Consider the following 72,089-nt stretch of genomic DNA (forward strand, 5'->3'; position numbering starts at 1 on the left):
ATAAAATAGAATGTTTTTATTGTCATAAAAATGGTCACATAATGAGACAGTGTAAGGAAAGAGTCAAACAGACTTTTAAACAAAAGAAAAAAAAGCAGCGAGATCTACAATGTAGAAGAGCCTGAAGCAACAGATCCAGATATTTATTTGTTGTATAACTTGAAGGTTGGAAGAACAGAACCAATCTATGTAACAGTGAAAGCGAATGGTAGACCTGTTTGAATGGAAGTGTACACAGAAGCTTCCACTACAGTAATTGGGCAACATACCTTCAAATATCTGAGTAATGGTGAACATCAATTAAACTTAGAAGCAACAACTGCCCAATTAAAAACATACGCGGGTGAAGCCATCCAAGTCAAAGGCAAAAGTGGAGTAACTGTTCATTATGGGAGCCAATCAGTAAACCTGCCAGTTTTGGTATTGCGAGGCAGAGGGCCAAACTTCCTAGGGTGAAACTGGCTAAGGGAAATCAACCTTGCTTCCAAAAGGAAGCAGGAAGTGTTTCTACATTGGAAAAGGAGTGCGTAAAGACTCAACAACCTGAAGAACAGCAGAAGGAACTAGAAGAGACCATGCTTAAGGACAGAGTTCGAGATGAGTTGAGCAACCTCCGAAAGGAAAAAGAAAACCTGCTGAAAGACCTCACGCAATACAAGATTCCCTCAGGTCAAAGTTTGTACCTCTGGGAAGAGAAACAGAAAGAATTCAGCACCTCTCTGACAAAACTGAAGGATGAGTTGGCAGAGAAGACACAACAATGCTTAATTTTCCAGGCAGCAGCAAACAAATACCAAAAAGAGATGGAAGAATCAGTTACATGAAGCCAAAGAGACTTTGGAGGCAAAGGTCACAGAATTTTCCAAGAAGCAGACAGATGATGAAATTCTGGGAGACCCAACCACTGAGTTCACTCGAGTCGAACTTGCATCTGAGATTAGTCTGGCCAATGTTGAAACTGAAAAGAAGGCTGAGATTAAAGTCAGCGCTAGAAAGAAGAAGGCACGTAGAAGGAAGACACAGAAACACAAATAAGACTTTAATCCTGGCAGCATACGAGTATACTTTTGTATATAGGCCTGGTAGTCAAATTGCAAAAGCTGATGCACTTAGTCGATTGCCTTTACAAGGTAAGGATGAGGAACTCCCAGTTCCAAAGGAACTTGTTTTATTGCTAAATTTCTTAAATTCCTCACTGGTATGTGCTCGACAGATCAGAGGCTACTCAAGTAGGGTCCCAGTCCTATCACAAGTACAAGAACAAGTGCTTCATGGTTGGTCACAAGAGCCTGTATCTGATGAAATGAAACGTACTTTAACAGAAGACATGGAATAACCAACCAGGATGGCTGGTGACCAACCATGAAGTGCATGTTCTTGTACTTCTGATAGGACTGGGACCCTATTTGTCTAGCCTCTGAGCTGTCAAGCACATACCAGCGAGGAATCTAAGAAATTTAGCAATAAAACAAGTTCCTGTGGAACTGGGAGTTCCTCATCCTTTTCTTGTAAAGGCAAACGACTAAGTGCATCGGCGTTTGCAACTTGACTACCCGGCCTATGTATGAAAGTATACTCGTATGCATCCAGGGTGGCATCTTATTGTGGGGAGTACGAGTGATAGTACCTCCAAAAGGAAGAGAGCCATTGCTAATTGAACTATACAGCTCACATCCAGGTATATCAAGATTGAAGACCATAGCTTGCAGCTACCTACGGCGGCCTGGGATAGATGGTGAAATAGAGAGTTTGTTGAAGAATTGTGTACAATATCAGCAACTGCAAAAGTTACCTTCAAAAGCTCCATTATACCCTTGGGAGTGGCCAGGAAGACCAGGGGCAGGATCTTACGTCCCGAGGAAGGCGCCTGCCCGAACCTATCGGGTATAAAATGGCGCGTGATGGCATTGGGCGAGCGTCCTGACGTCATTGTGCACTTGTGCAATATTTTGGTTGGCGGGCACGCACCCGCCAACAAGAAAGAGGCCTATTAAGGCCATTAATGCATTAATTAAAAGCTATTTTTCGCTGCCAGTCCAACCTTACAGTTGGCAGGTGGGCAAATCGGCCAGGCAGCCTTTGGATTTTTTAGGAAGCTTCCCATGGGCGGATGAGGCTTCTACAATTAAATAAGAAATAAATATAAAGTTTTGGGCAGAATTTTTATTTTTTTTGTTATTGTGAGTGAGCCCTATGTCGGGACACATTTTTCAGATTTTAAAAATCTTCCATTTTGATTTTTAAATTGTTCAACTTCCTGAGGCAGCTCCCTGCCTTCAGAGAGCTTTCACTGCACGCTCCCCCGCGCGTGCGCAGGCTTTTGCACTCGGACTCCTCCCACCCTCACCCTGGCAGCGCTGAGTTTCTCAGTGCGCCTTTTATGCTGGCTGGCCGTTAATTGGACAGCCAGCATGAAATCGCGGTGTGGGGCCTATCATGGGCGGCGGACTGTTTCCCGGTCGCTCCCAGGCCCGCCCGCCCACTGCACCCACCGATCCCACCTGATAACCGGAAAATCCTGCCCCACGGGTGCAGTTACACATTGACTATGTGGGACCTTTCATGGGAACATTGTTTCTGCTCATTGTTGATCCCCATTCAAAATGGATGGACATGTATGAGGTGAAATCACCAACGCCTTCTGCTACAATTGAGAAGTTATGTTAAAGTTTTGCCAGAAGTAGTCATTCCTGATAACAGTACGGCATTTACAAGTGCTGAGTTTCAGCAGGTTATCAGCTCAACGGTATCACTCATGTAAAAACTTCACCGTACCACCCATTCTTAAATGGACTGGCCAAAAGGGGGGTTCAAACATTCAAGGCTGGCATGAAGAAATTAATTGGAGATTGCTGAACAACCAAGCTTTCTTTTTCATTACAGGACTACCTTTCACACAACAACAGGTGTCACACCTGTGGAATTATTGATGAAACACCATCTCAGGATGAGATTGAGCTTAATAATGCTGAATTTAGGGGGGAACGTGAAAAGGAGTCAGAGAAGCCAGAAAACTAGACATGACTGGCATAGCCATGAAAGGAAATTTACTGTGGGCGAGACGGTATACGTGAAGAACTTTGAAGAAGGACCAAAGCGGTTACCGGGTGAAATAAGCACAGTGACTGGACCTCTATCTTACTACATGGAGGCGGAAGGCCAAGTCATACGAAGGCATGTGGATCATCTAAGGAAGAGAGAAATTATGCACCAAGAAATGATCCCACTAGTGTTCACGACCACGTCAACATTTCCTGTTGAGAGAACTCAACCCAGGACAGACATCTCTCTTTTGTACCTTCAAGCATGGAGGATACAGGTCTGCAGGAGCTCACCAAAGCACCTGATATTCAGGCAACTCCGGACAAGGAGGTTCTTGAGAAGGTATTTGAAGTCGTAGAGCTGAGACGCTCTACACGCATAAGGAAAGCCCAAAAAGACTGAATTTGTAAATTACTTATCAGTGTAAATATTGAAAAAACTGTAATTGTAAATATAAAAGGTATTTCTTAGTAAGTGGGAGGGATGTGGGTATCTGATGTGTAATATACCTTTAAGAAGAATGTTATTAAGGAAGATTACATGATCTTAATATCCAATAGCAGAGTAGCAGGGGCTACCTCTGTAGTTTGTAGCCTGTAGTCAGTCGTTACTAGTTGGGAGTAGTGTAGAGATAGAGTTTGAAGTGTAAGCACATGTTTAACTGCTGCTGAGTACACAGAGTTTCAACCTATGAAGTGTCTGCTACTCAACTCTATCATTAGTACCAAATCGGCCACCCCTTACAACAAGCGTGCGAACAGGATCCAACAAACTGGCGTCTAGGATCCAACACAAATATAACCCCACTAGTTAAGAAGAAAGAAGAGGGAGAATGGAGAGCTACAAACCTATTAGGTTTGACATCAGTAGCAAAGAAAATGTTAGAATCTATGGCTGGAATTTTCCGTTCACGTTGGCGGCGGGTTTGTTTGGCAGCAGGAACAGACAATATGGCGGGAAGGCCAATAATCGGTTTCACATCGTCGTCAAACATGTTTGCAGGTGAAACATCGGGTGGAATTACCCGTGCCAGCTGGCGTTGGGCATGCTCGGTGGCATGAACAGACAACGTGGCGAGAAGGCCAAAAATCGGTTTCACGACATCGTGAAACCAGTTTGTGATCGTCCGCTCAGCCCGTCGATGGCGGGTTGCATTTCCCACCATTGGATGTTGTGAACCTCATAGTAATACATCTACATCCCCCCTCCCACTCCCCTCCGCTGGATTGTCCTCCCACGTTGGTGTGGTTGCACACCAATGCAGAACTTGCCTTGACAAGTGTGACGTGCAGAAGTCGGCACTTATCGTCAGGTCTTTGTTCACATCGCGGACATCCAAGGAGCAGAAGATGCAACAGGATTCTAGAGGAATGCCCATGGCATGCTGGGTGGATTCTGATGGGCATAGCTCTGCTGTGAAGCAGCTTATGGAAGTTGGAAAGTCACCGTTGAGGGTCTACTTACAACGGATGGTCATCGAGGGAATGGAGAGGAAGGTCCAGCTGTGTTTGGGAGAGGAAGATGTACAGGGGCGATGGGAGAGGAAGGTCTAGGATCAACTGGGAGAGGAAGAGGTGCCAGGATGGAGTGAGGTTGGGAGGGGGGGGAATGAAGGTGTCAGGATGGGGTGAAGTTGGGAGGATGGGAATGAAGGTATTGGGGCTAAGGCTGGGAGGGGGGAGGTAGTATGGGTGAGAAGGATTTCAGAGAGGGGAAATGAGTGTGGAGAGGGGAGGGTTCCGAGGGAAGTAAGGAGTGTGGAGAGGGAAGGGTGTCCATGAGGAGGGAGGAGTGTGGAGAGGGGAGGGAGTAAGGCTGGAGGAAGAAGTAATGGTGTCTGAAGGAGTCAGGAAGAGGGAAAGATTAAGCTGGGGTGGAGTCTGTGGGGTGGAGGACCAAGGTGAGGGAGGGAGTGTGGCTGGAGTGGTGGGGGGAGAAGGGGTTCCACGTGGGGAGGGGGTCCGGAGGGGGGGAAGGAGTCTGGAGGGGGGAAGTGATCCTGAGGGGGGTGATATCCAGGTGAACGTGCAAGGGAGGGCTCTGATGAGCCCTGACTGTCTCCTGGGGAGTGAACTGAGGGTGGGTGTGGTATGAGGGAATAATGAGAATGACCGAGGGCAGAGTGAGGCATTAGGATAGGAGGGTGAGGGTTCAACGGTAGTGGTAGAAGGGAGGATGAAAGTGGTTGGTGGAGACTCGGAGGCAGACACGGACCCTGGGGGTGGGAAGGAGGAGGTTGGGGAGGTGGGTGTCAATGAGGGTGAGATTTTCAGGAAGGAAGGGAACGTACACGTTCACCAGGACACCCCCAAAGGAAAATGGTTGTGGCTGGTAGGTCACAGAGGGGAGGTGGAAGGTGATGCCGAGGGGTTCAACTGTAATGGGGAAAGGAAATGGGTGACTGGGGGAGGGTAAAAACCAGGGGAGCTGATTATAAAGCGAATCCAGACCATGCTGTCCAAATTGAAAGAGAAACGACAGTCATGGTGGGCAAGATCAGGTGCTGCATGGGAGTGTGTTCAGTGGGTGTGCGGAGAATCAGGTCAGCTCAGATGGACAACTGAAAGTGAACCCCAGCAGGCAGCATTCAAAATGCTCAGGACATTGATATGATTGTGACACGTGAAGGCGTGCATGGGTGAGTGCGTGCACGAGGCTCCGAAAGGCCCTGCCACACATACACATTTCCCTCCAGCATAACTCATTGACCAGTTGCTCCCTCTGCACTGACAGAAGACGATGCTGAGAGGCTCACAGGCAAAGGAGACTCGGAGAGAGAGGACAGAATTTGATATTCCTGAGTGGATGATCCAGGGGTGTCCAGCTGCTGATCCTCCTCCCTTCTGGTGCCCGGGGGGCCTGGCCTGACTCTTTGAGGGGAAGGAGCACCTGGAGGATGTCGCGGTGCCCCGTTTCCTTTTCATGTTGCCACTGCAGGAACTCAGCCATGGCTCCCATGATGGAGTGCAGGTCTGCGCACATCTCTTCCTTCTGCTGGAACAGGGTCTCCATGGCATCAGCCATCCTCCCCATGGAGACCACCATACATGCACATGTGGGCACCACTTCATTAGAGAGCAGGTGGGTGCAAGCCCCTCTGTTGAGGGCTTCCAACCGCTCCGCGTGATGTTCCAATGCCTTCTGCTGACTTGCAAGAGTGAGTTGGAAGGCCAAAACCAGAGGCTCATCATCTGACATGGGCCTCACAGGTGCCTGATCCCCAGCTGTCCTCTGAGTGCCAGGAAGCTCGGATGAACCTGCCTCCTGCTGCTGCGGACATGTGCCCATGCAGTGATCACCAGACTGTGAACCCGAGCCTCCCCTAGATCTAGATCCCACCGAGGTATGTGCCTCTGCGGTGGTGCAGGGTGTGGGTAAGTGTTGTGACGGGTCTTCCAGGCTGCTTATTTCCAGCTCGTCAATGGAGAAGATGTCCTATGGGCTGGAGATGAGGACATTGATGGAGCTGAGGGACTGGCTGGCTGAGGGTGTTGGCCGCTTGGCAAAGCTCCCTGCAAACCAAAGTAGCAATAAGTACGACATAGCAGCAGAGTCAAAAGCAGGAGATAGAGCACTCACATTTGCGTTGAGAGAGGGATGATGTGGTGGAGGATCCTCATGAGGGTATTCACCGCTGACCCCATTGTCACCACAGGCACATTCCACATCCTCACCAGTCAGTGCAATGGCAAAGTGTTTGAGGGGCCTAATGTGGGCCACTCCATCCCCTGTCTGGGACCTCTCCCTGCTGTTGTGAGCCAGCTTCTCCTGCCTGAAAACAGATGGAGAGAGTCTGAGCAGGACACAGGGCACTGCGTGGAATGTTTGTGTGATGAGCGGAGCCATGGCCAGGATGAGGATGCGAGCTCAAGAGGATATGAGCCTGATGGAGATATGAGGTGTGGATGAGAGGTAATGGCGTTGTCCCTTGAGGTGTGAGACCCCTGTGTATGTGTGATGGGTTTGTGAGTGTGTGAGCTGAGAGTGACGAGAAGAGTGAGTTACCCTGGCTGAACGGTTGAGATCGTTCATCCTGTAGCAGTACTGGCTATCCTCTTATGCAGGGCATTGGCGCTGACCAACCCTGTCACTGCCTGCCATGCTGAACTGGTGATGTAACTGCCCATTCTGCGCCCAGAGCGGGGTCAGAGGACATCGCGGTGATCCTCCATGGCATTCAAAAGGCACTCAAAGGATGTGACACTGAAGTCTTTTTCCCTTTCTGGACCATCCTGTCTTCCGTGTGGCAGTCCTGGACTGGAAGTACTGAGAGGTGTGTACGTGGCTGCACTTTAAATGCACGCCCGGCATGATGAAGTGGCGTGATGACATGGTGGGTGAATGAGAGCCCATCCATCATGGAAACACTGTGTTTCCCGGGGATGCATAAATAATGCGGCGGGTTTAGGACAATATGGCATGAAAAGCCACCATTGCGGCTGATGGGTAAAACGTTGTCTTACTCACCTACCTGCCACTGCACTTAGTGCAAATCTGGGACAATTCCACCCATCATTTTTCATGTCCCCTACCATGCTTAGTGCAATTCTGAGATGATTCCGCCCTATTATTAGGGATGTGATAACTGGATATTTAGAAAAGAGTGGTAAAATTGGGCAGAGTCAACATGGATTTATGAAAGGGAAGTCATGTTTGAGAAACTTGTTGGAGTTTTTTGATGATGCTACTTGTAGCATAGATAAAGGAGAACCAGTGGATGTGGTGTATTTGGGTTTTCAGAAGGCTTTTGATAAGGTCTCACACAGGAGGTTAGTAAATAAAATTAAGTATGTGGGATTGAGGGAAATATACTAGTATGGATTAAGAATTGGTTATCAGACAGAAAGTGGAGAGTAGGAATCGTTCTCAGGATGGCAGCCTGTGACTAGTTGGGTACTGCAAGAATCAGTGCTAGGTCCACAGCTGTTCACAATTTGTATAAACAATTTGGATGTGGAGACCAATTGTAATATTTCCAAATTTGCTGTTGGCACCAAACTGGGTAGGAATGTCAGTTGTGACGAGGATGCAAGAAGGCTTCAGGAGGATTTGGACAGTCTAAGTCTATGGGCTAGAACATGGCAAATGAAGTATAACGTGAATAAGTGTGAAGTTATTCACTTTGGTAGGAAAAACAGAAAGGCAGGGTATTTTTTTGAATGGTGAGAGATTGGGAAGTGTTGAGGTCCAAAAGGACCTGGATGTCCTTGTTCATGAGTCACTAAAAGCTAACATGCAGGTGCAGCAAGAAATTAGGAAGGTAAATGGTTTGTTGGCCTTCATCACGAGGGGATTTGAGGACAGCAGTAAGGATGTCGTACTGCAGTTGTATAGAGCCTTGGTGAGACCACACCTGGAGTATTGTGTACAGTTTTGGTCTCCTTATCTAAGGAAGGATATACTTGCCATAGGAGTGCAATGGAAGCTCACCAGATTAATCCCTGGGATGACGGGATTGTATTATGGAGATTCAGGAGACTGGGTCTGTATTCCCTAGAATTTCGAAGAATAAGGGGTGACCTCATTGAAGCTTAAAATGTTCTTATAGGGCACGACAGGATGGGTGTAGATAGGATGTTTCCCCTGACTGGTGAGTCTAAAACTACGGGACGTATTCTGAGGATAAGGGGTAGGCCATTTAAGACTGAGATGAGGGGGAAATTCTTCACTCAGCTGCCAGTGCTGACAGCTCACCACCACCTCCTCAAAGGAGACTAGGGATGGCAAATAAATGCTGGTATTAACAAAGCCAACTGGATATTGTACACTGGGAGATTTCATCTCATGACTCTCACCTCCGATTACCTACATTAGCTCCTGTCCCTGATGTCAGTTCAGTTCACTAAATAATACAGTTCAGAATTTCTTACCAATCTTAGAAGGCCCTTACCTTGTCAGTTGTCACCACTATTTAATCACTTTCCTAGGACAGGAAAGAAGTGATTCAAATGGATTCATATTAAACACTTAAAACATTTATGAATCAAAAGTCAGTCAGTTAGAAGAAACAAAGTAGACAGGGACATTAACCATCTGGTGTTGATGGATCTATTTGACAGCTAGGGTTAAGGCTTATTTCCAATCTATCAAAATTACCAAACGAATCAGCAAATAAGATGCCCAGCTCTCCATCCGGTCTCACTATCAGAAATACTGAGCAGGGTGATTACTGAATCAGTGTCCAAATTAAGCTACGCTGTGCTCGATCCCCAAGCCATCAGTCACTAATACCTGGGAAAGGATACTGAGAAGGTCTCACAGAAAATACAACAGTGGCATCAAAATTACAGTGAACACATGCTGTAACTAAACAGTTATCCTCCAGGGTGCTGATTCTGATAGGTAATAGTCTGTTGAGTTTCTGTCTTTTCAAACGTGTTGTTAAGTCATCTGTTTATGTTGAGACCACCATAAATTAGTAACCATTCTCAGGTTTGATATAGGGTCCATTCAACAGAGAAACTACCTCATTGCTTTTATTCTTGATATGAAGTGGAATATTAGTCCTTAACCCATTTTCTACCGTCACCTACATCTGGCTAATGAGTAGAAAGTGGAAGTCGCTGGCTTCAGCCATGCGTTTAGTGTCAGTGAGGTAATTCAAATCTGACACAAAAGGTGGCTACAACTAATCCATTTATTGTGTGACAACAAGACTTAACACTAGTTTGGAGTGCTTGAGCAACTGCTCTGTTTTTCCTTTGAGCAGTGGGAGGTCAGCTCCTAGATCTGCAACCAGGACCTCTACAAGAATTCCAGAGTTTAAATACACTGGGGTGAATTTTAACCTCCAAGGATGGGTCATTTGGGACTCTGTGCCTTGTTAAAATAACTAAATTTGTGACAGAACCCATGTCATCCAGCATCACTGAGGACTTCAAGAATGATGGTATGTGGAAGGGTAAATTGACCATTACATTGACCAGCATTGTTTAAGTATTGCGATGATTAGAGTGCTTTTCTCATGAAAATAATGCCACAATGCATTCAGAACTGCAGGAAAATGCCCTCAGAAATTCCCCTGTGAAGTTTGGGACTCTGGTTTAAAATAGTCAGACACATTTACCTTTGAAAATAATTGCTGTGATGTAAAAAATTAAAAGAAAATCTAACCACCTGCTCTGCTCCATTGGTTGACCGGCAATTTGCTTTGAATCTTAAATGATTCTTAAAGTGGTATCACTTAATATAAAATTTTCTATAGAATGAGCTCAAAATTGAGGGGTGATGTTGAGAAGGCAGGGCCTTCATGAACAACCTCAGCCAGTACAGGAATTGAACCCGTATTGTTAGTGTCACTAACCAGCCATACAGCTGAGTTACCCAACCTTGCTAGAATGTGTGTTTAAGCTTACATATGAAGCATGATTATTTGGGAAGGATACCTGTGGACATTTGGAACCCTACCTCAAAAAGTAACAATGGGTGCAATTTTCCGAGGCCGGAAAATGTGGTGAGCCAATGACTTCAGCAGAACCGCAAAATCCCACCAGTTGGAGGGGCAGGAAAATTCTGGCCAATGCCTTCAGAGAAATTCATGTTCAAAGATTTAAATTCAGATTTCCAGCTTCCGCAGTACTTTGCTTTTATTCAAAAAATTAAGTTCTGCTAAAAAAAAGGGCAATCTTTTCTAATAAATGGTCTCGTCAAAGCGCATTGAGCAAAAATACTTCCCAGGCAGCATCAATACAGGTGGAATTGGAATAAGGCTTCCCATTGAGAATAAGTCCCGATGAAAAAAATAGGTTTTTGCAAAATTTTGGAGTCATTCTTGGAAATATGTTCAGAGAAAAAAGCAAACTAAATTTTTTTTTGAAAAAAATCTGAAAGCAGTATCACTTAATAAAAAATTTTCTACAGAATGAACTCAAAAAATTGAGGCCTAAATGTTAACAGGAATCCACTTAGCATGCGCATAAATACAAGATTATACTTTGTTTTTCTAACCGGTAGCTTGTAAGCACCAGGTGCACAATTCAGTTTTTCAACTGTTCAAACTCTATATAAAACAGCTCCGATAAGCAGAAACTCTCATTCCTGCTGTCACGTTTTCTTTTTCTCAAATGAACCTGCCCTGTTGGCAAAGCTGCACATTACTTAACAGGATAGAAAATGCTTCCAGATAAACTTACAGTTATCTCCTCGGCAAAATGCCGTGCATTCAGCCACAGTGTAAAAGTTGTTTTGATTACCCCCACAACCACCATATATGAAATGGTCACACTTCTTAGTGATGTGTTGTAATAAAATTGAGTGAATTTGGCCTTACAAGGTCCTTTGATCGGTACCAGTTTCCAGACTCCCTGTCAATCTAGAAAAATACAAATTGCTGCTTCTAACTTCTGTAAAATTGCACAATAATAAACACATATCATGGTGTCTAGAAACATAAAACAATGTGAATCCAAACATTGCTGACTGGAAAATGTACCTCCAGAATGTATAATTCAGACAGGTGGTTGCTCACCTTTGTCAGTGGAACATAAGTGTGTTATTACTGCCTTAGTACTGGGAGCTGGGAAGCAGAAAATCAGCCCAGTTCCCACTTCTGGTCATGACCAGTGACTGCAGATAGACAATGCACATGGACTTTCAATCAAGAGCAGATTGAATTTGTTGTGATGCTGCTCTCCCCTATGGTTAAATAATCTTTCAACACTCAGTGTCTCAGTGCCCATCTCACTGCTGAGGGTGGACTGCAAAATTCTGTCCAAGTTTGGTGCCAATTGGATCAAATCCGCTCTGGAGTTGGTGATCCATCCTGACCAAACCTGTGCTGTACCCGGCAGGAAGATCTCTGAGAGCCTTGAGCTAATCAGGGATACGATTGCCAATGCTTGGGAGAGGGGATGGATACCTGCCTGAAGCATGGACCAGGAGAAGGTCTTCGACAGAATATCACACACCTACATGATGGATGTGTTCTACAAAATGGAGTTTGGAGAGGGAATCTGCCATTGCATCCATCTGCTGTGCGCAAACATCAATGGCCCTGTTCCAATAAATGGGTGGGTACCAGAAAGCTTTCCAATTAAATCTGAAGTCAGGCAGGGCTGCGTTCTCTCCCCTGTCATGTTTGTGCGCTGTATCGAACCTTTTGTTGAGTCCAAAAGGAAGGATGCAGGCATAAGAGGGGTGACAATCTCAGGCAGTGGAGGCACTCATGTCAAAGCCTCCCAGCTCATCTATAACGTCACGGTGTTCTGCTTGGATCTGCTGTTGGTACACAGATTAATAAGCATCTGCGACCAGTTCAGAAGGACCTCAGAAGCCAAGGTAAACTGTGGCAAGAATGTGACCATGTTGTTTGGGAACTTGGCTGATTGATTCTTCGTCCCAGTCACTCCAGATCAGCCAACTGAAGTTGCTGGGTATACAGTTTGGAGGGGCTGTAGTGTGCATTAAAAACTGGAAGAAGCAAGAAGCTAGGGGAAAACGAAAGCAAGGTGTGTGGGAATGGAGCATTCCAAGATCCACAAACACATGCTAAAAGATGCAGTAAAGCTTGGGGCAGCTGCCACAGAACCACAATGGGGAAAACTCACTGTTTAAAGCCTTTCAGTCAAAGTATACCAAAGGGCGGTGCAGAACACCTCATAAGCCTGTAAGCCTGACAATGAATGTATATTGTAAATATCAAGAGTATTACAATTCTATTAAGCCACATCTGAGTGGAGCATGATGTATTGAGAAAAGTTGAATTTTATTATACTTCCTGTTAACTTAAGTTGAAATATTTGTAATGTGCTTTATGAAATTTTATTATTAAACTACATTTTTAGATAAAAACAAATTAATATTGGAATAAGTGCAGTTGAGTTCGCTTATAGAATATCACTGAATTCAAAAAAACCCTACTCAGTTGATATATTGGTTCTTGTGCTTTCTGTGTAAGTCTCAGGCCCCGAGCAAAACAAAAGATTTCAGAGTCTCTCAGAAAAAGAGTCTTGCAGGATAAAAGGTTCCAATGCATAATCATAGAAATTTCTTTTCTGCTGTTTTAATGAATCCCTTTGTTTTAAATAGAAGGGGAAATTTGGACAATTGTGTTAATCCATAATTCAACAGCATAGCTACATGGGCCTAAAGTTTTTGTTTCAATAAATTAAGGAAGTCATGTACAAGCTGATGGTCAAATTGATTAAACAACAACTATTTGCAATTGCACAGTGCCTTTAATGTTAAAAACTTTCTGAACTTCCTTGTTCTCACCCCTTGCTATTCACACTCAAAATCAACTCCAAAGGAAATACCTCCCCTCAATTAAGTCATTGATTTATTGCTGAAAAAACACACATGTTGTTGAAGCTTTTCGCCTGCAAAGCACAGGGTCCTGTGTATTAATATATGTAACTTCTAGCATATATAAGTGTGCCACACTACAAGCCTGACTGATAACCTTAAATGTGCTTTGCAGACAGAAAGAACATTGTAGCTAAAGAAAAAAGGTGACAGCCATTCTCTGGCTCATTCCTCAGGGCAATGTCTTGACTAATCAGAGTCAACCTGCCTGGTTTGAATTTAAACAAAGCTTGACAATTAACTGTCAGTCATCAGTTAACTCAGATAATCTTCATAACAATGCCTCTACCAATCAGAGCCCACTTGACAACCAATCAGCACTCTCTTCTCATGAATATAAATTTTTGTTCCCTTTACATTTGGTATTCTTGCGAATTGTCCTGATGAGTGCAAGACAAAAGCTTCAACAACATGTGTCTTTTTTCAGCAATACTCAGGTTCTGTACTACCAAACAACTATTTATGTGATCCTGTTGTATTAACCTTGTTGTGTCTGGTTTGTTTGGATAATGCAGCATTAAAATGCCAGTACAGAACTTTGAAACTAAATCAGCTCTCACCATCTCAACTCCACTAACACCAACAGTAACATCCTGTAGACTACTGGCACTGATGCATTTTTTTATAACCTAGTGCACATTAAAACTTCACAACCAACAGGCATACATTGCTCTTTGAATTGAAAAATATACTGAAATAGTCAGGCACAGCATCAACAGACAATAGGTTTCTGTATTTTACTTCTTAAAAAAGTCTTTCAGATATCAGAATAGTAATACTATCAGTACCACTCTTTAAATCTATTGGTGTAATTGTCCCAGATTTGCACTAAGTGTGGTAGCGGGGGGAGAAAGGATGTTTTAGCCATTGACCGCAATGGCAGATTTTCATTCCTTATGTCTCAGTGAGACCTAGATCTAAAGTACCCTCGGGATCACAATCTGGTGAGCACATCACGCTGTCTGATCCACAGCAGGCGGCAGCAGGAACTTCCCAGGGCCCCTACATTCTGAGGACCGCCGGAAGCCAGAAATCTGCTGAGTCCGAGTCAGATGATGAGCCTCTGGACTCAGTCATACCTCAGTTGCGGGAGCTGCAAAGGCAAGCTCAGGAACATCAGGAAGGGATGTCTGTTGCACTCCTCAGATTGCAAGGCACGATGGAGGAGCCCAATTCGCCTTTAGTTTGATGTGATAGCGCCAGCATGCCAATGCACCGAGGTCAACACTGGCAGGATGGCAGCTGCCATGGAGACCTTGGTCCAGGACATTGGTCCTGCACTGTTGCACGGGCTGAACTCCGTCTCTTATGCCATAGTTGGTCTCCAACTGTGTCAATGCGAGAGGGGCGCAGGGCAGCTCGATCTCACTCCAGCTTCCCCTTTTCCTCAAGGAGTCAGCCAGGGCTGAGGATAGGGAGGAGGATCGGCAGATGCACACAGCAACAGTGACTCTGGGAGTGTCCGGCCCATCCGATCCCATCTTCCTGTCACTCCAGTGGTTCTAGCTTCACAGGTTGAGGAGGGTGCCACTGCCACACAGCAGGATCCCAAAAGCAGGTCGGGGCCCTTCAGGCCTTGGCCCTCCAAAGGGCGCTCGTCAAGGTTATCACAGACAGGATGTGGCAGTCAGCAGGCTGCCTCCACCTCCACTGTGGATATTGGGGGAGCATCAAGATGTATCGGCAGGGTTAGGAAGGTAAAGAAGATGTAGCTGCACAGCCTGGGCACGGGTGTTAATCACTTGTACATAATGTTCACTCTTGTAAATAAACTCTCAAGAATGTCTCTTTGCCTATGGCTCCTTGTTCTGATGAGCAGTGTTCGTGTCACTGAGATGTGAAACCTTTCTGCACAAGATAAAGGCAGGTGACTCACTCCAGGGCCTCTCCCCTGTGCTTTGTGCAGCCTTCTCAGCACACTGATGGTGCACCTTCACAGTCACTGGACACATCAGTCATGCCTGCACCTCAATGAGGCTTATCATTGCAGACAGAATGTCCTGGGGCGGCAGCACTGAGTTCCGCCATTCTCTCTGTGTGGTCCCAGCACCTTTGAGATGAGGCTGGCCCCCCAATTACGTCAACATCTGTATCCGGTGACAGTGTGGTCCTGAAGGGTTCAGCTCACAAAGGATGCCATCGGGTCAGTAGAATTTAAAGTTTCCCTGCTGCATCTCCATGATATGATCTTATTCACAGAGCGCAAGTGATCTGCCATCAGCCAGACAGGAGTCAGACATTCACATAAGCTACGTGAGGATCTATGGAGTGTCCCCACTGCATGTCATCATCATCTTGCTGGAATGTAGGAACTATGGGCATCCACTGCATCTCCATGACAGGAGCCTTATTACAGAGGGTGTGTGCACTGCCAACAGCCAGGCAGGAGTCAAATGTTCACAGATGCAATGTGAGGATCTGTGGTGACCCTCACTGCATGTCGTCATCATCCTCCACAAATCTAGCAGCTCTGAGGACCTTCTGAGCATGTCTGCCTTGTCTGGACAGTGTGATGGCCTCATCGCCATCATCCTCATCTTCAAGGACCTCATCACCCTCATCCCCATCGACATCCTCCTCATAGGATATGACGTGTGGCTCCTCCATCTCCTCCTCAGCCAGCTCCTCTCCCTGTTGCAGTGCCAGGTTGTGAAGGGTGCAGCAGGCGACAATGATGAATGACATCCTCTGTGGACTATATTGCAGGGCTCCACCAGACTGGTCCAGGCACCGGAACCACATTTTCAGCATCCCGATAATCTGCTCCACTAAAGTATAAGTTGCAGCATAAGCCTCGATGTACCTTCTTTCTACTGCAGTCTGAGGCCAGCACACAGGCGTCATCAGCCACGTCCTCTGTGGGTAACCCTTGTCCCTGAGAAGCCAACCCTGCAGCCTCTCCGGACCCTGGAAGACATCAGGGATCTGAGAATGTAAGAATCATGGACACTCCCTGGGAATTGTGTGCAGAGCTGCAGGATGCGGTTGTGGCAGTCACACACCAGCTGCACATTCAGCAAGTGGAAGCCCTTGCAGTTGACGTAGTTGATCGCTTGTTGCCATGGAGATCTGAGCACCACGTGAGTGCAGTCGATGGCACCCAGCACCTGTGGGAAAGCAGAAACCTGTGAAAATCCCACGCTTTTCCTTCCTGGCTTTCCTGATCCCGGGCAAAATGCACAATGGCATCCATGATCTCTTGGATACACTTGTGCATGGGGGCTAGCGGTACCCCACAGAGGTCACCTGTGGAGCTCAGAAAGGAGCCACTGGCGTAAATGGTGAGCACTGCGGTCACTCTCACAGACACTGGCAGTGGATGCCCTCCAGTACCCGTGGTGCCAAATCCTTCAGCAGCTGGCAGATGTGACCGACCAGTTCCTTGAACATGTGCAGCCTTCGGTGCCACTGGTTCTCAGTCATCTTCAGGAATGACAAGCACCATCTATAGACCCTGGGTCTAGCTAGGTGCTGACCAGCGATGGCTCACGGTGGGTCTTCAGTGGCGTGTGCAGGAGCCCCAGCTGCCCCTTCTTCTTGAGGGTGCTGCTCCTCCCTCTGTCCATCCAGGTGCCTCCAATGTTCTCTTCTCCTTTGCCTCTGCTCCCTGTAAGCCATAAAACATACAGCTAGGTCACCAGGCTCCATGTTCCTGATGTACTGCTCCTGCAGGATGAAAGAGAGAGACGTCTGGGTTAGCATGGGTGTACTAAGAACCTCTCTTTGGTTAAATCTGAACACATCCCGGAGAGTGCTTGCCACCACATTGATGACCAGAATTTAGTGCGCTGCATTGCTGCCTTAAACCCCTTCCTACCTCTGCCCCACTCTGCCTGATCAATTGGCGGCAGCTTTGAGCACTGGACTGCATGCTGTGCTCTCAGCTCAGGCGCAGGCATTCTCCCAGCCCACGCTGCAAGGCTGCACTGTTAGCCTGAACCATGAGGGAGACTGGTCCAATCCTGAATGATGACATTGCAAGGGGCTGTGAACACCTCCACCAGTGACTGCTCCACGGCCAGCTTTAGCAAGGCAATTGTACATCTTACTCAGTTGTCCAGCTGTTCTGCAGTCCACTGAAATACTCATTAGTTTGCAGTCTGTGAACGAAGGGTGAAAAGCTCTAGAGCATTTGGTGGCACTTTCATGCTTCTGCGTTGCTTGAGTGGGCAGATAAGCTAGAGGCCCAACTCCAATCATGTCAATGTGGCTGTGCCTGATTTGTCTCAGCTGCAGAGGAGTGGTCACTTTATATAAAGTTTCCCTAATGCATGGCCACTTCCCTCCCCATTCCCCTCTCCCCCCGCTCCACATATGCTTGAGCATTACCATTAGACTGGGCTGCTTTGCTCCCCCAACTCACCTCAGGTGCAGTGCAGCCCTTGCCCAACCCCAACTCACCTCACAGCGTGTTGCCTTGCCCCCCAACTCACCCAAACTGCAGTGCAGCCCTTGCCCCCTAACATACCTCACAGCATGCTGCCTTGCTCTGCCAACTTACCTCAGATGCAGAGCAGCCTGTGCCCACCCCCAACCCGCCTCACAGCCTGGTGCCTTGCCCTCACAGCTTGCCCAAACCGCAGGGCAGCCCTTGGCGCAGCACTGCGCTCTCAGCCAGTTGGGAAAAAGCAACTTGCCTGTGCCCTCACCTGAACGCGTGGCGCCTCAAACTTGAAGTCCAATGGGTGACGCTCGCAAGCGCTTCGCAACGTTAGTGTTCACTCACCTCTGAGTTCCCCTCAAAGTTCAGCTGTCCAGGTGCACACCTTTTAAATGTTGTTGTGAAGCTCATCAGCGTGCCTGGATGATCCAGAGTGGGAGTATGATTCCAACAAGCAGGGATTATAATGATACGCAGATGTATTAAAATGATGTTCCCAACGTCCGGCAGTGGGAATTGCAGTTCGTCATTGATGGGGTGAGTGGATGATTGTAAAGGGATTTCACAATGTTGTGAAACTGATTTTTGGCCTTCTGACTGATGCCCACCATGACACCCAATGCCAACGGGGATGGAAAATTCCAGCCTACGTTTCATCACATCAGCAATGCCTACTTGTTTATGACGGTTGAAAATTGCATTAACACTGGAAGGTGACTCACCGATGCAGCATGCTCAGAAAAAAAGTATTTCCAGGATGGAAAACAGCAAAGAAAATATGAGAGAAATTATTCCAAGAGCAAGGAAAAGTTAAACGATAAGTAATTGGACAATTTCCATAAGATATCTCTCTGTTAGAGAGTGACAAGTGGTTATATTGAGAGGTACTACTCCATATCAAGCATGGGGCAAGGCAGACCTCCATGAGCTACCACAGCTAGAATGGGAATTGAAACCACATCATGAGCATCATTCTGTAATAAACTCGAGCCATCTAGCCAACTAAGCTAACCAACCCCCAAAGATACAGTGCAGCAACAGTGCACTGCAACAGTGTAGCACTCCCACAGTACCACAACAGAGTGTCTACGTTGATTTTTCTGCTCATGTCCTGGAGTGAGACTAGAGGTGAGAGGACTACCAAGGTAGTTTAAGCTCCAAATAATAAACAGGAAGTCTTCTCAAAGTGTGCCACCCATTCCAGTAGAATTAATCCCAAATGTGCCTAGAAAACCTCCACTGATTCGGGAGATTTTTGAAGCATAATTGAGATGAATTCCATTGTATATTAAGGTAAAGACCTTCTTCTGTGTTTATCCTGAGTAAAACTACTCGATGAACATTACAGAATTGTGCTGATGTGGAAATTCACAGTGACTCTACCAGTCCTCTGAGTGTCAGATCACCAGTTTTGTAGGTTATAAGTCAGCACTCACAGAGAGGGCAGCATAGTTATAATGTGGCTGTACTAGTAATATTGAGGCATGGCCTAATGCCCAGGCGCCATGAGTTCAAATACCACAATGGCAGTGAGTAAAATGTGAGTAAAAGTGACCATGAAACGATCAGATCATCATAAAATCCCATCTGGTTTACAAATGCCATTTCAGGAAGTAAATCCGCTGTCCTACCTGGACTGGCCTATAGGTGACTCCAGACCCACAGCAATGTGGTTGACTCTTAATTGAACTCAATTTAAAACCAAACAGACCATCCAGAATCATTGTGGTACCAGAAACAACAAAGGCATACCCTGCCCAGTTGAAGCTGCAAAGTTCTCCTTACGAACATCTGGGGGTTTGTGCCAAAATTGGGAGAGCTGTCCCACAGACTAGTCAAGCAACAGCCTAACATTGCCATGCTCATTGAATCACAGCTTATAGCCATTGTCCCAGATCCTAATTTGCCATGGTTATTTCAACAGCACCCTCCACAAACTCCCGCAGCTAGCAGGACAAGGGCAATAGAAGCTTGGGAACACCATCACCGCTCCCCTCCAAATCAATCAGAACTAAATCACCATCCCTTCATTGTCACTGGGTCAAAAACCTGACGGTACCTACACTACATGGGCTGCAGAAGTTCAAGAAGTCGGCTCACCACCATCTTCTTAAACTCAATTAGGGCTGGGCGATAATGCTGACTTTGCCAGCAATCCTCAGATCCCACAAATGATAAAACAAAAGTGATGAGGATAATGACAGAATTCAGCAGGGCAGCAAATGCTGGTCTTGACAGCAATGCCCGCATCGAGGAATGATTTAAAAAAAGAACACTCCACATTTCTGTTCATTTTTCATTTCTGTTGCTTTACCAGCAAAGCTGAAGGTAAATTCTAATCCTCAAGCAACAGATCTTTGGAAGTTGTGATAAAGCTCACTACCCAGATTCAACTCCAAAACTTGTTACTTTGAGTTCTAGAATGGACATTCAAAGGCATATCAGAGTTACTTTTCAGAGTTACATTTTTTTAAAATGAAAATAAACTCAATTTGTACACGCTAGACTATTTTGAAATTTTCACCTCAGCGCAATGCCAAACTGTAGAGCCAGCAGCAAGATGCTGCAGATCACAGTGAAAAGCTGCAACTCCATGATTTTGACAGAGTGAGTGAGTTGCATTGATTTCACTGTCGATTTCTCGTGGTGTCTCGTGACTTCAGTCTACACCAGGTCAGTGGGATCAAGTGGACTCCTCACTCCCTGATTGAAGCTCGAACCTGGTGTATTTAAAGAGCGGGTGTTCCGGCCACTGCACTCAGTCTGGCTCAAAGATTCGCCAATGTGACTCCAACTGGAAAACCAAATACATCGGCCAGAATATTGCTGTTGGTGTGCAGGGGCGGGCCTAACACGCCGACGTGTAAAATGACGTTGGGCATGTGTCCCGATGTTATTGCGCGTCATTTCGATATTTTGTTCGGTAGGCACGCACCGGAGGCAGCTGCACACTCGCTGAACTGTCAGCAGCCTATTAAGCCAATTAAAAAAGTAATTAAAGTAGTTAACCACGCTGCCTGTCCGACCTTAATGTTGGCAGGCAGGCGAAGAGCCCAAGCGACCTTCGCACTTTTCAGGAAACCTCATCCAAGGGCGGCTTGAGGTTTCCTGAAGGTTTTATAAAATAATTAATTAAATTTTGCTAAATTCACAAACATGTCCCAGCTCATGTGACACTGATGGGATATGTTTAAATAATTTTTTACTTCCTTTATTCAAAAGTTTTTTTTATGAATTTAATCTCCCTGTGGCAGCTCTGTGCCTCAGGGAGATTGCTGTGTTCTATGGAATACGCATTACGCTGAGCGGGCCTTAAATGGCCCACCCAGGTAAAATGGCGGCGCGCAGCTGATCGCGGGCAGTGAACAGCTCCACGCGCGCTCCTGCCCAGCCCGCCCGATATAGGTAAGATTCAGTCCATCAACTTCAACAACGTTATCATTTTCTCAATCCAAAATAAGATGCAGTCAATGATGCATATAACTTCCACAATGCTTACTCTCCCTGATGCACATTTTATATCACTCCAAAATAATTTAAATAAAATATACATTTTTGCTCTATACTATTATGTAACCCATGTTAAGAATGGCTGTACTTTACACTTTTTGATTATCACTGTCATGTAATTTGGCAGCAGCATAACTCAAAAACAGTGCTGACATGTGGAAGCAAGTGGTTGCACATCAGGTCACATGAATTAAGCTGTAGAAAGATATACCATTAAGAGTCATACGGACTCGAAATGTTAACTGTATTCCTCTCCACAGATGCTGTCAGACCTGTTGAGTTTTTCCAGCTATTTTTGTTTTTGTTTCAGATTTCCAGCATCCGCAGTATTTTGCTTTTATCCTGGGTTTGTATTGGATTAAAAATATAAAGACATCTAACACAAAAGTGAAGGTGCCCATTGATGGTTGTAATTTAAAAATGGATTTTAGAATTATTTTTCATGTAAGAAACAACATTTGATAGGGTTAAACATGAGGCGATAGAAATTGGTCTCGGGCAGTGCAATGCAGCAAAATAGTGGTATTGGATCAGCTACATGTTATACTCAGTGCCCAATATTCAGTTCCATTGTCGTCTATGGAATTGAAGGCCAGGCCACATGTAGAGGGGCCACTGATCTGATGTCACTTGTCTTGTCCCATGTTCAGAAACAAATGTCTACCCCAGTGAGGCGTAGGTGATAATTGCATTAATAGTTGCAGATTTCACAAGCATCACATACCATTGTCAAAGATTAGCTACGCATTTAATATTAGAGCTAGATCATTTAAGTCATTAGGAGCGTATTACGGAAACACTTTTCACATGAAGAGCAGATTAATCTCATTCAAAGGTTCTGGGTAATTGGTCAAGTAAAATGCTGAAGTCTAAGATTGATAGATTTATATTAAGTAAGAGTGTCATGGAATACAGAACAACAATAATTAAATGGAATTCAAATACAGATCAGCCACAATCTAAACGAATGCTGGAATTGGTTCATGGACATGAATGGTCTACTCCTGGAAATATGTTCCGAGGTAACCCTGGAATGTTTCCATTGATGGAAAGAGGGTCTGGGTGTACCTGAATCGAGTTCTCAGGATTCTAAACCGTATAGATAAAACAAAATGCGACCAATTACTTGATATAACCAATACAACTCTAACCAGGAGAAGTGACTCTAATCCCACAAAGTACCAAATTTTTGCATCTCACTATCTTACACAGAAAGTGCCAAGGATGCAGTGGAGATGAATAGTGTTGGCAAATTCAGGATACACTGTTTTGGTGAAAGAAACAATTGATTGCTACAAAAAATGTAGACTCGTAGTATTCAAATATTACATCTCTGTTCAAGAAAGGAGGGAGTCAGAAAGCAGGAAACCATAGGACAGTTAGCCCAACATCTGTCATTGGGAAGATGCTAGAACCCATTATTAAAGAGATGCTGGGAGGACATTTAGAAAATCACAATACAATTTAGCAGAAATTGTGTTAGACAAATTTATGAGTTCTTAAAGGTTTTTACAAACAGGGTGGATAAAGGGTAACCAGTAGATGTGATTTCCAAGAGGCATTTGATAAGATGCCACATAAGCACAAGATATGTAAATGTGGTTTTGGGGTGTTATACCAGCATGGATAGAGGACTGGTTAACTACAGGAAACAGAGAGGCGGGATAAATAGGTCATTTTCAGGTTGGCAAATGTGACTAACTGACAGAGAACCACAGTGAGCAGTCCTGGGGCCTCAAACATTTATGACCTCAATAAATGACTTGGTTAAAGGGAGCAACTATATTACAGCCAAAATTGCTGGTGATAAAAGCAGGCAGGAAAGCAAGTTGTGAGGTGGGTATAAAGAGTCTACTAAGAGATAAAGATAGGTTAAATAAGTCAGCAAAAATTTGGCAAATGGAATATAATGTGGGAAAATGTGAGGTTGTCCACTTTGGCAGGAAGACTAAAATAGTAAAGTATTAATTAACTGGAGAGAGACTGTGGAATGCTGTGGTACAGCGGCGCTTGGGTGCTCTTGAACACGAATCACAAAAAAGTCAGCATACTGGTACAGCAAGTAACTAAGAATGCAAGCAGAATTTTGGCCTTTATTGCAAGAGGGATGGAGTAGAAAAGTAGATAAGTCATGTTACAACTGTACAGGGCATTGGTGAGACCACACTTAGGGCAGAATCTTGTGCAGCTCCTGGGAGTAGGGAGTGAGGCGGACAAGGGCACTTAATCATGGGGGAGGCCAAAAGTCAGCTTTCCATCGACGGGGTGAAACTACGGAATTGAGTCATTGGTCGATTGATGGTGAATTGTGCTTCCTGGTGGAAAATGTCAGGAGCCCCTCTTTAATACATTTGCCTGTCATACATGATCGTTAAAAGGCAACCTCACCAGAATTAAGCGTACCTTTGCAATTAAATATTCAATGAACGACAAACATGTGCTTTAACTGCTTAAATGGAGTGTGCAGCAGGTAAGGTAGTCTTCCTGGAGGATTTGGAGTGAGTAGGAGCTGCTTTTTCTTGTATGGGGAGCTTTGTTCAATGACTGGAAACAAAGCAATGATGATTGACATCAGTTGGCAGCCGTCAAAGGGGAAAGGGGCAAGGCTTTCAGACTCAGGGAGGTGGCAATCAAAGGAGCATTGGGCAAGGCTGGCAAGGGAGGGAGGGAAGTGGCAGCCCTACATATCTTATGGATAACAGAGGGAGGGAGCTAGGCTCTAGAGGGAAGTTCAGTGTCGAAAGACAGTGGGTCAAGCCTGATTGTGGGGAGACCAAGGGTAATGCAGGGAAGGTCATTGGTAAATCCTGAGAGTTGATGGTAACAGAGAGAAGGTCAAGGATGGGAGACGGAGTATCGAGGATGATGGATGGCAGGTCGAGGGTAACGGGGGGCAGTTCCCTTGTGATGGGAGAAAGCCGGGTGTCAGTGTTAGCTGATCAAGGGTGAAGAGGGGTGGGTCGAAGATCGCCAAAGGCAAGGCAAGTGTGATGGAGTGAGAATCGAGGGTGATGGAGGAAAGGTAAATAGTGATAGAAGGAAGGTGCTGGGTAATGGCTTTCTGTTCCAGGGTCATTGTGCAAATGTCCACAGATATGGCTGTATCAACAAGAAGAATTCTCTGAAGTGACCCTCGAGGATGCAGTTGACCACAGTGGGGTGGGTGGAGACCAGGCTGTGGCTGATACGAAGTTTAGGGCTCTCCTTTGGTCAAGCTAAGTTCAGGAGAGAAGGCCTCAAAGACTGCGCCAGCCATGTCATTGCCTGCCTTTCATTCACAGTTCACCTCAGGCAGACAAGATGGGTCAAGTACATCTAGTTCTTCTGCTAACTCTGGTGCAGCTGCAGAGGAATTGACAGAGGGTGTCCCAGAGACAGGCACAGCAATGGCCAGAACCCCAACAAGGGGCTCTCGGAAAGGATCGGGCAGCTCAGGATACTGGCAACCAGGGGCTAGTGCGACATTGAACATTTGCACTCAATCGAATACACTGCAAGCGGTTTAAATACCTACACATGTCAATGAGGCAATATCAGTGATGGCTGAGGATGTCGTGGGATTCCATTATATACCTATGTCAGCTCCATCAGGAGGATGTACGTCCTTGTGGATTGGGAGACAATCCAATGCCGATAACTTTAAAAGTCACTGTGACATTGAATTTCTCCATCTGCATGTCTTTCCAGGGCTCTACAGGGGACATGTGTGGCATCTTGCAGGCAGATACCCACAAATGCATCCTGGAAGTCACCAATTTCCTGTTCACAGGCCAATAAATTTGTGCAATTCACCACAGACCCTGACAGCCAAGCAGACAGAGCTGTGGGATTTGCTGCCACCGTTAGACTTCCTCTGATAAAAGGGGCAATTGACTGCACACATGTGGGGTTACGAACTCCCTGGGATCATACAGTGGCTTTCATAAACCAAAAGGCCTTTCACTCTCTCAATGCGCAGCTGGTCTGTGATCACCTCAAATGAATCTTCAAGGTTTGTGCTCACTTCGCAGGGAGTTCCCCTGACTCTTACATCCTCAGTCACTATCAGATACCACAGCTGTTTACTCCCCCTCGGCAACTGCAGCATTGGCTGCTGGGTGACAGGGCATATGCCCAGAAGACCTGGCTCATGACACCCGTACAGAACCCACAAAGCCCAGCAGAGGGGTATAATGTGCTGCCCATGCCTCAACAAGGACAACAATAAAAAAGACCATCGGGCTGCTGAAGGTGAGGTACCTCTGCTTGGACTGCTCAGTTGCAGCACCGCAGTGTGTGCCACAGAAAGTCTCCAGAAACACTGGCCTGCTGCACCCTACAGAAACTCGGGCAGAAAAGGGGTGAGGAATTGGCAAACAGGGAAATGGAGAAGGTAGATGCCTCCTCAGATGATGAAGAAGGGGAAGAAGCTGATGGTCATGAGGAAATGGGTGGTGCAGATGCAGTTGCACATGCCAGGGTGATGGAGTGATGTGCCTCAGGCCTGTAACACCTTTAGAACATACAGATTCCAGCCAGAATGAGGCCCCTGCAAGTTCTCTTGATTTGCACCACTATAAAATTCATAGTGGGAGTGCCAACAGATCCAGAACGCTCCTTCCAGACCAGTTTATATTGCCACAACCTCTGGCATCCAGAAAGAAAATTGCTGCAGCCCCTGGCCAAGGAATCCAACATGCATGCTGTCTTGGAAGACACGTACACTTGTAATTTGGAAGGGAGTCTCAAATGCCTCAGTGACACACACTCCAAATTCTGGCAATGCCTTGCTAAGAACTCTATTCTGCATTCAACTGCAATATATGGAGTGCTTCAGCTGCAGATATTGTTTAGGCAACAGCTTCTGATGGATGATATGTGGGTGAGTACCAGCTGCTGGCTTGCCAGAGTATATCAGCAGATAAGACTAGGGGATAATCATGGGGGACTTTAATCTATGCTTAGACTAGAAATGTCAAATGGGCAAAAGTATCCTGGAAGAAAAATTCATTGAATGTTTTCAAAATAGTTTCTTAGAACAGCACATTCTGGCACTAGCCTGGGAGCAGGCTATACTAGACCTGGTATTTGCAACGAGATAGGACTAATTAATAACCTCAGTGAAGGCAGCGATCATAATATGAATGCATTTTACATTCAGTTTGAGGGAGAGAGAGTGGGTCCAAGACTCGTATTTTAAACTTAAATAAGGGCAATTACGAGTGCATGAAAGCAGAGCTAGATAAAGTGAACTGACAAATTAGTTTAAGGGATAGGGCAAGATGCTGGTGCAGATATTTAAAGGGATATTTCAGAAAACAAAGGATAGATATATTCCAACAAGAAAGAAAAATTCCAAGGGGAGGATTTACTATCCGTGGTTAAATAAAACAGCTAAAGGTAGTTTCAAATTTAAAGAAAAAACATATAATTGGCAAGGATGGGTGGCAGGACAGAAGATTGGACAGAATATTAAAAATGATAAAAAATGACAAAATGATTGATAAGGAGGAAAAAATTACAGTATGACAGAAAGCTATCTAGAAATATAAAGACAGATAGTAGGAGTTCTATAGATAATTAAAAAAGAAAAGAGTTAACAAAGTGAGCATTTGTCTGAAAGAATGTGAGTCTGGGGAATTCATAATGGGAAATAAGGAGATGGCAGATGATTTGAAAAGGGGTTATTCATCGGTCTTCACTATGGAAGATTCAAGTAACATCCCAGAAATAGCAGTGAATCAGGAAATGGATGGGAGGGAGGAAATCAAGAAAATTACAATCACCAGGGAAGTGGACAGCGCAAATTGTTGGAGCTGCAAGCTGACAAGTCCTAGGGGCTTCACCAGTGGTCTTGAAAGAAGTGGCTAGTGAGATAGTCGTTGCATTGGTTTTAATTTTCCAAAATTCCCTAGGTTCGAGGAAGGTTCCATTAGATCGGAGAATAGCAAATGTAACTCCTTTATTCAAAAAGGGAAGGAGGTGGAAAGCAGGAAACTACAGACCAGTTAGCCTAATATCTGTCATAGGGAAAATGTTAGAAGCTATTATTAAATACATTATAGTAGGCCACCTAGAAAAATTCAAGGTAATCAGGCAGAATCAACATGGTTTAGTTGAGGGAAATCATGTTTAACCAATTTATTGGAGTTCTTTGAAGAAGTACATGTGCTGTGAATGAAGAGGAACTGGGGGATGTACTATACTTGGATTTCCAGAAGGCATTTGATAAGGTGCCACATCAAAGATTTTTGCGGATAACAAAATCTCATGCTGTGGGGTGTGGGGGGAAGTGATGGGGGGACAACATATTGGCATGGATGGAAGATTGGCTAGTTAACAGGAAACAGAATAGGCATGGATGGATAATTTTCAGGTTGGCAAGGTGTAACGAGTCATGTGCCATAGGGATCAGTGCTGGGTCCTCAACTTTTTATAATTTATATAAATGACTTGGATGAAGGGAATGAAGGTACAATTGCTTAAATTGATGATGACACAAAGATAGGTAAGAAACTAAGTTGTAAGGAGGCTACAAAAGGATATAGTTTGGTTAGGTGAGTGGGCAAAGATCTGGCAAATGGAGTATAATGTAGAAAATGTGAAATTATCCATTTTGGCAGGAAGAATAAAAGAAGCATATTATCTAAATGGTGAGAGAGTGATGAGCTCTGAGATTCAGAGGGATCTCCTAGTGTATATATATCACAAAAGGTTAGTGTGCAGGTACATCAAATAATTAGGAAAGCTATAGAATGTTATCATTTATTGCAGGGGGAATTGATTACAAAAGTAGGGACTTTATGCTTCAGTTGTCCAGGGCATTGGTGAGACCACGTCTAGAGCACTGCGTACAGTATTGGTCACCTTATTTAGGGAGAATGTAAATGCATTAGTAGCAGTTCAGAGAAGGTTTACTAGACTAATACCTGGTGCATGTGTGGAGCAATGATAGAGTCTGTTTCAGAACAAAACCTGCAACTTTATCTCAAAAGTTAAAGACTAATGTGTACATATTTCATAGATGACAACTTGGAGGAATAGATATGGGGATAATTATTGGTCTTCAGGAAAGAGTAAGTGGTTTTAGTAACTGCTACATTCCTTCAAATTGCTTTGTAAAGATGTTAAAGGTCAAGGTGACTTGAATTTCTGCTTGTGAATGCATACCAGAAAGCTCATTTATGTCACTGTTTGGAATATGAGAATCGATCCCAGCAAAGATCAACCCCTTCAGACCTTATGATTAGTGTCATGTGAAAGAATTTTACTAATTAAATATTGGATCGACAGAAGCCATTTCTTCAGCCCCACTCTCATCCTAACAATTACAGCCACTTGCTGGGGCTGAAATAACACCAGATCAGCTTCTGACACCATGGGCTTCATTTTCAGTCTAGGGTTTGGGAACCTGAGGCCCTGATAATTTCTGGGTCCCGACTTTGCGCTGTGTCTGCGTTGCTCACATGACACTATCTTCATATGCAGCTGCTGTGATTGGGCCAATGATGAGCTCAGCTTCCAATTCATAAGAACACAAGAAATAGGAACAGGAGCAGACCATTCGGCCCCTCAAGCCTGTTCCGCCATTCTTGTGTTTCGATTTCCACATGCCCATCTAACCCCTATAACCTGTGAGTCCCTTGCCTAACAAGAATCTATCTTCCTCTGCCTTAAAAATATTCAATGACCCCGCCTCCACCACCTTCTGAGGCAGAAAATTCCGAAGTCGCACAAACCTCTGAGAGAAAAACATTCACCTCATCTCTGTCCTAAAAGGGAACCCTAATTTTAAAATGGTGCCCCTAGTTCTCGACTCACCCACAAGAGGAAACATCCGTTTGATATCCACCTTGTCAAGGCCGTTCAGGATCTTGAATACTTCAATCAAATCATCCCTCACTCTTCTAAATTCAGTGGAAACAAGCCCAGTCTGTCCAACCTACCCTCATAAGACAACCCATTCATTCCAGGTATCAATCTAGTAAACCTCCTTTGAACTGCCTCCAATGCATTTACATCCTTCCTTAAATAAGGAGACCAAAACTGCACATAGTATTTGAGTTGCAGTCTCACCAATGCCTGTATAACTGAAGCATAATATCCTTACTTTTATGTTCAATCCCTCTCATAATAAACAATAGCATTCCATTAGCCTACTTAATTACTTGCTGTACCTGCATATTAACTTTTTGTAACTCTTGTACTATAACACCTAGATCCCTCTGCACCTCAGAATTATGCAGCTCTTCTTCATTTAAGTAGTACTCTGTTTTTTTGTTCTTCCTGCCAAAGTGAACAACTTCATATTTTCCCACATTAAACACCATTTGCCAGATCTTTGCCCACTCGCTCAACCTATCTATATCCATCTGCAACCTCCTCTTGTCCTCTTCACAACATACTTTCCTACCTACCTTTGTATCATCTGCAAATATAATGCAAATTTAATCTGCAAATTTGTGGCGCTGAGATCTGCCAGAAGGTGGCAGTTGCCTGCGGAGCACAATTCTCAAAGGCAAATGGCAGCCATGACAGGCCCAGGCACCGCCTCATGGAATAGAGGAGGCAGGGGACTGGGGCGCATGTAGCCTCACAGCACGGAGAAGTGGTTAAATGGTCAACTAAAAAGTATTGTTCCCAGTCTGAGACTAAAACCTTAGTCCCCACATTGCACCCGACAGCTGTGAACTAACCTGCTCCCATTCTCACTGTTGGATCCTGCAGATCCTCGTCGCCTATTTGTTGTGAGTGGTGGCTGAGTTGGTACTATAGATAATATAGATTTGATTCGCAGACACTTTTTGGGTGGAAACATTAAGTTTATTAACAAAATGTTCAACAGCAACTATACATGCACTTTCAACTTCAAATCCATCTCTGCACTGAATGAAGAGGTAGCCTGAGCTATTCTTCTATTGGGTACTACAGATCACACTGTAGGTTTTGCTCCCACAAGCACTCAAAGAGAATCGTTCTCCTCTTCTCTTCCTCAGTGTTTTGTTCGCTTGAAAGAAGAACGCAAGGCGTTCTATATATTGAGTCTGGGGCTGGCTCAAAGGGATCGATTCTACCAATTTGTGGCATTTTGAGTGAGTATATCTTCTGTTTTTTAAATGGATGCTGACACTCAAAATTGCTGGCCGAGGTACAGTACCAATTCCGATTTATGTTGATTTATCCTCATCGCAAGTTTGTTGTAGTGTGGTTGAGTCGCCTATTTGTAATAGAGTTGATCTGCAGACAACTTTCTAATTGGAAACATTAGGTTTATTTACAATACAGCCAGCAGCAACTACACATGTGCCTTTCAACTCCATCTCTATCTCAACCCTGACTGTGGAGGTAGTCCGCGCTGCTAACACATTGGTTTACACAGATCATGTAATCTTACATCACAGGACTATTCTTAAAGGTACAGTCCAACATTTAATAAAACCATAATTACTACACCCACATTAGGCCTCTCACTCACTTTGAGGAGCGCGCTATCACGCTGACTGGTGAGGGTGTGGACCATGCCTGCGGTGGCTGTGATGACGGCGGCGAACATCCACGTGAAGATCCTGCACCACACCATCCCTCTTGCAAAGCAACTGCTAGTGCTCACTCTCCTGCATTTGTCTCTGCTGCCATGCACTAATTATCTCTACTGTGTTTCACATGGAACTCTGCCAAGCAACCAACACCCTCAGCCAGCCAGTCCCTCAGCTCCATCCAGGTCTTCACCTCCAGCCAAAAGGCCATCTCCTCCATTGAAGAGCTGGAAATAAGTAGCCTGGGAGACCCATCACAGCGCTTACACACACCCTCCATCAGCACAGAAACACACACCTCAGTGGGACCTAAAGCTAGAGCAGGCTCAGGTTCACAATCTGATAGTCACTGCAAGAACACATGTCCATAGCCGGAGGATGGCAGGTTCAGCCGAGCACCTCAGCACTTGGAGGGCTGCTGGGGAAGAGGCATGTGTGAGGCCCAAGGCAGATGATGAGCCTCTAGATTCGGCCTTCCAACTCATCCTGGAAAGTCAGCAGAAGTCAGGGTAAACATCACACAGAGCTGTGGGAAGCCCTCAGCAGAGTGGCATGTGAGTCGGAAGAGTGTGTCTATCTGCTCTCTTATGAAGTGATATCCATAATGTGCATGTATGGAGGCCTCCATGGGAAGGATGGCAGACACCATGGATACCCTGGTCCAGCAGAACATGGAGATGCATGCAGGTCTGCGTTCCATTGCGGTGGCCATGGGTGAGCTCATGCAGTGGCAATGTGAGAGGGAAATGGGGCACCTTGACGTCCTGCCAGGTGCTCCTTCACCTCAAGGAGACAGGCCAGGGCCCTCGGCACCCAAAGTGGGGAGGAGTGGCAGCTGGACACTCCTGGGTCATCCACTCAGGAATCTCAGAGGCTGTCTGCTCCTTCCAAGCCCCCTTTACCTGTGACCCCTCAACTTTGTCCTCTTTCACCGCAGAGGGAGCAGCCGGCCCACAGAAGGACAGCCAAAGCAAGCCGGGGCCCTCAAGGCTTCAGCTCTCCAGAAGACACATGGCAAAGTCATCAGAGGCAACAGCGCCAACAATTGCATAGGCTGTCTCCACCCCTGGTACGGATGTCAGGGCAGCACAAAGAAGAAGTAGTAGGCCTAGAAACATTAAGGGTTTCTGATCACAAGTGGTTGCACGGGTCACATTTTGTCACTTTATAATCTGAAAATACATTCACTTTCACTGAATAAAAGTAATGTTGTCTTTCAGCTTCATTTACAGGCTTTGCGAGTCCTCCCACTGCATCCCCCAAGCCTCTCCCTCACCCAAACTAATAATTCAGCTGCACAAAGAGAGCCCACGAATGATTCTGTAGGGGCAAGTGTATATATGGCAGGGTCTTTTAGAATCTCATGCGAGCACTCTGCCACTCATGGGGAGCCATCATCCATCACACTCATCTCAATGTCCTGAGTATTTACAATGCTGTCTGCTGGGGTTCACTTTCAGTTGTCCATTGAGCTGACCTGCATCTCTGCCCACCCACTGATCACATTCCCGTGCAGCACCTGTTCCCACCCTACATGAGGCTCCGCTCACTTTTTATTTCGACAGCCATGGCAGTCAATAAGTTTTTGATCAGCTCATCTGTCCTTTCTTCTTCCCCAGTCACTCATGTCCTTTCCCCAATCACTGTTGATTCCCCCCGGCATCACCTTCTACCTCCCCACCGTCACCTACCAACCCAAGCCCTTGTCTCTCCAGGATGTCCAGGTGAACATGCACGTTCCCTACTTTCCTGAGAATCCCACCCTCATCCACATTGACCTTCCCGACCTCCTCCTTTCCACCCCCTGGATCCATGTCTGCCTCTGAGTCTCCACCAACCACCCTCATCCTCCCTTCTACTGCTACTGATGCGCCCTCATCCTCCCATGCTTCCAGCTCCCTCTCATACTCAGCATTCCCTCCTACCACACTCACCCTCAGTTTGGTCCTCAGGAGGCAGTCATTGATTCCACAGATCCCTCCCTGTTCATCTGGACATCCCCAACCTTACTCTCTCCTCCACCCTTACTCCCTCCTCCCACCAGACACCTTCCTCACCCTGGACTCCTTCTCTCCGCCTTCCTCCTTCCTCCCCGTAGACACCTTCCTCCCCTTGGACTCCTTCCCCCATCCAAACTCCTTCCCTCCTCCAAGCTCCTTCCCTCCTCTCTGCCGTCTCGCCGATCATCCGTAGCAGCCCATGGTCAAGACCGTGTTGTGCCAAAGCAAAACCAAGACATCAACAGAGACCTCCCACCTTCCGTGAGTTGCTTAAGGGCAGAGCAATGTCCTTGAGAGTCCACCCAGCATGCGATGCACGTGTTCCACCAGGTCCTGTAGCTGTAGGGCTCCAGCATCTTCTTCTCCTCCGATGTCCATGATCTGAGCAAGGCTCTAACCATAAATCCCAAATTCTGCATGTCACAATTGTCCAGTTGTGTTCTGGGCCAGCATGTTGTCCCGCCGGCATAATGATAAATCTGGCCTGGAAGGACGATTCCAGTCAGTCCTTACTTTGCATCCCATTAGTGGGACGCAAAGCAGGTTCACGCCGGTCTCCAGTGGGATTGGCATTCCTCCATGGTGGACACCATCGAATGCCGGTGTGAAACCGATTTTTGGCCTTCTCGCCATATTGCCCCTGCTCCCGCCTGCCACGATGGCCAATGCCAATGGGGCCACAAAATTCCGGCATCTGAGCCTGTATTTCCCACCAGGGCTTATAGCTATATTTTAGTCCAGCTAAATTTTAACCCTTTCATCAACAATTCCTTAACAGCCATATCTGAGCTGGTGTCTGCAAGGAGCAGGTCTAATTTTCTCTTCAATTCTGCTGCTATTCTCTTCCTCTGTTCCCTCAGGATCTTGGACAGCTCATGGAAACTGTGATGGAAAAGTGGATGTAAGGGTAAGCAGAGAGATAGCTTCTTAGCTAAAGTGCATTTTGTCATGCAACATGCAAAGTGATTTTGCAGTTAAGGGATAATGAGGGTAAAATGCACAGAAACTGTGCAGGGACATATTCTTCAACTTCATCAGTCTCTCTGGCCTTGAGTGTCCAGGACATCCTCCTGTAGTCAGGACAGAACTCAGCTCCCTCCTGTCCATGCTTGTTCAAAGAGATATATTTTAGGCCACTTGGAATTTGCCAGTCTACAGCACTCAGTCATGCCGAAGCTTTGCACTGGAAGCAAACATGTTTTGGTCAAATTAAAGACCATATTTCAGCAAGTTTATGGTCCCCCAGCAGCAGTTGATGTTTGTCTTAGTGTACACCCTGTATTACAGAGCAGCTCAGAATGAACCTCAACAAAATCCACTGCATCTCATTCCAGGCCTACTTTGCAAAGGCGCATTCCAGAAGGAAGTGGACAACGGTGACTTCCCCACTGCAGACACCTCAAGGGAGTGGATGGTGACACTGAGACTCTGGGTGTACATGAAGGATCTTACGTTGAGGGCCCTTCTCACCAGCAGCCAAGCTACGTCTTGGTGCTTGTTTGAAAGTTTTGGTGATGAGGCATTCTGCTAAATGGCTTTGACAACCTGCTTAGGCAGCCGTCCGATTGGACCCACCATCTGTTTGAGGATGTTAGGTGTGGACAACTGCCTGAGACTTGTGGTCAAAGATATATTACTCAATAAACCTTTCCATCAGGGATAAGTGATGCCGCATGGTCCAACCTAATGGAGCGTTGTACTGAGACTTGGCCAAACCCATCCATTGCAACACCAGGGACAGTAAAAATCTCAGAACACAGTGACCCTTGGTGTTTGTGTCTCGAGGGTCCAAGCTTAATGGTTGTCAGAAAGGTAGGGCGATAATCCCGAGGGATTTTAATCTATATATAGACTGGATAAAGCAGATGGTCAAAGGTAGACTAGATAAGGACTTGATAAAATGTTTTCAGGATAGTTTCTTAGAACAGCATGTTCTGGAGTCAACCAGAGAACAGGCTATACCAGACAGGTATTGTGCAACAAGACAGGATTAATTAATAATCTCATAGTGAAGGCACTCTTAGGAAGCAGCAATTATATATAATATGATTGAATTTTCCATTCAGTTTTAGGGAGAGGAAGATGGGCGCAAGACTGGAACTGTAAGAATCCAAAATGCATATATTGACCAGTGAAGGTAGGCTTGCGGTAGACCAAGGTAGAGAACCCCCTGGCAGATTTCTCAACAATACTTCAATCAAAGAGAGTTTGTTTGACTGTTTCATTTCATAGGTGAATTTGAGCTCAGAATGGACCACATTGAGATATGTAAGGAAGTTATTACATATAGCAACGGATTTAAATATAGTAAACATATCATCCACATATTGGAAATATGCGAGGGGTAGGAGGTTGGGTGTCATTCCATCAAAGACACGTTTTTCATGGAACCCAACAAAGATGTTTGAGAGAGCTGGGTCTAGAGGGGATCCCATGGCAACACCATCTATTTGGGAATACATGGTGTCATTAAAACTGAACTCAACTGCGCGCATTCCTGAGTTCATAGGTTCAATGAGTACTGATTCACGCAATGGTGGCGAATCTAGATCGCTATAATATTGTGCGGCAGCGCAAATATCTACGGCTTCCTTAAGTGGAACTTTGATGACTGGGCTAGCAATGTCAAATGAGCACATGGACACAGCCTTGTTATCGATATGCAAGTCCTGCATGGCCTGCGCAAATGTGAAGGAATCCTTCACCGTGTATGTGGTAAACTTGGTCAAACATGATTGTAACGATTCATCCAACTATTTGGCCAATTCGTGTTGTGCTGAACTCATCATGGATATGATAGGGCGTAAAGGCACATCACTTTTGTGTGTCTTGCGCAGCCCAAACATATGTGAATGCAGCGAGCTGTGAGGGCGAACCTTGCCATATTTATCATGTGACAGCCCATTGCTTTTAGATAAGTCAGCACGGTCTACTACAAGCCTACGTTCACTGATCAATATATGAGCTGGGATTCTTACAGTTCCACGAAATATAAGATTGATCATATCAGCAGCCTTGTAAATAGGGCCTGAGCCATTTGCTCACCATGCAAGCTTGATGCTAAAATAGGGCATATCAAAGGCATCATGTGAGATTGTGGCTATTCTGATCAGATCATTTCATGCTGTATATCATGCAAACTAATGAACTGGCCTAAGGCCATCTCTTTAGGCCCTGAAAAGTGCCCAATCTACCTCAAATTACCCTGGAAGACCAGGTAGCTCAAAAATTTGAGCAACACGTGAAGCTAGCTGTTTCGCGCTGCTACCAGGCAGTAGCAACACAAGTGGTATTCGCCATTAACAGGATGCTGCCGTCAAGCCAAAAAGACATTTTGCCTATCACAAAAATGAGTAATGTGGTATATGAATTTCAGTGTCAGTGTGATGCTAGATATGTAGGCCGTATGCCCCAAAGACTGTCAGATCGTATCAAACAGCATGTCCCAGCCACTGTTCACAACAGGCAAGGTACAAACTGTGCCCAACCAGCCCATGCTTGTAATTCTCAAAACATAGAGTTCAACATTAGATGTGATTCCACGATTGGACAACATTTACTGCATAATCCTCAGTGTGTTAAAAATTAAGCTGATAACCAATTTAAGATTGTCAGTTGGGTTCGCAATGTGGCACATTTGCGTGTACTGGAAGCTACATATATTAACACATAGGGCCCTATTCTTTGCAGACAGAAAGAACATGTACACACATTGCACCTGTTTCAGCTAAACAAAAATAGTGACAGCCATTCACTGACTCATTCCTTAGAACAATGCCTTGACCAATCAGGGTCAAGCTGTCTGGTTTAAATTTCAAATAATGCTTGCCAGTTAACTGTCAGTCATCATCAATTGGTGCATTTCCCATGGCAACACCTCTGCCCATCAGAGTCCATTTGCCAACCAATTAGCACTCTCTTTTCATGCAGTATAAATTGTTGTTTGCCCCTTATATTAGTATTCTTGCAAAGTGTCCTGATGAGTGCAAGACAAAAAGCTTTGACACATCTCTTTTTTCAGAAATACTCAGGCTCTGTACTACCAAAATACTACCAAAGGTTTTTTCAGAAAATAAAAGTTTATGGGGCAGGGGTAACATATTGGCATGGATAGAAGATTGGCTAGCTAACAGAAAATAGAGAATAGGCAGATGGATAATTTTCTGGTTGGTAAGATGGAACGAGTCATGAGCCACAGGGATCAGTGCTGATGCCTCAGCTTTTTACAATTTATATAAATGATTTGGGTGAAGGAAGTGAAGGCATGATAGCTCAATTTGCTGATGACACAAAGATAGCTAGAAAAGTAAGATGTGAAGAGGATGTAAGGAGGCTACAAAGGGATATAAATAGGTTAAGTGAGTGGGCAAAGATCTGGAAAATGGAGTATAATGTTGGAAAATGTGAAATTGTCCATTTTGGCAGGAAGAATAAAAAGGAATCATATTATCTAAATGATGAGAAATTACAGAGCTCTGTGATGCAAAGGGACCTTGTCCTAGTGCACGAATTCCAAAAGCGTAGTATGCAGGTGCAGCAAGTAATTAGGAAAGCTAACGGAATGTTATTGTTTATCGCGAGAGTAATTGGATACAAAATTAGGGAGGTTATACTTCAGTTGTACAAAGCACTGGTGAAACCAAATTTGGAGCACTGTATACAGTATTGGTCTCCTTATTTAAGGAAGGGTGTTAATGCATTGGAAGCAGTTCAGAGATGGTTGACTAGATTAATATCAGGAATGGGCGGGTTGTCTTATGAGGAAAGGTTGGACAGGCTAGGATTTTATCTGCTGGAGTTTAGGTGAGAAGAGGTGACTTGATTGAAACATGTAAGATCCTAAAGGATCCTGACAGGGTGGATGTGGAGAGGATGATCTCTCTCTTGTGGGAGAATCCAGAACTAGCAGTTCTATTTAAAAATAAGGATTGCTCATTTAAGATGGAAATGAGTAGAAAATTTTTCTCTCAGAGGGTCATGACTCTTTGGAACTTGCTTCCTTAAAATGTGGTGGAAGCAGAATCTTTAAATATTTTTAAGGCAGAGGTAGATATATTCTTGACAAGCAAAGGGGTGGAATGTTATTGGGGGTGGGTGGGAATTTGGAGTTGAGTTTACAAACCGATGAACCATGATCTCATTGAGTGACAGAGCAGGATAGAATGGCCGAGAGGCCTACCACTGCTCCTAATTTGTATGTTTCCATGTCCCAGCGAATTTAAAAACTGCAAATGTACCACGTCTGTTGGCAACTATATACCAGTTAGCCTAACATCTAATATTGAGAAAGTGCTAGAATCAGTTTTAAAGTGGTAATAGCAGAATATGCAAGTATGCTGTTGTTCAGATAAGGTTCATGAGGTTGATTCCTGGGATGAGGGGTTTGCCTTATGAGAAAAGACAGGGCAGGTTGGGCCTATATTTATTGGAGTTTAGAAGAATGAGAGGTGATCTTATTGAAAAGTGTAAGATTCTGAGGGGCCTTGATATGTTAGATGCTGGGAAGATGTTTCCCCTCCTGGGGGAATCTAGAACTAGGAACACAGTTACAAAATAAATCGATTACCACTTAATACAGAGATGAGGAGGAATTTCTTCTCTCAGAGGGCTCTTCATGTTTAGAAGTCTCTTCCCCTCAGTGAGCAGTGAAGGTTGGATCATTGAATTTTTTCACGGCTGAGTTAGACAGATTTTTGATTGGCAAGGGAAGAAAGGATTATGGGTACAGAGAGGAAAGTGGAGTTAAGCTGACCTGGTCATATCAGCCATGACCTTAATGAATGGCAGAGCAGGCTTAAAGGACCAAATGGCCTGCTCCTACTCCTATTTCATATATTTATATGTTTTGGAGCACTGACCCCTGACCTAACACCGGGAAGTCACCTTCAGGCAGCTGCACTAATCCCAGAATTCTCCAGGAACATGGATCAACAGGCCTCTGATAATCAGGCCCTAAGAGGCCTTCAACAAGTGGCGGCCCACTACTTGCTGGAGTGTAGACCTGCTGCATCATCATCCTGCCTATAGGAAAATGGCTCAGAGTAGGGACGAAGCTGGGCAATTGGCATGTCAGCCGGCAGAACGAATTCATTTGCTGGTCCCCCTCCCACCCTCCCCGTCATGGGGCCAAAAAGTTCTGCCCCAAGTTAGACAGAATTCAGGTGGCCTCACTGACTGGCATAAATCCTATTGTGCACTCCAAGAAACTTCGACACCAGTTTGAAACACTGTGACTTGTATAAATGCATTATTTATATTAGAAAAGCAAAATACAGTAGATGTTGGAAATTTGAAATAAAAATAGAAATACTCAACAGACCAGGCAGCATGTATGAAGAGCAAAAAGCAAGTCGTTGGTATCATCACAAATAGTCGTTGGCATGAAATATTCACTTTATTTCACTCTTCACTGATGCTGCCTGGCCTACTGTATATTTCCAACATCTGCTGCTTTTATGTTACTAAGTTATTTTTTTGTTTTGGTTACAGTTTATTTATGAATTTAAGAATAATTAAGGGCTGATTCTGCAACTGGGCACTCCCAGTGAGGAGCAATGCTGAGAGGGAGCAGAGGTCAAGATTTCATTTTCTACTAACATGATGAGCTGTGTTCACCGTGATTGCCTGATTAGGTGTCCTGATGAACATAATGCCTCACTGGAAGTGCCCAATTGTGGAGTAAACCCTTCAATTTGGCTAAAGTCTAATTTCAAAGGAATTAAATGGGTTAAAACAAAAAATTGCTTCAATTCTGTAGCTTTTACAATTTCAAGCGAGGTCAGCTGGAAGCCGTACATTGAATTCCTGGCATGAATGATAAGCTGATATCAGTAGTGCTACAAGAACACAAAACTACTCAAAGCTTTTTCATATTTCTTCTGAAGTGCTCATAGGCAAGTTACTTATTTCTTAAAAATTACATATTGATATTTTGTTAACCATTATTTTTGTTTTGTGCTTGGCTATAAATAAGCACATTATTTGTTGCAAAATTGGGACTGTGGTTAATGTATACCATCCTGAACTGAGTCAGTCCAACTTTGAAGTATTGATCATCCAGAGAGCAGCTCACACCAAGTAATTTTTAACCCTCTGGTCATGCAACTCTTGGAAGGGCAGATTAGAAAGTAAAATGCAACTTGCAGTTTATAGGAAATAAGTTCTACATTGAAGCTACTGTGAAATCACAGAATCACAGTGCAGAAAAGGCCCTTCGGCCCATCGAGTCTGCACTGACACGTAAGAAACACCTGACCTACCTAATCCCATTTACCAGCACTTGGCCCATAGCCTTGAATGTTATGATGTGCCAAGAGCTCATCCAAGTACTTTTTAAAGGATGTGAGGCAATCTGCCTCCACCACCCTCCCAGGCAGCGCATTCCAGACTGTCACCACCCTCTGGGTAAAATGTTTTTCCTCACAACCCCCCATAACCTCCTGCCCCTCATCTTGAACTTATGTCCCCATGTGACTGACCCTTCAACTAAGGGCAACAGCTGCTCCCTATCCACCCTGTCCATGCCCCTCATAATCTTGTACACCTCGATCAGTTCGCCCCCCTCAGTCTTCTCTGCTCCATTGAAAACAACCCAAGTCTATCCAACCTCTCTTCATAAATTAAATGTTTCATCCCAGACAACATCCTGGTGAATCTCCTCTGCACCCCTTCCAGTGCAATCACATCCTTCCTATAATGTGGTAACCAGAACTGTACACAGTACTCCAGTTATGGCCTCACCAAGGTTGTATACAACTCCAACATAACCTCCCTACTTTTGTAATCTATGCCTCCATTGATAAAGGCAAGTGTCCCATATGCCTTTTTCACCACCCCACTAACACGCCCCTCCGCCTTCAGAGATCTATGGACACACATGCCAAGGTCCCTTTGTTCCTCACAACTTCCTAGTGCCATGCCGTTCATTGAATACTTCCTTGTCAAATTACTCCTTCCAAAGTGTATCACCTCACACCCTTCAGTGTTAAATTCCATCTGCCACTTGTCTGCCCATTTGACCATCCCGTCTATATCTTCCTGTAGCCCAAGACACTCAACCTCACCGTTAACCACCCAGCCAATCTTTGTGTCACCTGCAAACTTACTAATCCTACCCCCTACATAGTCATCTGTGTCGTTTATATAAATGACGAATAATAGGGAAGCCAGCACAGATCCCTGTGGTACGCTACTGGACACTGGCTTCCAGTCACTAAAGCATCCTTCTGTCATCACCCTCTGCCTACTACAACTATACCAATTTTGAATCCACCTTATCAAATTACCCTGTATTCCATGTGCATTTGCCTTCTTTGTAAGTCTCCCATGTGGGACCTTGTCAAAGGCTTTGTTGAAATCCATATAAACTACATCAACTACACTATCCTCATCTACACTCCTGGTCACCTCCTCAAAAAATTCAATCAAATTTGTGAGGCATGACCCCTCTCTGACAAAGCCATGCTGACTATCCCTGATCAAACCTTGCCTCTCCAAGTGGAGATAGATTCTCTCCTTCAGAATTTTCTCTTATAGCTTCCCTACCACTGATGTGAGACTCACTGGCCCGTCGTTCCCTGGCTTCGCTCTACAACCCTTCTTAAATAGTGGAACCACTTTAGCTGTTCTCCAGTCCTCTGGCACCTCCCCAGTGGCCAGAGAGGAATTAAAAATTTGTCAGAACCCCTGCGATCTCCTCCCTTGCCTCCCTCAGCAGCCTGGGACACAAATCATCTGGACCTGGATATTTGTCCACTTTTAAGCCTGCCAACACCTCCAATACCTTGTCACTCCCGATATCAATTTGCTCAAGAACCTTATAGTCTCTCTCCCCGAGTTCGATACCTTCATCCTCATTCTCTTGAGTGTAGACGGAAGTGAAGTATTTGTTCAACACTCTACCGATATCCTCTGGCTCCACCCATAGATTGCCCCCTTGGTCCCTAATGGGCCCTACTCTTTCCCTGGTTATCCTCTTCCCATTGATATACTTATAGAATATCTTTGGATTTTTCCTACTTTTATCAGCCAGAGCTTTTTCATATCCCCTCTTTGCTCTCCTAATTGCTTTCTTAAGCTCCACCCTGCACTTTCTGTACTCCACTGATGCCTCCACTGATTTGTTCCCCTTGTACCTGCTAAAATCATTGAGAAAACTTCACCAAAAGCCAAAATTGTAATGTAGAGTTATAGAAGTTGTGTGTAAGAGATTCAGAAATGTCATCATATAACCTGTAGAGCCGTTCACATATGCAATATTTGCAATTCAATGAATTTTAATTTTTTTAACATTTTAGGACATAAAATACTATGTGCTTTCTAAGTAGAGATCACAACAGTTGCAATACACAACTTATTCCACTTGAAATGCATGCATTACTTATCAGATTTCCTTCATTCTAAGAATAAATTCAATTAAACTAATGCAGTTGCCCTTAAAGAATTATAGGATTTAAAGGGACTTGAACCATTCAAAACAACAATGTAATTTTACCAATCAAAAAAATAATGGTTTCCTTTTGAAAAGGTTTTGTTTCTAATGATAGCAAATTGATATTGATAGCAAAAGCTCCTACAAGTATATAAAAGGAAAGAGAGTAGCTAAAGTGAATGTTGGTCCCTTGGAGGACAAGACTGAGGAGTTGATAGTGGGGAACGCAGAAATGACAGAGACGCTTAATCAATATTTTACCTCAGGAGTCACAGTGGAGGACACTAGTACCAACCCAATAGTAACAGGTAGTGCAGAGGATATAGAGGAGGAACCTTAGAAGAATCACCATCACTAGAGAAAAAGTACTGAACAAACTATTGGGATTAAAGGGTGACAAGCCCCCAGGACCTGATGGCCTACATCCCAGAGTCTTAAAGGAAGTGGCAGCGGAGATAGTGGATGCATTGGCTAGAATATTCCAAAATTCCCTGGATTCTGGAAAGGTTCCAGTGGATTGGAAAAACGGTAATATAACACCCTTATTCAAAAAGTGGGGGAGGCAGAAAGTAGGAAAATATAGACCAGTTAGTTTAATGTCTGTCATTGGGAAATTGTTGGAATCCATTATTAAGGAAGTAGTAATGGGCATTTGTGAAGTCAAAATGCAATCCATCAGAGTCAGCATAGTTTTATGAAGAGTAAATCGTGTTTGACTAATTTGCTAGAGTTCTTTGAAGATGTGACAAGCAAAGTGGATAATGGGGAGCTTGTAGATGTAATATATCTGGACTTCTAGAAGGCCCTTGATAAGGTGCCGCACAAAAGATTAATACACAAGATAAGATCACATGGAGTTAGGGGTAATATATTAGCTTGGATAGAGGATTGGCTAACCAACAGAAAGCAGAGAGTCGGAATAAATGGGTCTTTTTCTGGATGGCAAGCTGTAACTAGTGGGGTGCCACAGGGTTCGGTCCTTGGGCCCCAACTATTTACAATCTATATTAATGACTTGGATTGAGGGATAGCAGGTACTATAGCTAAATTTGCAGAGTACACCAAAATAGGTGGGAAAGTAAGTTGCAATGAAGAAATAAGAAATTTACAAATGGATATGAACAGGTTAGGTGAATGGGCCAAAATTTGGCAGATGGAGTTTAATGTGGATAATTATAAGGTTATCCATTTTGGTCGGAAGAATAAAAAGGCGACTTATTATTTAAATGGAGAGAAATTTCAGAATGCTTCAGTGTAGAGGGATCTGGGTGTCCTCGTGCATGAATCGCTGAAATCTAGTATGCAGGTACAGCAGGTAATAAGGAAGGCAAATGGAATTTTGGCAGTTATTGCTAAAGGAATAGAGTATAAAATTAGGGAAGTATTGTTACATTTGTACAAGGCCTTGGTGAGCCCTCACCTGGAGTACTGTGCACAGTTTTGGTCCCCTTATTTGAGGAAGGATGTAGTTGCACTGGAGGTGGTTCAGAGGAGGTTCACTAGATTGATTCCAGAGATGCGGGGTTTGTCTTCTGAGGAGAGATTGAGCAGTTTAGGCCGATACTCGCTAGAGTTTAGAAGGATAAGAGGAGATCTAATTGAGGTATATAAGATGCTAATGGGGATGGACAAAGTAGACATGGAGCGGATTTTTCCCTTTGTGGGGCATTCTACAACGAGAGGCCAGAGTTTTAGGCTAAGGGGTGGTAGGTTTAAATCAGAGATGAGGAGGAATTACTTTTCTCAAAGATTCATGAATCTGTGGAATTCACTACCTCAGAGTGCAGTGGATGCCGGGACACTGAATAAGTTTAAGGAGGAGATAGACAGATTTTTAATTAGTAATGGATTGAAAGGTTATGGAGAGAGGGCGGGAAATTGGAGTTGAGGCCGAAATTAGATCAACCATGATCGTAATGAATGCAGGGGCAGGCTCGAGGGGCTGAATTGCCTACTCCTGCTCCTCGTTCTTATGTTCTTATGTTCTAAAGCAGAGCACAAGTTCCCCTTATATAACTCTGCTCTCAAATGGTGCTGAACCTCTATGTCCGAGTTGTGGCACTGGCAGTCACAAATGGCCCAGAGTAGAGGTTAGCACCATTCAAATATAATAACAGAGTTAAATTACTGGTGTTATTGAATTTAAGAGCTAATTATGAGAGGTATAAATAATTAAGGAGTTTTACATTTGTATGAACTGAAATAAACCACTGCAGAGAAGACAAGAAATAAACATTCATAAGTTGATCTCAGTCTAGATTTTTAAGCAAGTGTCGGAACTCAAGACCTGGATCTTCTTGCTAAGAATAACAAACATTTAATTTTTTATCTTTGGATGTTTTTAAAACCGCTTTCTTTGATTGTATTTTAAATATCGTACACTCTGGGGCAGCAGGAGCTTCCTTGATTTTCCCTGTTTTCCGGTCACCTGCCAAAAAGAAAACAAAATGTCATGGAAAAGAAATATATCACAGTGATCTGCACAGCCATTATATCCAACAATCCTGAGTTATGTATTCTCTTAACATGGAATTGACTTTGGAAAATTCTGTCATAATGTACAAGGAATGTTTTTTAAACCAAAATTCATTCAATAAAACATGTTCCAACGAGCTTGGATGTTACAGATTTAGTAATTTCTTTCCAAGCAGGTATTCAAGAAGGATCCAAACCATTCAGTTCAAATACAAACATCTTCTGGGATATATTTAAATAGGTGTCTGGCTGGCAGGTTGATAATTAGGCAAGATGGTTTCAAAGGGCAGCAGTGAGGAGAAAAAAGAATCACCATGCCAGACTGCTTAGTTTATCACAGCAGTCACAAATATCAGTTATTTTCTATTTGATGTGTGTTGTTGCCAAACCTGATCTGATCTGTTTGCAGAATTGAAGCACATATTGAGTCAGCTGAGGTGTGTTATGTTAAAGGGAGTCATGATGAAAGAAGGGTGGCTCTGTACATAAGTGACATACATAGGGTAGATTTCTGTCACAGTACAACCATATTCAGGTATTACTGAATTTAGAGATACCTATCAACATGAAAGAAAAAGGAGTTTCCTGGGTGTGTGCAATTCTGGCATTTCTCAGAGGAGTGTGCTGAAACCATTTAACTCGTCTATAAACTACTCAAATGAAAAAGTAAATGTTGGAGACAGCTCAGGCAGCATCTGTAAAGAGAACACAAGTTAGCTGATGTTTTGGGCTCTGAGGAAGGATCACGTGTCTGAATTATCGACTGACTTGTGCTCTCTCGACAGGCGCAGCCTAACCTGCTGAGTATCTCCAACTATTTCTATTTTTGTTTCAGGTTTCCAGCATCTGCAGTATTTTTGTTTTTTGGTCATAAAGAAAGCTGCATCTTGGATCTAGCGTAGTGGACAGAGTGATGCCTGAAAAAAGTAAAAGAGATCCTTGTTTAGCAAGTCATGACAGCATTAAGGAAACCAATGTTGAGACAGGATGTAGCATGAATAGAATCGGCAGAATTCTATCCCAAAAATGAAACAAAAACTATCAGATTTATTGCTTGTATGAGATTCACCTTCAGCAAAAAAAATACTACGGGAGTCTGTTTACTGTTTTCTGGACCAATAAATATTTTTGGGTTATTGCCCATTGACACAGAGTCGCAAGGAAGTGATTTCCAGAAGAAATGGATCCTGATGCTACATCTGAAAATATGATATATGCAGATTTTAACACTGCATGTAATAGCTTGCTAGAACTCTTGTACTATTGAGAGATTAAGGAGATGAGACCAGCAAAAGGGAGCATCTTTAGAATGCAGGGACAACAATGAAAAGACAGGTTATCCTGGGAATATTAAATGAAGGATAATTGGAGGAATATTAAAACAATTACTTAAAACCTCAGGATAGACAAAGAAGGGAATTATGATGCTAAAGGAATCAGGAGAATTGGTGATTCAAGAAGAACCAAATAAGATTTCAGGTTGAACATTTCTCTAGAAATGATGATGACAGGAAGAAAACGAAGATATATCTCAGGGAGATTTTGATTGCAGGTCAAAATGTTCCTGCAGAGGATTTAGACGTCAATCAGGAATTACAAATAATGTGGAAAGTAAAAAAAAAAATTAATATTCAAAATCTGTTCTTAGTTTACACGCCAAAGGGTTGAAAAAATTAATAAGTTTCCATGTGCCATGGGGAAGTAGTATTCCAGTATTTCCAATACAAGTAGACCAAACGGACAGGCCAATGATATTTAGTAAACTTCAAAAATGAACTGCGTATTGGCCCCACGCGTTCCAAGGCATGAAGACCCACATTCAAAGGACCTCCTTACAGGACAGCAACCCGACTTTAAGTCAGACATCTCGTTAGACTGGTTTGGACATATGACCAAATCTGTAAAAGGGAATTAGTATATTCTTGTGGTCAAGGGTCTTTTCACCAAATGGGTACAGCTTACCTGCGTCTAAAAATCCTTCAGATAGGTGGAATTTTACGGGATTTTACAGTCCCGCCGAAGTCAATGGAGTTTAGATTGGTTCGTTGCATTTTACGGCCCAGTCCCAGCCACGATGGGGCAATAAAATTCCAGCAATTAATAACACCATAATCAGTCATCTTAAAATAAAAAGATACATACTGCTGTGGAAAGAGCTAAGATGTTAATTAACTCTGGTGTTAATGAAACCAACTGGATATTGTATACTGGGAGATTTGATCACCTGACCTCTCACCTCCAACTACCTGCATTAGCTCTTGTCCCTGATGTCTCAAATGTAAAATTCTTATCCTCTCTTTAATCCCTTCACAGCCTCATCCCTCTCCATCTCTGAAATCTCCTCCAACCTAAACCAACGCTCCAGCCAATGCTTATGGTCAGCTCTCCATTCCTGACTCCTGGCTCTTGGGGCAGGATTTCCCGGTTGGCGAATGGGGGGCGGGGCATGCTCCCCGACACGAAAAATGATGCTCAATGACGTTGGGCGGAATTCCCGACTTCACCCTGCGACATTTCAATTTTCAGGTCGGCAGGGGCTCAGCCGAATCAGCTGTGCACCCGCCGACTTTTCAATGGCCTATTGAGGCCATTGACAAACTCGTTAACATCATTAATGGACTTGCCCGTCCAACCTTAAGGTTGGTGGGCAGGCCGGGAGCCCTGGCAGGCTGCAGAGAAAGCGTGAAACCTCATCCACGGTCGGGATGAGGTTTCATGTAGGTTTTTAAAAATTTAATAAAAGATTAACTAAAAGTGATGGACATGTCCCAACCACTGTGACAGTGTCACATGAGGGGACATGTCAGGGAAATTTCATTTTTCCATTTTTAGCATTTTTACATTTGGAGCCGATCTCCCTGAGGCAGCACTTAGCCTCAAGGAGTTGAGTGTGTTCTTTTGCACGCATGCACGAAAGAGCGCACTCTCGGCTCAGGGGATTCCACTCCCCCCACCTGGTCTGGGATCTCTCCCACTTGTTGTGGGCAATCTTTTTCCTGCATAAAGACAGATGGACAGACTGTGAGCAGGATGAATGCTAAAGCAGACGATAAGCATGCATACCTGCTGTGGGTGCATCTGAGAATGCCTGGTGGTCCAGTTATTCTCATCTGCCAGTTTTTCCCACCACCCACCTCTGCAATGCCAACCTGTGCAGTGCACAACAAACAAAGGTGATCAAGGAGGCATGAGCCAGTGCGTACTGCAAGGTGTCAGGTGATTGGGCACGGCAGAAAAATCTCATTTTTAGCAAACCAATGGTCCCCTCTATAGTTACCATGGCTCACACTTTAACTCTCCTCTGTCTCAGAACATGGATGTCTGATCAGCATCATAAGCCACTCTTTAACAGATAACCCTTGTCTCCTATTAGCTAGTAATTTAGTTACATTGGGGCCTTGATCTGCGAGTGCCTGAGGAAATAGGCATGAGGGCTACACAGGAGGTACCACGTACGCGCCTGCAGAATGCTTAGTTTGTGAACACATTCTAATTACACACTCAGGGCTTGAAATTCTTGCCAGTTCACAAATTCCCCTGGCTTCCCAATGGGTGCCTTTATGGTCACATGAAGGCACTTGATGGCCCCTTGTGCATTAGAGAATCCCATGATGGCTCTTGGCCTGGCTGTCATCATCAGTGGTAAACCTTGTAAAGTTGTCCTCTCTCCTGAACAATGCATCAGTGACTATCTCGATTCAATGATGGGCTGATGATCGTGATATGCCACACAGATCTCCTCTTGATCCTTCAAAGGGTCCCCAGCAATAGAAGTTTAAGGCCACCATGATCTTCAGCCTAGTCATGGACGTGGTTCAAGCATGTGGCCTCATCAGGAGCTCTGTAAATAAAGTTTACTGCTTAATGTCTGGTACATCAAGTTTATTACAATAATAATATAATAACCAGAGTTTATTTACTGTACAAGATGCAAGGCACCAATCACTCATAAGGAGTTGGATAGACACGTTGTGTGTTCAGTTGTTAAGACAAGGCATATGAGAACTATTCTACATGGGTATAAAGCCTGAAGACATCAGAGCTGTGTGTTTGTGCTCTGCTCAAAATAAAAGTGAAATTAAACCTGGATCACATGACACATTTCCTCTCTAATGATGTCATGCTGCTATTCCTTGAAGACAGTGCCACAGGCTACAATACTGGCACTCTGTCATCTGAAGGTAATTTGAGATCTGCCTTTACTCTCTTCCTTCAGGGTAACATTGTCTCCTTGAGTGTCCCTGCCTATGCTCCACTCTGAGGCCTTCTGGCTCTTCAGCATCACCAGCTGTGTATGTGGTTGGCAAGCTGGTTGCTGCTGCCCCTGACCAGCTGTTCTCAACTCCCTCCTTCTCCTTCCCTCATCCTCACTTGAGGAGCCGCCTTTGGAGTGTACTATTCCACAGCTTATGTGCCTCCTTTTTTTCCAACCCTCCCTTTGATGGAACCTCCTTGGGTGAAGCCCCTCTTCCAAATGTCTCCCTTAAGCTGAACCCTTCACTGGCTCAATATCAGACATTTGCTCAGACTGCTCAGAAAACAATTTCTTCACCTCTCATGCAGTCTCAGCTGCAGCCTCCAACACCTCAATGTGCTCCTCTGATGTTGCCATTTAAACCACCATTATGCTCCTTCGATGACCCTGCCGTGATTGTCTCCTGCCCACTAAGGCTGTGCGACCTCTGTTAAATCACACAGGCAGCAAGAAATCACAGTGAATTCACAATTTAATTGACACAATGACAATGAGTTCATTATGTTATAATGTGCCTTCAAGGGATAGCAGCATGACATCACTGGAAGGGAAATGTGTCATGTGATCCAGTCTTAGTTTCACTTTTGTTTTGAGCAGAGCACAGATACATAGCTCTGATGTCTTCAAGCTTTATATCCATGTAGAATGGTTCTCATGTGCCTCACCTTAACAACTGGACCCACAACATGTTTACCCAATTCCTTATGAGTGATTGGTGCCTTGTGTCTTGTACACTAAATAAACCCTGGTTATTATATCATTATTGTAATAAATTTGGTGTACCAGGCAGGTTTATTGTTAGGAGCAGTAAACTTTATTTACAGAGCTCCTGATGAGGCTATTTGCTTGAACCAGGTCCATGACTCGAAAGCTCCAACCCTAAGGTTACCCGCAATTCATCTGTACAATCACATGATCCCCAAAACGGTATGAAAGGTTTTACTTGCAATCATTACATTCCCCCCTTTAATTTTGTTTTACATCTCTTATTTACAAGAATATCTTAATCCATAACATATACAAATATGTACAGTTCATGCGATTATAAGTTAAGTCTCTGAGGTGGTTTTCTAATTAGGTTAGAGCATTGTAGCTCTACGACTTGAGATTCTTTCATTAAATCGACTTGATCAAGAACTGCGGCACCAGGGACATCCTTAGACAATGGCAGTTCAGAATTATTTACGTCAACAGAGACACAGGTATGTCTATTCTATGTCAGTCTGGTACCTCATGGATCAAAGGTTTGACTTTGGTTTCAGGTGGAGTAACTGGTTGTTGGAGTGCCTCCCTGCTTCTTAGATGATCCGCATGTTTTCAAACGATTTGGTTTTCCACTTTCACTTAATATGACAAAGGTCCAGTTTCAGAGACAAATACCAGGAACCCAATTAGGTCCATTTCCAAAATTTTGCACAGAAACTGTCTCTCCCACAGAAAAATTTTCGCTCTTTGCTGTGAATATCATGATTCACTTTCTGACTATTCTGTTTCTTCTCTACCTCCCTCTAAGTTAGGGAACACCAGCTGATGTTTCATTTGTAATTCAGATGGTGTTGAATCCGTAGTTGCATGAGGAGTCATGCGATAGTTGAGAAGAAATCATGAAATTCGTGTTTCTAACGTACCTTTGGACAACCTTTTCATTCCTGTTTTAAAAGTTTGTACTGCTCTTTCGGCTAACCCATTGGATGAGAGATGGTATGGTGCTGTTTTGATATGTTTTATCCCATTTACGTTCATGAACCTCTGGAATTCCGTACTCATGAAAGCAGTACTGTTATCTAAAACAATGACTTCCGGTAGGCCATGTAGACTACAACATTGGCGCAGCTTTTCAATAGTTGCACACAATGTTGGTGATCTAACGTTATACACATCCATCCATTTAGATGATTACTAAAAATATGGTACCTAAAAATGGACCTACATAGTCTACACGTAGTCTAACCCAGGGAAAACCAGGCCACTCCCACGGACACAGTGGAGCTGAAACGGGCAACTTCTGTTGTTGCTGACACTAGAGACAGTGCTTGACCATTTTTTCTATATCACTGCCTATACCTGGCGACCAGCCATAGCTTTGTGCAAGCATCCTCATTTTTAAAATGCCTGGATGTGCACTGTGAAACTCTGTCAAGAGTGATTCTCTTCCCACAACAAGATTCCATCTTTACAACTTAATTCAGTTTTGCAGGCATACAATGGTTTTAACTCTCCAGAAACTTGTGCATTTGGCCATCCTTGCAATACCTGTCCTCAGACTCTTATAAAATTGGTCTTCGGACTCTTATAAAATTGTTCAATTCTTTACCTGCTTCGCACAGACAGGTCAGTAGTCCAGGGAATTCAACACAAATACAACTTCTTGTGGCACTGGAGCATGTATAATGCTATCTGGTAGAGGAAGGTGACTGAGGGTGTCTGCATTTGCAATATGGATATCCAGACAGTGCATAAAAGTGTACTCATGTGCCGACAAAATCAAAGCGAATCTTTGAATTCTGGCAGAGGCTATTGGCGGAATTGCTTTATCTTCACTAAATAAACCCATAAGTGGCTTGTGATCTGATGTATGGTTGAAAAAAAAGTGTACTTTTCAATCAACTGAAGTCACTTATTTGGGTCATCCAGTGGATGCCCAAGGGTTGCATCTAGTAGAGGAGAAAGTCAGGGTAATCAAAGAGGCGACCTCTCCTTCCAGTACCACTGAACTCAAATCTTTTTTGGGCATGATAAATTACCACAGTCCCTTCTTGCCAAATTTGTCTACAGTGTTAACCCCCTTACACTTATTAGTGAAGAAGAATCATAGATAGTCATGGAAGGTGCAAGAAGAAGAAGCCTTCTTAAAAGTCAAGAAGCTATTACACTCATCATGTCTGTTGGTACAATATTTGCATGGTCAACATTTCACCATAGTAATATTCAATCATACATCAGATCACAAGCCACTTATGGGTTTATTTAGCCTCCAAAAATCTCCTTAAAATCTTTCCTAGATTGGCCAAATGTTCGGCTTCCATTGACCCTGTGATCAGGACATCATCCAGGTACGCTATAACTCGGTAAGTCCTTGTGGTAGGCTTTCCATGGTCCTTTGGAAGATTGCACAGGCAGATGATACACCAAAAGATAGGCATGTATATTGGTCCAGGCCCTTGTGCATGTTGATTGTTACATACCCTCTAAATGTGCTGTCCAGCTCTAGCTGTTGGTATGCATGGCTCATGTCCAGTTTGATGCAGGATTTTCCTCCAGCTAGTTTAGTGTACAAATCTTCAATCCTCGGGATAGGATATTTGTCTAATTTAGCAGCCTTGTTCACAGTTAATTTTTATCCTTCGCAAATGCGAATAGTTTGATCTGGTTTCATCACAGGGACTATGGGCACTGTCCATTCTGAAAATTGGAATGGCTGGATTATCCCTAACTTCTCTAAACAACACAATTCTGCATCCACCTTCTCCTTTAGGGCATAAGGCACAGGTGTGGCCTTAAAGAATTAGGATGTTGCCTCCAAATTTACATATATTTTCGCTTGTAGGCCATTTATCTTCCCCAATTCATCATGGAATATGCTGTCATACTTTTTTAATAGCTCAGGAATTCCTCCTGTTCTGACTTGAAACATTTCTGACCAGTTGAGCTTAATTTCTTTTAATCAATCGCAGCCCAGAAGGCTAAGGCCTTCACCTGTTACAACAATCACAGGCAATCAAGCTATCTATTGCCTGTAGGATACAGGTACATGGCTATGCCTTTCACATGTATTGCCTCTCCAGTGTATATCTTCAGCTGAGCTGTGCATTGCTCCAGATTCAGTCGCTGGGCACCTTCACTTGGGTATTTAAATGTGTGTCCCCCCACCACTGTGGTCAATGCTCCTGTGACTACCTCCGTGACTAGAGGCTTCCCATTCACTTGAAGGGTGACGGTGATTGGTTCAGTTCACTGCCTTGACATTGTATTGGGAATGGATATCAGTATCAGCAGCTCTTGGCTCAGCTGTATATTCAATCGTCTTGGTCTGCTGTCTGATTGGCTGTCTTGATTTCACCCTGCTTTGCTTTATTACATGCCTTTTTTTGTGGCAGTAATGGCATTCTGCTTCCTTAAATCTGTAGGTTTCTAGTACGTGGTTACCCCCATATTGGTAAGAATTTAATTTCTGAGTCGCTGGTGAGATGCTTCGAGTATTCATTTTGTTTTTTGAGCAGTAGAAACTGTTTCCTGCTTTCCTGCTGTCTTTCTGGTTTTTTTGCCATGCCCAGTGGTAGGTTCCCACCCCAACTGAAGAATGGTGCCATGTTACACACTCTGTAAAGCCAGTGAGTCCCTCTCAGCACTCTCCATTGCTAGCGCTATTTCCATGGCGCGCTTCAAATCAATATTAACTTCTGCAAGTAAATGGTGCTGAATGGCGATTGTGTGTGCTGCAAACCAAACAATCTTGTAACATGTCATTGAGAGCATCTCCGAAGTTGTAGTGCTCAGTCAACTGTTTTAACTTCACAATATACTTTGCGATTGGCTCACCCGGGGCCCCTACACTTGATTCTTTACATGGTCATCAATGGCTTAGGCTGAAAATGTGTCTCCACGAGGTCTACTAGCTCATTAAAAGACTTGGAATTGAGCACATTTGGGGCCATCAGACTACATATGAGGTCGTATGTCTTGCTCCCGCAGAAACTTAGAAGGATGGCTTTCTGCTTCTCCTCCGCTGTCATTTTGTTTGCCACCTAGTAGAAACCTAGGCACTATAGTACTGACTCCAGCCTTCCATGGACGAGTCAAATGGGTCAATTCTGCCGAAGAGTGGCATGACTGGTGAGTATACTTTTCTTTTTTCTCTTAAAAAGTAAAATACTCACATTCAGGAGGTGAGGTGCAGTGATGGAGCTATCTATCCTGGTCGCCAATTGTAATAAACTTGGTGTACTGGACAGGTTTTTTGTTAGGAACAGTAAACTTTATTTACACAGCTCCTGATGAAGATACATGCTTGAACCAGGTTCACAACTAGAAAACTCCACCACTAACATTATCTGCACTTGGGGCTGATTCGTTTGTACAGTCACATGGTCCCCAAAACAGCATGAAAGATTTTACTTACAATCGCTACAATTATAATAACACAACACATAAAAAGGCCTGTATTGGAAGGCACACAGGCCTCTGACTTTTAGCCCCAATCCCCTTTTTTAATAGTTAACGTTTCGAGTCCAAATGACTCTTCAACAGAACTAAGGAAAAATAGAAGAGAAATATAAGCTGGTTTAAGGGGGGGTGGGACAGGTGGAGCTGGATAGAGGGCCAGTGATAGGTGGAGATAGCCAAAAGATGTCATAGACAAAAGGACAAAGAGGTGTTGATGGTGGTGATATTAGCTAAGAAATGTGCTAATAGGTGACATAATAGGTGATATGTCACCTATTAGCACATTTCTTAGCTAATATCACCACTGTCAACACCTCTTTCTCCTTTGGTCTATGACATCTTTTGGTTATCTCCACCTATCACTGGCCCTCTATCCAGCTCCACCTGTGTCGTCCCTCCACTTAAACCAGCTTATATTTCACCTCTCTTTTATTTTTCCTTAGTTCTGTTGAAGAGTCATTCAGACTCGAAACATTAACTGTATTCCTCTCCGCAGATGCTGTCAGACCTGCTGAGTTTTTCCAGGTATTTTTATTTTTGTTTTTGTTTTGGATTTCCAGCATCTGCAGTTTTTTGCTTTTAGCTTTCCCCTTTTTTAATATTTGAGTTGGATGTAATGATATCGGGGGTCTGACTCTATGTCACCACACCTGATTTTATGGCAGCATGGGAGGGACATTCACCCATTGTGCAAAAGTAAATCTCTGTCCTTAAAATCTAGGCATCATCAGTACAGGTGGAGCTGGGAGCAGATTCCCATCTAGCATAAGTCCCAATGAAAGGATGGGGTTTTACAAATTTGAAATCTTTCTTGGAAGTATAAGTTCAGAAAAAAAAAATCTAAAATTAATTCTTAGAAAATATTAAATCAGTACCACTAGACATAAACTTTTCTATAGAATGACCTGGCAAAGTATTTTGAAAACATTTTTTAGAAAGCTGGAAAGATCATATTGACAGAAATCCATTTAGCACAAGAATAAATGCAATTTTACATTTTGTTCTCTGAATTGGTCATTTGTAAGCGCCAGGTGCACACTTCAGTTTTTCAGCTATTCAAACTCTATTTAAAACTGTTCCGATAAGCAGGAACTCTCACCCTTCTTGTCCCATTTTCTTTTTCCTAAATGAACATGTCCTGTTGGCAAAGCAGCACATTACAAAACAGGAAAAAATGTTTGAAACTTACCTTTTCAATGTTGGCATTTCGATCTGCATTGTTTCATTGTTGCAAAGTTGTTTTCATTAGACCCACAGCCACCATACACAAATGACTGACATCTGTGAACGTTCTTGTTGTAAAAATAGCGAACAATCATGGCCCTACAGCGTCCGCTAACTCGTGGCAGTTCGCAGATTCTTCTGTCTAGAAACATACAAATTGCTGCATGTGACTTTTGTAAAATTTCCTGCTAAACTGATTTAGTAAACAGTGGTCTTGGTGCCTAGAAACACAATAAAACAACAGAAATCTAAACCATTACTGACTAGTAACATACCTGCAGAATGTGGAATTCAGAAAGGTGGCTGATCTTTGCCGGTGCAACATAAGGTGTGCGATAACTGTCTTAGTTCCCTGAGCTGGGAGGGAGCAAATCAGCCCTGTTTCCACTTGTGATCACCACTTGTGATGCCAGGTAGACAATGCGTGTGTGTAGACTTTGGGTCATGACTAGATTGAATTTGTTATGAGATTGTTCTTCCCTATGTTTGACTGACCCATCAATGCTCACTAACTAGGGTCACATATGAAAAATAGTTACTCTGGTGAAAGAATTTTTAAAAAGCAGAAAAGAAGTTCCAACTAGTTAATCTTTAGAATCTATTATCCCACAGCTTAATTTCAAATTGAAAATATACTAGAGGATAAGCTTTCCATTTAACATTTACATTTATTTAATTGTAGCTGATATTTTCCATCTACAGTTTATCGTCTCTTTTCTTCTGTATTCTGCTCTTCTGAAAACATAGACTTCTGCTGAACTATGTTTCACACATGTTGGTTACCCTCCAGTAACTCGCCACCTGATTCCACAAAGACTGGTCAACATCTACAAGGCACAACTCAGGGGTGTGGAAGAATACTATCCACTGACATGAATGAATGTAACTCCAACAACACTCAAACAGCCCACTTCATTGTCACCCCATTTACCACCTTAAACATTTACTGCTTCCACCACAGACACACAGTTGCAGCAGTGTGCACCATCTGCAAGATACACTGCAGCAACTCACAAGGTTCCATTAGCAGCACTTTCCAAGCTGACCATCCCTATACCTAGAACAATGGTTCCCAAGCTATGGCTCATGACTGTGATATCCTGCAGGACATAAAGAGACTGTGTGCAGCATGGATATCAAGTATCCAACTGAACTGGTTTATTCTGGTTTGATTTATATACATGCATATACAAATCACCACAAGACAGTGCTATTACACCCAAGTGGAATCATCTCCTCATGCTCGATTTACCATTGCGCCAGCAGGAAAACACGCTAGCCCAGAGCACATCTGGGGGTCAAGCGTAACGTGCAGAAGTCGGGACTCACATTTAGGGCCTTGCTTACATCTCGGACCTTCAAGGAGAAGGAGATGCTGGAGGCCTACAGCTACCACTCCTTAGGGGAACTGGTGCATCGCATGCTGGATGGATCTGCATGCACATGGCTCCGCCGCAAAACAGCTCTCAGAAGGTGGGAGGTCTCCGTTGATGCTTCAGACCTGCTTCGGAACTTCACGGACGTCTCCATGGACTGGTACAGATGGCCGGTGTAGCGGGGGTTAGGGGAGGTGGGTTGGCGGAGTGGAGAGGATGGTCTAGGTGGGAGTAGGAGAAGAGGGTGTACCGGGGAGGTTAAGGTTTGGGGGGGAGGTGTGGGGCGAAGGTGTTGGCGCGGGTGAGGTTGGGGTGGAGCGAAGGTGTCGGGGGCGTAAGGTTGGGAGCGGAAAGGAAGGTGTCCAGGGGTGGGGGGGGATGGGTGGGAGTACAGGGGGAGGAGGGTGTAACGGTGGAGAATGGTGCAAGCGGGGAGGTAGGTTTAAAGGAGAGGAAGGTGTAAGTGAGGGAGTTCAAAGGGGTGACGGTATCTAGGGGAAGGAGGCACTCTGGGGAGTGGAAGGATGTCCAGGGAGAGGTGAGAGTTCATAGGGAAGAAGGTGTCTGAAGGGAGAAGGTAACTTGGAGGGGGGAAAGGTGCCCGGAGGAGGAGGTAATATGGATAGAGGGAGCCGGTAGGGTAGGAGGTTTAGGGTGTGTTTGTACCGGTAGAAAGGGTGACGAGGGTGGGTGGTGCAGACACGAAGGCAAACACGGGCCCTGAGGATGGGAAGGAGAATGTCGGGGTGGTCAATGTGGATGGGGCGGGATTTTCAGGAAGGTAGGGAACATGTACGTTCACCTGGACATTCATGAAGGAAAAGAGTTCAGTCTATAAGGTAATGGTGGGAAGGTTGAAAGTGATGTCAGGGAGTGGACTGCGATGTGGAAAAGGACTTGGGTGACTGGGGGAGAGGAAAGGACAGGGGAATTTATCTCAAACTTGATAACTACCATTTCAGAGAAATCAAAAGTGAGCGGCTGTGGGGGTGGAGGGATGCAATGGGAGGCCTCAGAAAGCCTATAAATGAAGCTGGAAAACATTACACGTTATTCAGTGAAAGTGAATATATTTTCAATGGTAGGGTTATAAAGTGACAAAATGTGTTCACCCCTGCAGCCACTTGTGATCAGAATTTCTTGTCTTTTCAATGCCTACCACTTCTTCTAGGTGATCCCTGATATCTACAGCAGGGGTGGAGACAGCCTGCGCAATGGTTGACCCTGTTGTCTCTGATGACTTCAGCATGCATCCCCTGGAGATTCGAGGCCTTGAGGGCCCAGGCTTGCTTCGACAGTCCTCCAGTGGGCCAGCTGCTCCCTCTGCGGTGACAGAGTTCGAGGTTGAGGGGGTCACAGGCAAAGAGGACTCAGAGGGAGTGGACAGCCTCTGAAATTCCTGAGTACATCACCCAGGAGTATCCAGCTGACGCTCCTCCTCCCTTTGGGTGCCTGAGGGTCCTGGCCTGACTCCTTGAGGGGAAGGAGCACCTAGAGGGATGTCAAGGTGCCCGGTTTCTCCCTTACGTTGCCACTGCAGGTACTTACCCATGGCTACCCTGATAGAGTGCAAGTTTGCACGCATCTCCGCATTCTACTGGACCACGGCGTCCACCATCCTTCCCATGGAGATCTCAATGCATGTACATGTGGGCACTACTTCATCAGGGTGGAGGTGGACGTACTCCTCCAACTCACATGCCACTCTATTGAGGGCTTCCAACTCTGCATCATGCCTCCCCGCCTTCTGCTGACTCTCCACGATGAATTGGAAGGCCGAATCCAGAGGCTTTTCTTCTGACTCAGCCTCACATATGCCTCTTCCTCAGCAGTCCTTCTAGTGCCAGGGAACTTGGTTGAACCTGCCTTTTCCTGCTGTGAACACATATACGTACAATGACCACCAGATTGTGAACCCGAGCCTGTTCTAGGCCTAGGTCGCACTGAGTTGTGTGTCTCTGTGCTGGTGCAGGATGTAAGTAAGCAGGTCTTCCAGGCTGCTTATTTCCAGCTGTTCAATGGAGGAGGAGTCCTATTGGCTCGAGATGAGGGCCTGGATGGAGGTGGGGGACTGGCTGACTGAGGGCATCGGTTGTTTGGCAGAGATCCCTGTGAACTGGAGTAGAGATAATCAGTGAATGGCAGCAGAGTCAAAATCAAGACAGAGGGCACTCACAGTTGCATTGAGAGAGGGATGATGTGGTGCAGGATCCTCACAAAGATGTTCACCGCTGACCGGAACGTTGTCGCAAGCACGGTCCACATCCTCACCAGTCAGCGTTATAGCACACTCCTCAAAGTGAGTGAGAGGCCTAATGTGGGTCACTCCACCCCTGGTCTGGGACCTCTCCCTCCTGTTGTGAGCCAGCTTCACCTACATGAAAACAGACGAAGAGAGTGTGGGAAGGATGCATGTCATGGTAGGTGATAAGGATGCGTGGAATGTTTGCGTGGTGAGCAGAGCCACGAACGGGATGAGAACACGAGCTCGAGAGGATATGAGCCTGATGGAGATGTGAGGGTGTGTGTGAGAGTTAGTGGTGTTGTACCTTGGGGTGTGAGATCCCTGTGGATGTGTGATGGGTTTGAGAGTGTGTGTCCAGAGTGGTTGACTTACCCTGGCGGAACGGATGAGATCATTCATCCTCTTCCTATACTGGATGGCCGACCTCGTCTGCGCCCCATTGGTGCTGACCACTGCTGCCCACTGCCTCCCAGGCTGGATTGGTGACACTGGTGGACATCCTGCAGCCAGAGCAGAGTAGAAGAGTTTGCAGCAGCCATCCACTGCGTCCAGCTGGGGCCCCAGTCACTAAATTTGAGAGCTGCCACCTCCTTTGGCTTTGGGGCCATCTGTCACCTGGAGCAGTCCAGGTCCGTAGACGTGAAGCAGGCTATGCTCTGGTGCACGTTAAGTGTGGTGCCCGGAGTGAGTAAGCACTGAGGTCACGGCGTGGCAGATAAATCTGAGCCTGCCCGCCAGTGATCCGGTGTGTTTCCCTTGAATGCATTAATAATGAGGCAGGACAGGCTGGGAAGTGGATGATGCAGTGCGAAATCTTGCCCTGGCAGCCCAGGGGTAAAACATCATTTTTGACACCCGCTACTACACTTAGTGCAATTCTGGGACGATTCCGCCCTTAGAATTCAATATAGCCATCAATGGCTCATGATTAGTTTCAATGGTGAAACTATGACCGTGCAAGTATTTATGAAAATGTTTACTCCAAAAATCGAAGACAATCCTTTACATTCTACCTGAGCATCACTGAGAGTGTGAGGCAAATGCCAATCAGTCTCTCCTCACCGTTATCCAACACATGAGAAATCGCAGCACCTACTCTGTATGGAGAGACATCACATGCTAGCTTAAACTTTCTGGACACGTCGTAATGTACTTGCATTGTACCATCCACCAACTGACTTTGACACAACTTAAATGTTCTGCCACGTTGTTTAATCCAATTTCACAGAACACCCTTCCTAAGGAGTTCATTCAAAGGATGCAATAATTTGCAAAATTTGGTATGAATTTACTGTAGAGGTTCACTCGGCACAAAAGCGATCTGAGATCAGAGATATTCTCAGAGTGTGGCACTTTCTTTTTGTCTGAACCTTATTCTTGGTAGGATGTAACCCATCTTTGTCTACACTGTGACCCAAATACTCTACAGAGCTAAGACCATAAGACATAGGAGCCAAAGTAGGCCATTCGGCCCATCGAGTCTGCTCCACCATTCAATGAGATCATGGCTGATCTGATAATCCTCAACTCCACTTTCCTGCCTTGCCCCCATAACCCTTGATTCCCTTACTGATTAAAAATCTGTCTATCTCAACCTTCAATATGCTTAACAATCCAGCCTCTACAGCCCTCTGTGGTAAAGAATTCCACAGATTCACTACACTCTAAGAGAAGAAATTCCTCCTCATTTCTGTTTTAAATGAATGCCTCCTTACTCTGAGATTATGCCCCCTGGTCCTAGACTCTTCCACTAGGGGAAACAGCCTCTTAGCATCTACCCTGTCAAGCTCCCTAAGAATCTTATATGTTTCCATAAGGTCACCTCTCATTCTTCTAAATTCCAATGGGTACAGGCCCAACCTACTCAACCTCTCCTCATAAGAAAATCCCTCCATACCCGGGATCAACCTAGTGAACCTTCTCTGCACTGCCTCCAATGCCAGTATATCTTTCCTTAGATAAGGGAACCAAAACTGTTCACAGTATTCTAACTAGGTGCGGTCTAACTAGTGCCTTGTATAGTTTTAGCAAGACTTCCCTATTTTTATACTCCATTCCCTTTGAAATAAAGGCCAACATTCCATTTACTTTCCATATTACCTGTTGAACTTGTATGTTAGCTTTTTGGGATTCATGCACAAGGTCTCCCAAATCCCTCTGTGCTGCAGCCTTCTGCAGCCTTTCTCTGTTTAAATAATATTCAGCTCCTCTATTCTTCCTGCCAAAGTGCATAACCTCACATTTTCCCACATTATATTCCATCTGTCAGGTTTATGCCCACTCACTTAACCCGTCTATATCCCTCTGTAGACTCTTTGCGTCATCTTCACTCCTTGTCTTCCACCTATTTTTGTGTCATCCGCAAACTAGGTGACAGTGCATTCACTTCACTCGTCTATTGAGGCCCCAGCACTGATCTCTGTGGCACTCCACTAGTTACAGGTTACCATCCTGAAAATGCCCCCCTTATCACAACTCTTTGTCTTCTATTAGTTAGCCAATCCTCTATCCATGCTAATATACTACCCCCAACATCGTGGGCTCTTATCTTATACCTTATGTACGGTACCTTATCAATCGCCTTTCAGAAATCCAAATATATTGCATCTACTGGTTCACCTTTATCTATCCTGCTTGGTACCTCCTCAGAGAATTCTAATAAATTTGTTAGGCGTGATTTCCTTTTCATGAAGCTATGCTGACACTGCTTGATTAGATTATGTATTTCTAAATGCTCTGCTATTATATCCTTTATAATTGACTCCAACATGAGGTGCTGTTCCTCCAGTTTACGTTGAGCTTCACTGGAGCAATGCAGCAAGCCAAGGACAGACATGTGGGCATGGGAGCAGGGTGGAGTGTTGAAATGGCAAGCGACAGGGACGTCTAAGTAATGCTTGTGGACAGACCGAAGGTGTTCTGCAAAGCAGTCACCCAGTCTGTGTTTGGTCTCTCCAATGTAGAGGAAACCGCATTGGGAGCAACGAATGCAGTAGACTAGGTTGGGGGAAGTGCAAGTGAAATGCTGCTTCACTTGAAAGGAGTGTTTTGGGCCCTTGGATGGTGAGGAGAGAGGACGTGAAGGGGCAGGTGTTGCATCTTCTGCGGTCGCATGAGTAGGTGCCGTGGGAGGGGTTGAGGAGTACTGGATGATGGAGGAGTGGACCAGGGTGTCACGGAGGGAACGATCCCTACGAAATGCTGCCGGGGGGGTGAAGGGAAGATGTGTTTGATGGTGGCATCATGCTGGAGTTGGCAGAAATGGCGGAGGATGATCCTTTGAATGCGGAGGATGGTGGGGTGATAAGTGAGGACAAGGGGACCCTATCATGTTTCTGGGAGGGAGGAGAAGGCATGAGGGCAGATGCGCGGGAGATGGGCCGGACACAGTTGAGGGCCCTGTCAACCACCGTGGGTGGAAAACCTCGGTTAAGGAAGAAGGAGGACATGTCAGAGGAACTGTTTTTGAAAGTGGCATCATCAGAACAGATGCAACGGAGGCGAAGGAACTGAGAGAATGGGATGGAGTCCTTACAGGAAGCGGGGTGTGAGGAGCTGTAGTTGAGGTAGCTATGGGAGTCGGTAGTCTTGTAATGGATATTGGTGGACAGTCTATCACCAGAAATTGAGACAGGGAGGTCAAGGAAGTGGAGGGAAGTGTCAGTGATGGACTATGTGAAAATGCTGGAGGGGTGGAAATTGGAAGCAAAGTAAATAAACTTTTCCAGGTCCCGACAAGAGCATGAAGCAGCACCGAAGTAATCATCGATGTACCGGAGAAAGAGTTGTGGGAGGGGGCCGGAGTAGGACTGGAACAAGGAATGTTCCCCATACCCCATAAAGAGACAGGCATAGCTGGGGCCCATGTGGGTACCCATAGCCACATCTTTTATTTAGAGGAAGTGAGAGGAGTTAAAGGAGAAATTGTTCAGTGTGAGAACAAGTTCAGCCAGACGGAGAAGAGTAGTGGTGGATGGGGATTGTTCGGGCCTCTGTTCGAGGAAGAAGCGGAGAGCCACCAGACCATCCTGGTGGGGGATGGAGGTGTAGAGGGATTGGATGTCCATGGTGAAGAGGAGGCGGTTGGGGCCAGGGAACTGGAAATTGTTGATGTGACGTAAGGTGTCAGAAGAATCACTGATGTAGGTGGGAAGGGACTGGACAAGGGGAGAGAGAAGGGAGTCAAGATAGCGAGAAATGAGTTCCGTGGGGCAGGAACAGGCTGACATGATCAGGACAGTCCTGTTTGTGGATTTTTGGTCGGAGGTAGAAGCAGGCCGTCCGAGGTTGGGCGACTATCAGGTTGGAAGCTGTGGAAGGAAGATCTCCAGAGGAGATGAGGTCAGAGACAGTCCTGGAAACAATGGCTTTATGTTCAGTGGGGGGGTCATGGTCCAGGGAGAGGTAGGAGGAAGTGTCTGTGAGTTGACGATCAGCCTCCATGAGGTAGAGGTCAGTGCGCCAGACTACAGCACCACCGTTGTCAGCGGGTTTGGTGACAATGGTAGGGTTGGACCTGAGAGAACGGAGTGCAGTAAGTTCAGAGAGAGACAGGTTAGAATGGGTGAGAGGAGCAGAGAAATTGAGACGACTAATGTCACGCCGACAGTTCTCAGTGAAAAGATCAAAAGAAGGTAAGAATCCAGAGGGAGGGGTCCAGGTGGAGGAAGAATATTGGAGGTGGGTAAAATGATCCGTTGAACAGGGAGAGGAGTCCTGCCCAAAGAAGTGAGCACGGAGACGAAGACGGCGGAAGAAGAGTTCAGCATCGTGCCGAGCCCGAAATTCATTGAGATGAGGGCATAAGGGTATGAAACTAAGTCCTTTGCTGAGCACTGAACATTCAGCGTCGAATAGGGGAAGGTCAGGGGGTATGGTGAATACACGGCCAGGGCTGGGATTGGAAGATGGGATGGAGACAGAGGGACAGGCAGGGTTGGAGGGTCCTGGATGTGTGTTGGTATCGATGAGTTGTTGGAGCTGGCATTCCTTAGCACTTGAGAGAAAGAGAAAAGGTTTCTTGTTGAGGTATCGGATGAGACGAAGAATAAAATGAAACTGGGGGCACGCGTAGCATTCTGAGATCCACACTCAGTGCCATGCGCCGCCATATGAACACACTCGACCTCTCCCTCCAGCAGCACTGCCGCACCCTTTTTCAAAGCTGCACCTCATCTTCCGACTAGGCACTTTACAGACTTCCGGACTGAATATTGAGTTCAACAATTTTAGATCTTGAACTCTCTCCTCCATCCCCACCCCCTTTCCGTTTCTTCCCCCTCCTTTTTGTTTTTTCCAAAAATTTACGTGGATTTTTCTTTTCCCACCTATTTCCATTATTTTTAAATGTATTTCCACCCATTGTTTATCTCGACCTTTTAGCACGTTTAGAATTCCCCCATCCCCACTAGAGCTATCTGTACCTTATTTGTTCTGCTTTCCACTCTTAATTAGCGCATTCTTTTAGATAATATCACCACCTTCAACACCTCTTTCTCCTTTTGTCTGTGACTTCTTTTGGTTATCTCCACCTATTACTGGCTGCTTGTCCCAACAAACCCCCCCACCCCACCCCCCCTTAAACCAGCTTATATTTCACCCCTTTCCTATTTTTACTTAGTTCTGTTGAAGGGTCATGAGGACTCGAAACGTCAACTGTGCTCTCCTCCACCCATGCTGCCAGACCTGCTGAGTTTTTCCAGGTGTTTCTGTTTCTGTTTTTGTTTTGGATTTCCAGCATCCATAGTTTTTTGCTTTTATTGCTTAGATTCCATTCCATTTGATAAGGGCAAATACTCTATTTGTCTTTCTAATTACTTGTTGCACATGCAAGCTAACCTTTTCTGATTTATGTACAAGGACACCCAAATAATTCTGCAGTCTCAATTTTTCAATAACATTCTGCTTTTCTATTCTTCCTGCCAAAGTGGACAACCTCACATTTCCGACATCATACTCCATCTGCCAATTTTTTGCCCACTCACTTAACCTATCTCTATCACTTTGCAGAATCCTTGTGTATGTAAGCTTGGAGTAGTTAGATGTTAGCTCAACTTGATCATTTTTATATTATATTCACTCTAATAACTAGTAAGGTCAAGAGAGCTATGTTAACACTAACATATGGTTGAAGAAACTATTTTATATCACTGTATTAAGTAGCATCCAGTCTTGAAACAGATGATTGTAAAGGTCATGAATCTTGATTGAGTTATATTATAATTAATGAATAAGTTTGATCAATATTCTAAAGACTGGGTATTAATTTAAGTATTAATGAATAATATAAGTTCAAAGTCTCTCTCATGGAAAAACTGCAGTTTCTGCTGAACCTGTTCAAACAAGGGACCCTTTCTGGAAGCCTGATAAGGTCCTTTGGGCTGTGCACAATGTGCTTGCAAGATTTTAGCTTAATGAGTAGGGAGTTGTTGAGAATCAGGTTAAGAAACAGTATAAAACAACCCTATTGTATTCCTGTCTGAGATACTGAGGCCAGATGGTCTCAGGTGGAAAGATGCAAGTAAAATCTAATCAAATGTATCTAGCAACAGCTAGAGCCAATTATTAAATCAATAAAACCCAGGCTCTGACATGCTGTAATGGTCACACAGGGAGCAAATACAGGGGTTCCGTAAGGATCATTGCTAGCCATTAAATTTCGAAGGCTCCAGCGACAACAACCCATGTGTCAATTTCTGTAAGTGGGTTTGAGACTGAGACCAGAGACCTGAGAGCGTGCATCCTGTGACCTAGACTTCAATGAAATGCCAACCAGCTGCACCTGTAAACGTTATTGTCCTAAGTTTGTGAAGTATATCTTTCCTTTAATAAATCCTCTAAAATGTGCTATCCAAAGGTCCTGTTTTAATTGTTTAAGGCTCGTCCAAGCAATAGTAGATCAAATTATTTAAATTTGTGTTCTCCTCACGATTTGCATTCCTACTTAATTTTGTATCGTCAGCATATTTGGCTATCATCCAATCAGTCCCTTTATTCAAGTCATCAATATAGATCAAAGCTATTGAGGCCCTAGCACAGATCCCTGTGGTATTTCACTAGTTACAGTTTTCCAAGTTGAAAATGACCCATTTATCCCGACTCCCTGGGCAGGATTTTACCGTCGGCGAGCGGGGGTGGGCAGGGCCCGGGGCCCACTCGCCGACATGTAAAACGGTGCGCGGTGACGTCGGGCGGAACTCCCGACATCATGAGCCCCATTTAAATGTTCAGGTTGGCGGAGGTGCAGCAAAATCAGCTGTGCACCTGCCGACCTGTCAATGGCCAATTGAAGCCATTGACAGAGTCATTGAAGTAATTAATGAACCTGCCCATCCAACCTTAAGGTTGGCGGGCAGGCCAGGAGCCCTAGCGGGCTTCAGAAAAAGCATGAAACCTCACCCACGAGCGGGATGAGGATTCATGTAGGTTTTAAAAAGCTTAATTAAAGTGTTACATGAGGGGACATGTCAGGGATTTTTTTATTGTCTATTTTTAATATTTTTTATTGTAGAGCCGATCTCCCTGAGGCAGCACTTAGCCTCAGGGAGATGAGTGCACTCTTCCGTGCGCATGCGCGAAAGAGCACACTCTCAGGTTTAGAGGTTCCCCCCCACCGCCCTCACAGGGCACGCACAGCGCTTCCATGCAGACGTCATGCTGGGCGGGCCTTAATTGGCCCGCCCAAGTAAAATGGCAGCGCACCCCCAATCAGGGGCGCCGATTGGAAGCGCACCTCTTGCGCGCCCACACTTCAACTTTCCCTCTGACGGGGGGAAAGTCCTGCCCTGTTTCCTGTTAGTTCACCAATCTTCTATCCATGCGAATATACCAGCCGCAACAGCCTGAGCTCTTATCTTGTGCAGTAACCTTTTATGTGGTGCCGTATTGGGTGCCTTTCAAAATCCAAATACGATACATCTGCAGATTTCCCTTTGACCGCCTGGTTTGATACTTCCTCGCAGAATTTTAAAAATTAGCCAGACATGATTTCCCTTTCACAAAAGCATGTTGACTCTGCCTGATTACATTAAGATTTTCGAAGTGCCCTGCTAAAACCTCTGTAATAATGGATTTTAGCGTTTTACCTATGACAGATATTAGGCTAACTAGGCTGTAGATTCCTGCTTTCTGTCTCCCTCCTTTCTTGAATAGAAGTGTTACATGTGGTTTTCCAATCCATTGGGTCCTTCCCAGAACCCAGGGGATTTTGGAAGATTATAGCCAATGCATCTATTATCCCTGCAGCCACTTTCAAAACCTAGGATGCCGGTCAGGGGGCTTGTCTGTCCTTAGTCCTATTAGTTTACCCAATACTGATTCTCTATTGATCATGATTGTTTTTAAGTTCCTCCATCACTTTTGCCTCTTGATTTTCTACCATTTTTGGGAAGCTTTTTTGTGTCTTCCACTGCGAAGAAAGATACAAAATACTTGTTGTCCCATTTCCCTTTTCTCATTATTAATTCTCCAGTCTCATCCTCTAAGGGATCAATTCTTACTTTATCTGCTCTTTTCCTTTTTATATGTGTGTGGAAGCTTCTACTGCAGGTGGGATTCTCCGTTCCCACCAGCAGAAGGCACTGCTGCTGGCAGGATAGGGAAATTTGGAGAGCTATTAAAAGTCAACGGCTCTCCAAATTTTCTGGTCCCACCAGCCGCAGGGCCCACCACTGGTAGGACCAGAAAATCCCACCCTATCTGTTGATAATTGCGCAGTGTTCCGTACCATTCGCAACTCCTCAGATACTTATTTCCTTAATTTTTTTAGGGGATGCGGCCTCGCTGGCTAGACCAACATTTATTGCCCATTCCTAATTGCCCTTGAGAAAGTGGTGGTGAGCAGTCTCTTGAACTGCTGCAGTCTGTGTGGTGTAGGTACACCCACAGTGCTGTTAGGAAGGCATTCCAGGATTTTTACCCAGTGACAGTGAAGGAACAGTGATATAGTTCCAAGTCAGGATGGTGTGTGACTTGGAGTGGAACTTGCAGCTTGTAGTGTTCCTATGCATGTGCTGCCCTTGTACTTCTAGGTGGCAGAGGCCATGGGTTTGGAAGATTCTGTCGAAGGAACCTTGATACGTTGCTGAAACAGTCCGTGCGCATGTGTGGTAAAACCTAGGCAACATTCAGGCTTGGCCAGGCAATATCCAACAAAAGAATATCTAAACATCTCTCCTTGACGTTCAGCAGAATTAACATTGGCTGAATACCCTACCATCAACATCCTGGGCATTACCATTAACCAGAAGACCAGCCATATAAATACTATGAGTACAAGAGCAGGTCAGAGGCTGAAATTCTACATGGTCTACAAAAGATATACATTTCTCTAAGGCACAAGAACCGAAAGGGAAATGTAAATCAGCCCTGGTTAACAAAGAAGTTAGGAAGTGGCTTATAAGGGTGCCAGAAAATGTGGCAAGCCTGAATTGAATACAGGAGTAGAGATATCTTGCTGCAGTTATATAGAGCCTTGCTGTGACTGCATCTGGAGTATTGTATGCAGTTTTGGTGCCCTTGTCTAAGGAGAGATATACTTGCCATGCAGGGAGTGCAACAGGTGTTTACCAGATTATTTCTGGGGATTGTCTTATGAGGAGAGATCGGGAAGACTGCGTCTGTATTCCCTACTTTAGAAGAATGAGAGGTGATCTCATTGAAACTTACAAAATTCTTACAGGGCGTGACAGGGTGGATGTAGATAAAATGTTTCCCCTGACTGGTGAGTCTAAAACCAGGGGACATAATCTCAGGATAAGGGGTAGGCCATTTAAGACTGAAATGAGGAGCAATTCCTTCACTCAGAGGGTGGTGAACCTTTGGATTTCTCTACCCCAGAGGGCTGTGGAAGCTCAATCATTGAGCATGTTCAAGACAGAAATCGATAGATTTCTGGTGACTAATGACATGAAGGGATATGGAGATAGTGTGGGAAAGTAGCATTTTAGTTGATGATCAGTCATGACCTAATTGAATGGAGGACCAGGCTCAATGGGATGAATGGCCTAATCCTGTTCCCATATTTCTATGTTCCTACGAATCTTGCAGCCAGTAATTCATCTCCTGACTCTGCAAAGTCTATCTGTCATCTACAAGGCACAAGTCAGGAGTGTAATGGAATACTCTCCACTTGCTTGGATGAGTGCAGCTCCCACAACACTCAAGAAGCTTGACACCATCCAGGACAAAGTAGCTTATATGATTTGTAGCCCATCCACCATCTTAAGCATTCACTGCATCCACCCCTAGCACACATGGCAGCATTGTGTACCATCTACAAGGTGTGCTGCAGCAACTTGCCATTGATCCTTCAGCAGCACCTTCCAAACCCACAGCTCCTGCCACCTAGATGGACAAGGGCATCAGATACTTGGGAACACCACCACCTGCAAGTTCCACTGCAAGCCACTTGGAATTATATTGGCTTGGAACAAAGTCTCCATTCATTAACTGATGCTGGGTCAAAAACCCAAACTCCCTAATATGATGTGCCTACACAACATGGAATGCAGTGGTTTAAGATCACAGCTCACCCCCACCCTCTCAATGACAATTAGGGATGGACAAGAAATACTGGCCTTTCTAGCAATTTCCACATCAGATGAATGAATATAAAATGAAAATGATAAGGATAACAACAGACTTTAGCAGGGCAACAAATGCTGGCCTTGACAGCAATACTCACATCTTGGAATCATTAACAAAAAAGAACACTCCACATGTTTGTCCATTTTTCATTTCTGTTGCTTTACCAGCAAAGCCGACAGTAAACTATAGCCTTTGAGCAGCAGATCTCTGCCATTAATACTGGAGGTTGTGATAAAGTTGATGAGCCAGCTAAGATTCAGTTCTAAAACTTGTTAATTTGAGTCCAGGCTTTGTGATTCAAAGGCACATCACAATTATTTTTCTATAAAGTCACACCTATTCTTATTATTGCTATTTAAAATAAATGAAAATAAACTCAGCTTCTACACATTGGGTTATTTTGAAACTTTTTACCTGTCTCCGCAATGCCAAACTGTTGAGCCAGCAGCAAGATGCTGCAGATCACAGTGAAAAGCTGCAACTCCATGATTTTGACAGAGTGAGTGAGTTGCGTTGATTTCACTGTCAATTTCTCGCTGTGCCTCGTGACTTCAGTCTACATCAGGTCAGTGGAATCAAGTGGACTCTTCACTCCCTGATTGAGGCTCGAACCTGGTACATTTATAGAGCGGGTGTTCTGGCCACTGCACTCAGTCTGGCTCAGAGATGCGCCAGTGTGACTCCAACTGGAAAACCAAAGGCGCCAACTTCAACTATGTTATCATTTTCTCAATCCAAAATAAAGTGCAGTCAATCATGCATATAACTTCCACAATGTTTACTCTCCCAAAGCACATTTTATATCACTCCCTAATAATAGATTCTATTATTTTTACCAAAATAACAATTTTTGTTCTGTACTGTTATATAACATGTTAAGTGTGGCTGTATTTTTCAGTCTCAGGTTTATGCATTTAATGAATAACCCTGTCATACAGCTTTGCAGCAGCTACAACTCCAAAATGCTGACATGTGGAAACAAGTGATTGCATAGGTTGCATGAATTAAGTTGTAGTAATACCCACAATTCCTGTGTTTGTAGTGGAATAAAATATAAAGGCATCTAACACTAAAAGGAAAATTTCCATTGGTAGTGGTGATTTAAAAATGGATTCTTGGATGGGTTATTTTAATTGAAGAAACAATAATTGATAAGTTTAAACACAGGGTGGTGGAAATTGGTCTCGAGTGTAGTGGTGCAGCAAAATGAGCGGTGGTTGGATCAGCCACATGTTATAATCAGTGCCCAGTATTCAGTTCCATTGCAGTCTATGGAATTGAACATCAGGCCATGTGTAGAGGGGGGTGGTTGATCTGATGTCACTTGTCTTGTACAGAAACCAATTTCTACCTCAGTGAGGTTGAGGTGTTAGTTGTGTTAGTGATTGCAGATTTCACATAATAAGCCATTTCACCAATATACCATTGTCAAAGATTATCTGTGCATTTAATACATCATTTAGAAGTGAAATAAGGAAACACTTTTTGCATAAAGTATTGTAGAAATATGAAACAATATCCTTCAAAGGTTTTAGATATCAGGTCAAGTAAAATGCTCAAAACAGCTTGATGGATTTATATTAAGTAAGGGTATTGAGAAATATGGAACAAAGGCGAGTAAATGGGGTAAATACCTATCAGCCATGGTCTAACTGAATGCTGGAACAGGTTCATGGACATGAATGTCTTACTCCTGGAAATATGTTCCTGGGTAACTATGGAATCTGGGAATGTTTTCACTGGAGGAAAGAGGGCCTGGGTGTCCCTGAATGGAATTTTCAGGATTCTACAATCTGACGATAAACTGAACTGTGGCAAATTTCTTGATATAACCAATGCCTGTACCCAAGGGAAGTTACTCTAATTCCACAAAGTATCAAAGTTACATTCAACTATTTTACACAGAAATTGCTGAAAGTATGGAACAGATTGCCAAGGATGCAGTGGGGGTGAATAGTGTTGGTAAATTCAGGATACGGTATTTTGGTGAAAGAAGCAATTGATTTGTACAAGAAATATTGAATAGTAATATTCAACTTTAATGAAAAGGAGAAATGAATCAAAGTGATCCTTAATTATCTTTGTTGCATGTTCCTAAGTTCTTGTCCCAAATCTTCTGAGTGGCAATCACCATTGGAGTGCCACTCTGCTTCTACTTTTCCGTGCAACGATGGACCTCCCTATTCCTAGCCAGGACTTCCTATCCTGGCTTCTCCAGAAATGCAGAGTGTACCTGGAATGGAACTGCTCGACCATCAGGGAAAGACAAGTCACCCCCCCACCCCAACCTTTTACGGCACTAGCTGCCACATTCTGATAAGCAAAGAGTTTAAATGTCCCAAAGCTCCTTTGAAAAGCTAAGAAGAGAAGGTACATGTGTAAGGGGATATATAGGTGGGGGAGTTAAGTGGGAAAGTGGGTAGGGTAGGTAAGGGGGTAAGTTGGGTAAGGGGTAGGGTGGGTAGAGTAAGGTGATAGTTAGGTAGAGTGGTGAGGTCGGATCAGGTCTAGCCAGGAGAGTGTCAGCAGGGTTAGTTGGGGGTTCAGGGGGACAGCTGATTGGTGATGTCGCATAGGGACAAGT

The 72,089-nt window shown here is 44.4% G+C and overlaps 1 protein-coding gene across 1 annotated transcript; it reads right to left on the bottom strand.

The window, feature by feature from the left end:
* Positions 1-9,259: 9,259 nt before the first annotated feature.
* On the bottom strand, positions 9,260-55,401 carry LOC144674208 (kappaPI-actitoxin-Avd3d-like; the record flags this gene model as incomplete). The annotated part of the gene is made up of 4 exons (XM_078535668.1): positions 9,260-9,273; positions 11,175-11,268; positions 54,030-54,034; positions 55,290-55,401. Coding segments are annotated over 4 exons (225 nt in total), but the record flags the coding sequence as incomplete, so codon positions are not given.
* Between the last annotated feature and the right edge of the window lie 16,688 nt (positions 55,402-72,089).

The sequence above is a fragment of the Cetorhinus maximus genome, chromosome 3 (genome assembly GCF_964194155.1).
Source record: "Cetorhinus maximus chromosome 3, sCetMax3.hap1.1, whole genome shotgun sequence".
Taxonomy (NCBI): domain Eukaryota; kingdom Metazoa; phylum Chordata; class Chondrichthyes; order Lamniformes; family Cetorhinidae; genus Cetorhinus; species Cetorhinus maximus.